Source organism: Bubalus kerabau, chromosome 13 (genome assembly GCF_029407905.1).
Source record: "Bubalus kerabau isolate K-KA32 ecotype Philippines breed swamp buffalo chromosome 13, PCC_UOA_SB_1v2, whole genome shotgun sequence".
NCBI lineage: Eukaryota > Metazoa > Chordata > Mammalia > Artiodactyla > Bovidae > Bubalus > Bubalus kerabau.
Window position 1 is genome coordinate 63,315,026 of NC_073636.1, and position 60,948 is coordinate 63,375,973.

Below are 60,948 nucleotides of genomic sequence, written 5' to 3' on the forward strand. Positions count from 1 at the left end.
GCAATATAAAACAATAATATAGCAAGCAGTATTAGTAAGGTCATAAGTAAGAATATAAGCCAAGAACTTCCATCAGGTGCAACCCAGTGGCAATGGCACCCCACTCCAGTACTCTTGCGTGGAAAATCCCATGGACAGAGGAGCCTGGTGGGCTGCAGTCCATGGGGTCGCTAAGAGTCGGGCACGACTGAGCAACTTCACTTTCACTTTTCACTTTCATGCATTGGAGAAGGAAATGGCAATCCACTCCGGTGTTCTTGGCCTGGAGAATCCCAGGGATGGGGAGCCTGATGGGCTGCCGTCTACGGGGTCGCACAGAGTCAGACATGAGTTAGCAGCAACAGCAGTATATCTCAGGTCTCTGACTTAGTCTGTTCTGTACCAGTCCTTATCTTTAAGGGAAATTATATATTGGCACTGTCCATAAGGCACCCAGCCCAGTTTTATAGTTTACTAGACTGATTATCCTTAGTATGATTTAATTGTTCCCAATATAGAGAAGCCTTTAAACTTAAATTGCCATACTGTACATAAACCCATCCCATAATTATGGGAGGTTTTATTCCTTTTATTCCAAGCTCAATTTTGCCTGTTGCTCTGATTGAGCTTAAGTAATAGAGGAAAATTCATGTTTATGGCCAGGATCAGAGCAGGCATTATTAGTTTGCCAGGTGAGGGAATTCTACCTCATAATATAAATAGTGTCTTGATCAGGACTATAACTTTTTTCTTTTAAAATATATTTCCTAAATTAAGCCAACCAATTAGAGCCTTAGAGTGGAGAAATCCACCAAGGTAACCCAGAAGTGCTGTAATTGGTCACAAACCTAAAATTGGATTGATTTTTAAACATAGCATTGGATCGTGCCCATGGTAGAAAAACATTTGATTCATATGCAAAGTTCAAGAAGTCAAGAAAACATTATAAATAATGATATGAGTCAGGTCGAGGATCTTGAGCCAGCTATCTACTTCTGATGTTGTCTTCTTCTTACGCTAGTAGGGGTGTAGTTTCTCCTCTGTTTGAGCATTGTTTTAAGGTGAGTCTTAGTAAATACAGACCTCTGTTAACGGAACTGGAATTTAATATCCTCTGAAACATAATCTTTTTTATCTCTATAATTAACCTCATTTTTACCAAAGTACCAGGCTTCCCTGGTGGCTCAGACGGTAAAGAATCTGCCTGCAGTGCAGAAGACCAGGGTTTGATCCCTGGGTCAGGAAGACCCACCAGAGAAGGAACTGGTAACCCACTCCAGTATGATTGCCCAGGAAATCCCATGGACAGAGGAGCCTGGCAGGCTACAGCTCACGGGGTCACAAAGAGTCAGACATGACTGAGCAACAGTTTCAGTTTTCAGTTTTTACCAAATATAGCCAAATTAAGACCAATCTGTTTGCAAAATAAGTCTGGTCTCAATAAACTTGGCCTGATGATTTATATAAACTATAATTGATGATATAGGCCTGTTTTGCTTTGCTGAAACTTTTATAGAGTCTCAGGCTGAACTTTTACAAGACTCCTCAGGGCTAGGAAAGTCATGCCAAGAGCTTGTCACAGATATCACCTGACAGATCAAGGTGAATTTCTCCCTTTTCAAGGTCGCCAACATACCTTGAGATTTCTGTACCTGTTAGTGAGTTTGCCTTCCTAACTTATCCTATAAAACTGCTGGGAACCTAAAAGTTTCCAATCTCTCTAGGGATCAGACAGAGGGAAAAGGTAAGTGTTTCAGTTCTGTTTTCAAAGGTATAATTTACCAAGTGACTTTAAGTCATAATGAGTTTGAGGGGAAGGTTTTCCTTATACCTGGAAAACACAGATCAAACCAATAATTTTTCAGATGGAAACCGTAAAAATTATAACCATATTCACCAGTTCACTCAGTCCTATGTAACTAGTCCTTTTTGTTAACAGTTTTATGAAGCCGTCAGGTTTCCCATCAGGGCTTCCTAGGTGGCGCTAACAGTAAAGAACCCATCTGCCAATGTAGGAGACATAAAAGACTCGGGTTCAATCCCTGGGTCGGGAAGATCCCCTGGAGGAGGACATGGCAACCACTCCAGAATTCTTGCCTGGAGAATCCCATGGACAGAGGAGCCTGGCAGGCTGCAGTCCACAGGGTTGCAAAGAGTCAGACATGACAGAATCAACTTAGCATGCATGCATGCAGGTTTCCCATTAGAATTCTTCAATTTCTTACTCAGTTCAGCTTTATGGTGGGCTTCCCTTGTGGTTCAGCTGGTAAAGAATCCACCTGCAATGCAGGAGACCCCAGTTCAATCCTTGGGTTGGGAATCCCCTGGAGAAGGGAAAGGCTACCCACTCCAGTATTCTGGACTGAAGAGTTCCATGGACTATAGTCCAGGGGTTACAAAGAGTGGGACACGATTAAGTAACCCACTTTCTTTCTTTTTCTCAGCATTATGGTATGATAGTCATAAACTTGTATTTATCCAAAAATTCTTTCTACAAATCTTCTTGAGGAGGGAGCATTTTTGCAAAAAGTTTAGAGTGAACCTGTAAGTGTCTATGAATGACAAAAAGACTTAAAATCCACAGTAAAAAAAAAAGAAAGATTACAATGCAATTGACAAATAAACTTGGTTACTGCTGTAACATACAACACTTGCAGATAATAATTAGAATCATATTTGATAATATTTTACCAAGTCATATCAGAATTTTAGAAACTCCATATCATTTCTAGAATATCTATATTAATAACACTTACCAAACAATAAAACTTAAGATTTACTACTCATCAGACAATACTTCCATGTAATTTAACACACCACATGAACCTAATTTGTTTAATATCTCTCCTTGGGATGTTTCAGGAGCCCTTTGAAGAATCCCAAAGTTAGCTAGAGGTCAAAAGGATTTCATTAGAATTTTATTTAAGAAGTTTTGTCAAGAAAATATCAAAATGAAACCCTTTTGATATTTTCCTTGACAAAACTCAGTTGGGCAGATTCATTTTGATATATGGCAAAACCAATACAATATTGTAAAGTTAAATAAAAAAAAAAAAAAAAACTCAGTTGGACAGGATCAAAAGTCACTGTGAAACAATAGTTATTCACTTAGTCAAAGAAACAATAAAAGATGTGAAAGACAAATACAGACCAGATGCCTTAAAAGGTCACAACACTGGAAGTAATTAGCCTCCAATTAAAATAAATAAATTTATTATATATATATAAAATATAAATAAAATTTATTCAGGATTTTAAAAAAAAAAAGGTCACAACACTGAAATTTCAAGTTACCAAAATCTGCTGCTAAGCTAAATCACTTCAGTCGTGTCCGACTCTGTGCAACCCCATAGACGGCAGCCCACCAGGCTCTGCCATCCCTGGGATTCTCCAGGCAAGAACACTGGAGTGGGTTGCCATTTCCTTCTCCAATGCATGAAAGAGAAAAGTGAAAGTGAAGTCACTCAGTCATGTCTGACTCTTCGCTACCCCATGGACTGCAGCCTACCAGGCTCCTCTGTCCATGGGTTTTCCAGGCAAGAGTACTGGAGTGGGGTGCCATTGCCTTCTCCGTACCAAAATCTAGAGAGACTATTTTTAGATAAGTTTTCTTAAAACATAATTATTCCTATAGAGTTTACCTAAAATCTCTTATCTCATTTGCATTTAATTCACTTATAAAATTTCATCATACCAAGTTATTTTTCTTGCTGACAAATTTGCAATAGATAAAACCTTATTTAATTTTTATTAAACCTAGGTGCAATAAAGGTATTACACTTAATGTTAATGACTGTAAAAGCATGTCTTTTTTCATTAGATCAACAAGTTTGTACATTAATTCCAGATATTAATTTAATACTGAATATTTCCCAGTTTACATGAATCTGAAACAAATTCTGGCCAGTTACCTTCTGTACTTTGCAGAACTTATATAAGCACTTAATTTCTTTAAGCCAATTAAATAGAGCTCATTGACAAATTAGCTTTGATAATACCATCCAAAAGTAAAGTCAAAGATAATGCACACGTAAACATAAAGACAGACACAACGTAAGATCTCATAGCTTCACTTTCTAAACTTACTCATGAATCAGAAATTACAAAACTCACTAGTTTATCAGTAACAGTTGGAATACATAACCTGCTAAAAGGCTCCTTCCTTGTTATATTGTTTTCCCTCAGTCTTAGGAATTAGAGATGGTCTAGATAAGATAAGTGTTCCTGAGAGCCCTGGTTTCAAGACCTCAGTCATGTCCGTCTCTGCAACCTCATGGACTGTAGCCCACCAGGCTCCTCTGTCCATGGAATTTTCCAGGCAAGAATACTGCAGTGGGTTGCCATTTCCATCTCCAGGTCTCAAGGCACAGGGAGAGAAAATCAAGTTCTCCTAGTAGGACTTGTTCCAAGGTCAGAATTCTGAAAAGACATTTTTATCAAGCTCGCCTTTTATAGGCAAAAAGAACTAGTTTGGGAATTTTCAAGAGTTTTACCTAAACCAGTTTTCTCTGGAATCTAAACAATATCATGGCCACATAATGTTGTAATAAAATATCATCTCTTTCTTAGTCATAAGCTCACAGCTAAAATATTTCCAGTCAGACAGAATTCACTGAAGACAGCTTTGCTGTGGAACAGAACCAGAATTTCCCATTTCACAAGGCAAAATGGCTATCACAAATCACAACACACAACACAAAGTGTTAATATGAGACACAAATAGGCAAGACCATCCTCATCACACACTCCCTTAAATACAAAATTAGAATCTCTCAGAAAACCTCCTACAGAGATACAGAACTTCAGATCTGAGGACTGAGAATAAATGGAAACAGCTCAGCTCTTCAAAGATTTCAAAGAGAGGGAAGAAAGGCAGGTTCAAAGAAATGGGTAAGAAGAAGGGACAAAAGAGATGATCTTACAGAAGTCTCCTGCCACCTGCAGACCTCAGATATTACAGGACTTTCCCTTGGGTTTCCAGGAAGGAAGGTCAGGAACTCGACCCTAGCAGAAATCAGAAACCAGATATGAGATCAGAATTTGAGTTCTCTGCCCACCAGGTGATCAGGCTCCGACCCTCAGATCAGGCTGAGACCCCTCAACCAGACTCCTGCATTCAGGATAAAGGCAGAAGAAAAAAGGGTAGGATAGGAGGAGCTGAAAAGAGGAAAGGGGAAGAGGTCAACAGAGTCTCTTGTTCCTTACCTTGTCAGGGTCAGGGAACTCTGACCAACCATCTGCATCAGGAGGAGACCAGGGACAGAGGATCCCAGGTAGTGACCACTGGGTCTGGTCCATTGGCAGGCAAGCTTGTTCCCAAGTACCCCAAGTGATCGGGATGTCAGTCGTGGCAAAGAAGAGATCCCACCAGAGTCTCCATTTGTTGTAGGAAGAGGGCCTCCTTTAGGGCCTGAGAGTGGGCTCTTATCTCATACTCAACAATGAATTGTCCGAGGAGACACACATGCTGACAAAGCATGAGATTTTATTGGGAAGGGGCACCTGAGCAGAGGGCAGGAGGGTAAGGGAACTCAGGACAACCACTCTACCACATGGCTCACAGTCTCAGGCTTTATGGTAATGAGATCATTTACGACTTGCCTCTGGCCAGTCATTCTGATTCAGGGTCTTTCCTGGCCATGCGTATCAGTGAGATGGATTCCAGTGAAAAGGATGCTGAAAGGTTGGTAGGACATATGGACTGGCATCTCCTTTCTCCTTTTGACATTTCCCAGATTCTTCTGGTTGGTGGTGTTCCTTACCAGAACCTCCTGTTGTATAATAGCACACGGTTACTTCTGTGGTTAGAAATAGTAAAGTGGTTACTATCGTGCCTGGCCAGGAGGTGTGTGGGTGGGCAGCAGTTTTCGTCAGTGGTTCTCCTAACATTTTGAGGGTTAAGTGAGTTAATAGGTGCTTAGGACAGGCCTGGGAAGGGCTTATGTGTCTATGTGGTTCCATTCCCACATCCACAGCTGAGCCAAAGTCAGCCGCTGCTGAGTGACCTCAGTGATGAGGGCAGGGCCCAAGCCCTTTCTGACAGCAGAGGGTCATCTGTGCTCTCCACAGGGCTCCCCCTAGCTCCCTCTGGGGGCCTCTAATGTGGCCCCCAAGAGATGGAAAGAGAGAAACAGAAGGAGACAGGAAGAAAGAGATAAAGACATAAGAGAAGCCAGTCTGTGTGAGAGACACAGAGAGGCCCTGGGAGAACTGGAGTCACAGTGTTCAGACAATCAGCATTCCACAGGCCTGGTTTAGGAAGCCAGACCACACTCTCCTTCTGCCTGAGGGAAGCTCCATTGCAGCCTGCGGCTTTCCGGGGTGAGCCAAGGGGCTACTAGGACCCCAGTCCTGCTAGTGCTCAGTTCCCATTGTCCACCTCCAACCCTGGGTCTTGTTTCCAATGGAAATGGCCCAAGCCCACTCCCCTTCCATCCACTCTGTTTCATCGCAGGGCTCAGATGTTACCCCAAAACTGGTTGCAACGCTTGGTGGATGTTGAGCCAAAAGACACAACCTAGCCAAAGATCAGAAGTAAGGACTTGTTACTTACAGCCAGTAAAAACACCAGGCTTCTTTCCCAAAGCAGTGTCTCCCTGAACAGCAAAATTGGGGAATTTTAAAGCTAAGGATACATGTATATTCATGAAGGGCTTGAGCAGAGGAGAATTCAGCACAAACTTGGGGCCAAGGTCTTCAGAGTCCAAGCTTTAGTTGACTGAAGTCAGGAGGGCCAACATCATCATTCCATCCATGCTTGAGTGGGGGCCTGAGTTCCTGCAGAACTCAAAGACTGTATCAGATTGTTAGGTATATCCCACAAGGAGGAAATTGGACTCTGTTTTGTCACTGAGCTATTGTTTCTTGACAACTTTTCCTTAGTTCCTGCATCCACTCACTTCCCTTGAAATCATTGATTACTGAGACATGTTCAATGGCAAGTACTGTGGCTAAGTTTAGATCATAAAATGGCTTAAGCCAAAATGGCTTCTCTTATGTCAAGAAAGCCTTCTTTGTCCTCTTTCTCCAGAGGAAGAGACAGACAAGCCCCAGACTCACTCTTTCCAAAACCCACCTCCTTTCTTTGTCCTTCCACTTGCAAGGGGCTCTTGGAAAAACTTGGAAGGTACTCTTTCTTAACTCTCCATATTAGCTTCTCCAACTCACCAGCCCAGATGAAAAGTCACCTCTTCCGTGAAGCCTTCTCAACTATTACTCTCCCCAAACACGCAGGGCACCTTCTCCAGGCTGTTGGCAACTGTCATACTCAAGACAGGTGTGGACCAAGCTACATGCTCTATCACCTGACACCTTTTGCCTGAGTCCCACACTCTGGCCTTTGTATTGCTTGTCTGGCCCTGCTAACACCCCTGTGCCAACCTCCATCATAGCACTTCCAGGAGAGCGGAGGTTTGTTGCAGTTTCAGCCGGGTAGCTCTGCCTGGATTTCCCTTTCTTAGAGCACTTGCTTACCAAGGCCAAGCTGACCACCACCTAATCCCATGCTACCTCATTAATGAGAAATCACAGTCTTTAGCTCTCTCCCTGCTTTGACGCTCATGTGACCTGTCCCTTTCTGTCCCTGTCAGACCCACACACACACACACCCCCTTGACTGTGAGTCCTACAAAGGCAAGACATACCTGACCTTCCTGCAATGTCCCTCTTAGATCTAGGAGTCTGGTTTAACCAAGCTTTGTTTGCATTGAATCTTAATCTATTCCTGTCCCACAAAAGAGGGATTGTACCCATGAGGTTCCAATACAGATTTTCTTTTTTTTCCTTTCTTGGTGGTTCCGGGACTAGAGTGAAGGGACTTTTTGTTCCAGCTATCAACCTTGTCCCTGACAGTGCTTCCCAGGAATCCTGAGTTGGTGGGGGCTTGTGGGCCAGCTCTGGGGAAAGAATGAGCTTTCCTCCACATCCTGTCCTCTACCCAATCTTTATTTATTCATTTTCAAGCCATTTCATGGGATTGTTTGTTGATCCAAATATGAATTCAGTGTAACCGTTGTTTAATTCTGAAAACAGAAAGAGAACGGCAAAGGTCACCGATGATGAGACAAACCAAGAAATAAGCACTGTTACTGTTTGGGTGTATTTCCTTCCAGTATTTTTTCTAGATGGAAAAAAAAAATTTATACAAAACAGAAGAAACTATTTCCTTTTTCACCTGCCAAGAGTCTTTAATTAGTTTCTCCATATTGCTTTGTGACTGCTACCTGGTGGCCCACAATTTATTTGACAAATCCCCTGTCGATAGACATTTTTTTTTTTTAAGTATCAATCTTTTGATTTGTAGCTTGTGCTTTTGCATCTTTTTTTTAAATTTATTATTATTATTTTACTTTACAATATTGTATTGGTTTTGCCTGCATTAATGCATGTTGATGTATGACAAAATCGATAGACATTTAAACTGGTGCCATGATACATAATGTTGCAGTGTGCATCCAAACAGTTTATTTGTCAACATCATCAACCTCCTGGTCTACATGCTTGTGGGCAGCATATAGTTAACTTCTTCCACCTGGTAGGGGTTTCAGTATCTGTGACATAGATCAAATGACAGGGCTCAGGATATTATCTATAGCTCTAGAGGAGGAACTAAAGGAACTTGACCATATAATGGCTAAATTAATCTTATTCGGTCTTGCTTTGCCATTTTCCTTTATTTCTTCATTTTCTTGCTATTCTGATTAATTTTATTCTTAGGAACACAAAGAAGGAGACTAAAGTTTTTCTACAGAGAGGAGGCAGGGGTGGGAGAGGGAAGGTTTGTCCCAGGAAGCCCCATAGGATGCTGCTCAGTTACACTCATGGTTCATTTTGCCCACATCCCTGGGCAATTCCCTCGGACAGAACTTACGCACACCCTGGGTCATGGATATGAGCCTTCCTAAGAACAAATTTGCTCTCTAGAAAAGGTCATTCCACACTGCATATTTACCAAGCTCCCACTGCTATAAGCAAAGGTTATCAGAGCCAGCCTGACCCACAGTATCAAAGAGTCCAACATCCTTATCTAACAGTTGGGGAGCCTAAGGCCCAGAGATAAGAACTGATTTATCTAAAGGCCTTAGCAAACTCTACGTTGTCTAGAGACTTTCTACTCAGTTATCTCTCTGACATTTTGCAAGGGAATGCAAAATCTTCAACAAGGATGCAGGTGGGATGGAGAAAGGATATAGCATCTATATTGCTCACGGCAGACATTGCCAATCAATCATCATAATTTCTTCTAACACTTGAGGACATCTCCAGCAGTCATTACCATGCAACAGGACTTGGCACAAGAGGTGAAATGTTTCTGGTGGCATTTTTGGTGCCAACAAAGAGTCTTTTCAAATTGTAGACTTGAGCCCATTCAAGTGAGCTTCTCATGTGGCTTCCTTCTTGCCCTCTGAGACAGAAAAAGTCCACAAGTTCTCTTGATTTCCATCTGTCTAACCCTGCCATGTTCTCCGAGACCCTTTCTGGTTTTCCATCGATTTCCGAGAAAAAGGTGCCCCTCATCCCACTTGGGGTGATGGGGTGGGCTGGGACAGAGGGGCAGAATGGGCTGCCTGAGTCAGACAGAACTGAGTCCAGATCCTGGCTCCACAGTTATAGCTGTGAGGCCGTGGGCAAGTCCTTCTCCAAGAACCTTCCTCATCTGGGAAATAGGGGTGTTCATACTGCTATTCTCTCCCTTCTGGCCCCTACTTTTGGTGATGTGTAGAATAGAGATGGTCTTTTCCACTCTGTCACTTTGCTGTGTTGGAGTGAACAGCTCTGGTTCAACAGCAAACTCTCTCCCCATGCTTAACCCAGGTTTCTGTGTATCGGCTTGGCAGGGGAAAAGAGCTCTCTCTCTCTCTCTCTGTCTCTGTCTCTGTCTCTGTCTCTCTCTCTCTCTCTCTCTCTCATACACACACACACACACACACACACAGGAACACACGCTCACCTTTTCTTCCTCTCTGGCTCCATCTGGATGGATCACAGGCAGGGAGAAGAGGGCAGGAAGCAGGAGAGAGTTACCTGGATTGATACTGTTGCAAGATGGCTTCCTGAAGAGGCAGAAACCGTTTTGAGTTGAGTCTCATAGGCACCTTCATGGGGGTGTTTCACACCTTCATGCCAGGCCTCTCAAGCCACAGCGCCAGAGGAGGGCAGAGCTTCTCCAATCACTGACCCCCCTACATGCCACCCCAGTTTCTGGTTCTCTGGCACCCCTTCCTCACTGCCCAGGGGATGAAAACGGAAAGGGCTGAAATCAGCCCCAGACCAGATCGCTCTCCTGCAGGGTCCACACCAGGCCTTTGGAAAAGCACACACAGAGAGTCACACACACTTTGACCACATCCTTAGCAAGCAGAGAGCAGTCATTTTTCCCTCTCAAATGCCACTCTGCCCACCTGAGCTGATGACGTCAGCTCCTCAGCCTGTTTCTCTCAGGAATGAGACAGGATTCTGTCCATCGCACGTCCCAGATCCAGGGTTGCACCCCTCTAGGCCTGGACTAGGGCACACACCCCTGCTCGCCTCACTGAGCCAGTGGGGGAGGGGACCACAGCTGTCTGCTGAGAAGCATCTTCACAGATCTGCCTCCTTTGCCCTCTTGACTCCTTTCTCACCTTAGTCTGGGCCGGGAGCCCCCATACGAGGGACCCAAGAGCAACACCACTGCCTCCTGACCGCCTGCTCACGCTGCGGTCTGGCTCCTCCTCTTGCCTTATAGCTTCTGTGGAAGTGTGGCGCCTCTAGCGATGCTTGAGCTTGGGGACTTGAGGAAGCGCTGGGGAGGACACTCATCCATGGGCAGCAGTCAGGCTGCTTGAAGCAGATACTGCCTCTGAACTGGGCCTTGAAGGTCAATGATGTTAATATTTCAATAATAATAATCGCCTTTCCCTGGTGGCTCAGATGGCAAAGAATCTGCCTGCAATGCAAGAGACCTGGTTTGATCCCTGAGTCAGGAAGATCCCCTGAAGAAGGGAATGGCTACCTACTCTGGTATTCTTGCCTGTAGAATCCCATGGACAGAAGAGCCTGGCAGGATACAGGCCATGGGGTCGCGAAGAGTTGAACAAGACTGAACGATTAACACTTCCACTTTCACTGACGGTCTAAGCATTTCACATTCTGTTATGTGACCCTCAAAACAGCCCCATCTTACAACTGAGGAAGTGGCAGCTCCCAGAGAGGAGCCTTTTTCCCTCAGCCACACAGCTGATGAGCCTGGAACAGGGGTGGGTCCACGACTGGTGGACTCCAGACGCCTGCAGCAGACAGGGCAGGATGGACAAGGGGCTGGACAAAGCATTCTGGGAAGGGACACAGCACAGAGGCCCGAGAGCTGAAAGGAGGAAAGGCTGGGACAAAGAGGCCCTGAGCAGTTGGGGTTGAGGGGAGGGAGCTGAGTGGCATTGAGGGCAGGGCCGCGGTGCCCTGTGGCTTCCGAGCTGTGCCAGGACTTAGAGGCGCCGTCACACCTGCTGACCCCATTGAGTGTGTTTGGACCGAGAGGCAGGAAGCAGGAGCTGGTTGAGGCCTAGGCCCTGTCACTGGGCTCAGGCCTCCCACAGAGGCTCATTGTCCATGGGCAGCAGCAGGGCCAGGAGGAGAGCCCCAGAGGAGGCCTCTGCCCTCTGGAGATGTGCCCGGGGGAATGGCAGGCTCCCTCCAGGAAGTCTCTCCGGTCCCAGAAGCTTCTCACCATTAGGTGTTTGGAGCCGTGAGCCTGTTTCAGACATGGCAGCAGGGCAAACGCTCTTGCCTTCTTCTTCTCGACATCTCCAGGGAGGGCAGCCCCACCAGGCCCTGTTTGAGTCCTACCTCCCGACACTAACCTGGACTCACCGGGGACGGATAGCATAATGGTGAAGAGCGTGTGGTCTGGACAAAACAATACACTCAAGTCCCAGCTGCAGAAGCGCTGAGCGTGGACCTGGAGCAAGTCCACTCACTTCTCAGGGCCTCAGACTCCCTGGGTACACTCAGGGCCAATCCCAGGTAGTGGGTGAGAGGGGTCCTGCGGAGCAGTTCATTTGTCCCCTTGGTTCAAGACAAAGCCTCATTCATTCAATCCACGAATATTCACTGAGATTGCTGAGGCCACAGGCAAGGCAAAGACAGTGCTCATTGCTGCAGAATAACTCAGCCTGGGCTGAGTGCTGGGTGCGTGCGCAGCTCAGTTCACACTCTCAGCAGCCTGGGTTACCATTATCCCCATTTGACAGATGAGGACACTGAGACCCAGAGAGGTGAAGTACCTTGCCCACAGTCACACAACAAAGTGGCAAAAGTGAGATTCAAACCTGCTCTCGTGGGTGAATTAATTCATGGATATGTGTACTCCTAAATCCTAAGATGTTTTTAGGAATAAGGGATGGGCAAGGCTCTTCCTTCCATCCTCCCAGTTAATATGATTGTAACCTCTCTGCAAAGGCCTATTCTATTGTAAGCAATAATATTAATACAAAAGCAAAAAGTGCACATTTATTGAGCATTTACTGTGTGCCGGGATGTGTGACCCATGTGCTGACATTATTCCCATTTAACAGATGAGAAACAGAGACTCAGAGAGGTTAGGAATGTGCTCTGAGTCACACAGCATGGAAATAGTAGAGCCAGAACCTGAACTCAGTCTCTCCCAGGGCCCCCTGTCTCCACCAGGACATCCCTAGATAGGTTTTGAAATCAGAGTTCTGGTTTAAATGTGACTCTGCCGTTTATTGGCTGGTGAAGCTGGTGCCTTTGTGTCAAAGTCAGGATAGCCATGCTGACCCTGGTGGGAATGAGACTCCATTGATAGGACTGCTTGCGGGTGTATAATACATCATCCCTGCCCCTGTTCTCATCACCAGTCCTGTTCTCATCACTGGTCTTGTTCTCATCTCTGCCCCTGTTCTCACCGCTCCCCCTGGTCTCATCTCTGCCCCTGGTCTCATCCCTGCACCTGTTCTCATCACTGCCCTTCTTCTCATCAGTGCCCCGATCTCATCCCTGACCCTGGTCTCATCCCTGCACCTGGTCTCATCTCTGCCCCTCTTCACGGAAGTGGCTGCCCAAGAGGCAGGGAGCCCTTTGCACAGGCTACATGCTGTCTGATCCAGTTCCCCTGCCATGTGCTCCAGTGCCCCACCCTCATCCCTCACGTCAGCCGGATCCTTGTTTCTCCAAACGTCAGGAAACTGGAGTACCAAGTCTGCCTCCCAGCAGCTCTGTGGTTTACCAGATGCCACAAATATTTACTTTGGAGACCTCAGTCCAAATGCAGAGGGTGTGCAGGATATAAGGCTGGGCTTCCAGACCCAGTGCCCAGGTAAGGAGAGCAGCAGGCCGAGGCATCCGCGTGTCCAGGTAAATGTGTAGGGAAGGGGCGAAGGGCCTACGTCACCAGGATGGGTCTGAGCTAGAGACACTTGTTGGGGTCAGGCCAGGAGCAGGAGAGAGGCCTGACCCCCTGGTAAGGCCCCTCTCAGTCCATTAGGACCCTGTTAGGGTCAGGGCCGGGGGTAGAGAGGAGTCCAGCTTTCTCACCCAGAAGACAAAACAGCAATGAGGAGGGAACTGGACTGGCCTCATCTCTCCCTGACCTCATCCCAGTGACATTAACCCACTCCACACACACCAGCTGCTCTATGGCCAGCCCTGGGCTGGGGTGATTCTGAAAACAAAACTATCAGACTGTCCTGGACCCCAAGATACTCCCAGGATGGACCAACATGCTATGCTCAAGGAGAGCCCAGGGACATGGTGGTAGAGGACAGTCAGGGAAGGCTTCCTGAAAGAGGTGATATATTGGTGGAGAAGCTGAGTAGAAATTGGCTGGACAAAGGAAGAAAGAAGGGTATCTCATGCAAAGGGGACAGCATAGTCAAAGAGGCAAAAGCCAGGAGGTGAGATGCAATGTGGCAGGTTGGGTGTATGGTGCTTGGATTTGTAGAGAAGACAATTTTACACAGGAGGGAAGGCAACCATCCACTTGCCCCCCTAAGAGCTTCTGATCAGAGGAGACAGAGCAGTGTGAGTTAATAATGAAGGGAAAACAGGGTCAAGACACTTGAAACAAAAAGACAATGGAGTGGGAATGGGGGCTTCCTGGGCAAAGGAGCAGGTGCAGGGAGGGCGTCCCCTCTGTCTCCTGGCTTTGACTGAAAGGTGGCTCCATCTGACCCCAGAATTAGTGACCATAAATGTCATTATCAGAATAACAGCTAACCCTCATCGGGCACTTGTGGCATACAAAGGGATGGTCCCATTGAATCCTCCCAACAACCCTGCAAGGTAAGTATCGTTATCATTACCCCTTATTTTATAGATGAGGAAACAGAGAGGACAAGTCACTTGCTTGAGAACACCCAGCAAGTTGTAGACGCAGCCCTCCCACTCGGGTCTGTCTGACTCCCAAGCCCACAACACTTCTCTTCCTCCTTCAGGCATCCAAGACTCAGGAACGAGGGTCCTGTGAATCGACAGCAGCTCCCATGGCCCAGACCTCCTCAGTTTAAGAAACTCACACTCCCCAATTCTTCCAGGGCTCCCAGGGCCATTCATTCATTCAGCAACCCCTTATTAAAGCACTGTGTGCTATGCTGAGTGCTGAGGACTCAGAGGGGAGCAGGTAGACCCAATCTGTCCTCCTGGAGCTCACAGTCTGGTCGGGGGGATCCTGCTAATTAAGCAAAACAGCTTTCCTACCACTTTGCCTCCTACCTGAAAGCTCATCTCCTTCCAGCCTGCACTTCCTGTCCCGGACACACATTAGCCCCCAGGGCAACCTTTCTGCAAGTATGGTCCAGGCTCTCAGGTTCCAGGAGAAGGAAATCTCTGCAGAGAAAGGGACACGTGAGTGGAGTTTTCAAGAATGAACAGGAGTTCAGCAGGCAGATAAGGAAAGGGGTCAGCACTGCAGGAAGCAGGAAGAGCAGGGTGAAGACACAGATGGGAGAGAGCAGGGTTTGTTCTGGGAACTTCAGGCAGCTTGGAATGACTGGAACTTCGTAGAGCAAGAGGGGGAACCCAGGGAGGGAAATTGGCTGAGGTTGAGGGCTTTAAGTGCCACAATGATGGGTGGGGAAAAAAAAACAGAAGCAGAAATGTTTTGTCCTGAGCACTGAGGGTGGATATCCTGTAAGAAAATAACTAATATTTACCAAGTGCTCACCTTGCAAAAGCATGCTTACATGCTATTGCTTCTGTCGTGTCCAGCTCTTTGTGACCCCATGGACTGTAGCCCTCCAGGCTCCTCTGTCCATGGGATTCTCCAGACAAGAATACTGCAATGGGTTGCCATGCCCTCCTCCAGGGTTTCTTCCTGACCCAGGGATCAAACCCAAATCTCTTACATTTCCTGCCCTAGCAGGCAGGTTCTTTACGACTAGCACCACCTGGGAATCCAGCCATGCAAAAGGCATGGTGCTAAATGCTTTCTAGATATTATCTCATTTAATCTCAACTCCATGAAGTAGCAGTCATGATGCCTATTTTCCCGATGAGAAAACTGAGGCACAGAGAGGTTAAGTTGATTGTCAAAGGACACAGAGACCCAGTCAGGCTCCAGAGCCTACTCTCCTAACCATCTCACTGAACAGACTCTCCTGGACTCTATGACCCCAAGTCACCAGGTGTGGCAGGCCTGGCCTGGGCCTTCTCTGCTCAGCTAATGGAGTCCTCTGTGCTCATCCCAGGTTCTGCCACGTGCCACCTGCCAACCCTGAAGAAGATGGCCTACCCGTGGACCTTCACCTTCCTCTGTGGTTTGCTGGCAGCCAACCTGGTAGGAGCCACCTTAAGCCCTCCTGTGGTTCTCAGTCTCAGCACAGAAGTCATCAAGCAAAGTAAGTCTTGGCCGCCCAGGCCTTATCACTGTAAGGCAAGGGGGCAGGTGGAGCAGCCCTCCAAGGGAGGGAGGGAGTTCCCCATCACTAGGGGTATACAAGGCATGGTTGGATCCCAAGTCTTGAGTGAGACTTGACAAGGTAAGTTACAAAGGTTGGGAGGGTCTATGATCTCAAGTATTTATGATTCCAAGATCCTTTTCTTAAATTCCATGATTCTAAAACCTACTACTCTGAGGTCCACAGCCCTCAGAGGAGTATGCGGCCATCACATGCATCGATGCAAATGCCTCTCCGGCTGCTCTTGCCTAAACCCCGTTGCCAGAGCCCCTCCTCTGGGTTAGACCTAGTATGCAACTAGTCTCCAAAGCAAGCACCTTCAGCTGGGAGTCTGGCTGCCTGCACCCTAGGCACAGCTTTATCAAGCTCCAGCTCTGTGGCCCTGGCAGCTCCCTGAGCTTTGGCTTCCTCCTCTGCAAGAGGGCCTCCCCACTCCCCAGGTTGTCAGGATCATCCAATAAGACAGAAAGTGACAACCGCTTAATGACCTCTACAGCTGAACTTCTCAGCCTCAGCACTACTGACTTTGGGGATCGAATACTTCTTTGCTATAGGGGGAATGCTGTCCTGGGCCTTCTAGCTGTTTAGCAGCATCCTCGGCCCAGCTGTGACACCAAAAACGGTCCAACTGGAGCACAGAGACCAACCTTCTGCATACAGTGGGCCTGGGCTGTGGCCCTGTGCATGGGCCAGGCCCTACACAGCTGGAAGGCACTATAGCTTGTGGATGTATATCCACTAGAGAAGATGGCTCCCCTAGGATGGAAGGGGAGCTGAGAACTCCAGGCACTCCTGGGGAGGCACATATGCTCTGGGCCCACACTGAGTTGCAAGCACATGGAATTTCAGCCAGAAAGAGCTTGGAGAAGGGCAGCCATTTAGGTTTCCCAGCAGCAGAGTCTGAGTCGAGGAGCTGTGTGCAAGGGGGTGGTTTTGGAGGTGATCCCAGGCAACAGCTGCAGGAGAGCGGGAAGCAAGTCAGGCAAAGGCAAGCCAGTTATCACTGGGAACTGGGGCTCAGTCCCACTGGGCAACTGCGTTAGTCAGGGCCAGTCAGAAGGCAGAAACCACACAGTAAGCCCAACAGATGGGTTTGTATCAGATATTATTGGCACGAATTGAAACACTGGGAAACCAGCTAAAAAGGAATAAAGAGAGAATGCCAAAGAATCCCCTAGGGGTTGGGATGCAGCAGGGAGCTGAAATCCAAGTACAGAAAAAACCTGGTGGGGAGAATCCTCCCCCAGAACTCATGGGGGGAGAAGGTTGAAGCCCCCAGAATGGTGGGGAAATTCCCTGAACTGTCCCAGGTCAGAGTCGGTCCTTGGTTGACAGGCTGAGGCCAGATGGCAGAGAACTGCCTGCCAGGGAGCCAATGGAATTCTCTGCAGGAGGGACTACCATTGATTCACTGGGAAGCTGTCTCTGGCAACTACCTAGAAAGGAGCCGGGGGTCACTGGCTGCCCAAGGAAATCCACTCAACTCCCAGCCCGAAGTCTTGGGAGATGATACCACTGGAGCTGGGCAAGAGGAGCATGCCAGGGCCAAGCTTCTTATTCCTCCTCCATGTCCTTCCAGAACCTCGACAGACAGTACTGAACAGTGCGCTGGCTGGCAAAGGAGGCTTATTTATGGGGGTCAGCTCCATCGTCACAGTGCAGGCTAAAAGGCTAGCTTGGTCTCCACGAGGCACTAACACACAGGGATTCTGGGACACGGTGGGGGACACACACCCAAGTCATCCTGCCCAGGGGTGGAGGGAGGGAGGCAGGATCTTTATACACCAATTCCCACCAGTCATTCATTGGCTGAGGGCTGCTCTCCAATGCCACTCTCAGCATCAGCTCTCCAGCACTCTGACCTGCTCTGCACACAAGCCAAATGGGCTCTAGTCTTCAGGGGAGACGTCCAGCAGGGACCAGAACCCAGGGCTCCCGGATCTTCCTCTATACAGCACCTGGGGCTCTTTGGGTAACAGGCCCATGGAAAGCAGATGCCAGGGTATCATTAGCAAGTTCGTTTCAGCAGCAAAACAGCCCCAAACAAGGCCTTAGGAGCTCCCGGCCTCTCGGAGTGTTTGCCAGTGGATAATGAGAGACACGTAGGTCCCTGTTCCGGGTGTCCTGGCCGACACTCCTGGCGGAGGCTGGCAATGTTCAAGGTGGGAATGGTCCCGTCCATGCCCAGCCACAGTCTCATGTGAACATAATCTATCTGGACCATCATCCTCAGAATGAAGCCATCCCTACCCTCAGCTTATGTCCCAGTCCAAGTAGCCCTGAGTGATGTCCACTCCTAGCCTGGAGCCCCCACCAAGCCATCCTCCTTGCCCCTCCCGCTGGACCCTAATCCCTGGGATCTGTCTCCAGTGCTGGCTCAGAAACTGAAGAATCACAATGTTACCAACACCCTGCAGCAGCTGCCACTGCTCACTGCCATGGAGGAGGAGTCATCCAGGGGCATTTTCGGCAACCTGGTGAAATCCATCCTGAAGCATATTCTCTGGTAAGTGGAGCAGAACCAAGCTGGGAGCTGGCTCTTTGCCCACTCCTCTGCCCTGGACACGCTTTGCATGGTCAACAAGCGTTGGTTGGTGTCAACTCTGTGCCTGGCTGTGAAGGATGGATCAAAAAAAGCCTCTCCTTCAGAGGCTCCCAGAGGAGTTACCAAGAACCATAAGAGGGACCCAGGAACCCTAAGAGGGAAGACCCCAGAGGAAAATCACCTGGGGTGGGAGGATGAAGAGAAAAGGTGATGCTTCTCAGCGGTGGGGACAGGTGAGCCAATGACTCCATGGTCACCAGAAGACAAGAAGAAATGGCATTTTGGGCATAGAGACTGACCTGGGCAGAGGCAAAGGGTAAGGGTGGGTCAGAATGGCTGGTGCTCAGACCCCAAGGCCAAGAGGGAGAGGTCAAAGGGGCCAGGGCACAGAGGGTCTTACAGGTCAGCCCCAGAAGCTCAGGTTCATCTCCTGAGTTAGGAGGGGAGCCATGCAAATGTTCCAGACAGTGGGGAGGAGGAGGGGAGCAAAACCATGCCGAGGGGAGTCAGCAGACAGGGCTTGGGTCCAGCTGCTGCCTGGACACTTTGGGGGACAGCTAAGATGGGGACCAGTCTGGGGATGATGCTCAGTTGAATACGAAGCATGAATTTTAACCCGCCCATGTCCCATCCAGGATGAAAGTCACCTCAGCCAGCATCGGTCAGCTGCAGGTGCAGCCCCTGGCCAACGGCCGGCAGCTGATGGTTAAGGCCCCCCTGGACATGGTGGCTGGATTCAACGTGTGAGTGTCCCCTGAGTCGGGCACCGTGAGCCGGACAGTTTCTTCCACTCATTCTCCCCGCCCCCATTCTCCATGCAGGAAAAGAGAGTTCCAAGCAGAGGGGAGAATAAGGGCAAAGGCCCACAGGCAAGAGTGCAGTTGCCTGGTTCACAGGGTGGCCTAAGAAAGGAGGGGAGAGGACAGCCTGGTGGGAGGTCAGAGCATACAGGGCCTGTGGGCCAAGGTGAGGACTTGGTTTTACCAAGGAAGACAGGAGCCATGCAGGGTTCTGAGCAGAGGAGGGATTTGACGTGATTTCACATTCTTCAAGAAGCCTCCTGGCTGCTGCGGGGGCAGGGGGGCAAGGGTGGAGGCAGGGAGGTTATCCAGAAGCTACTGTAATAATTCAGGAGGAGACAATAAGAGTGTGGACCAGGGTTTAGGAGCAGGAAGGTAGTGAGAAGAAGCTGGATTCAAAATATGTCTCAGAGGACACAAGAGGATTTGCTGATGGATTCAATTAGGGCTCGGGGTGGGAATAGGGTGGTGTGGAGGTTGAAGGGCCAAGACAGTATGGAGTGGCCAGAAAGCAAGGCAGGGAAGATCAAGAGAGGAGAGGGATTGGGGAAGGATCCCTAGTTCAGTTTGTGTGTATTAGATGCTCAGTCGTGTCCAACTCTTTGCGACCCTATGGACTGTAGCCGGCCAGGTTCCTCTGTCTATATACACGTTAAATCTGAGACACCAGTAAGACGTTTGAGAAAGAATTTAGGTGTAAGTTTGGAAACTGGCAAGTGTAGAGGATTTAAATCAGAAGAGGAATCCAAACACCGAGCCTGGGACACAGTGAGGTATACACATAAGGGGATGAGGAGAGCCCAGCATGGAGCCTGAGAAGGGAGGAGCAAGAGGCAGGAGGCGGAGGTGGACAGCAACTACGGCTTGATTCGGCCTCAGGCCAGGCTGGAGCTCACAGCCTGGGGCTCCTCCACTCCCAGGCCCCTTTTCAAGACCGTTGTGGAGCTGCACGTGGAGGTGGAGGCCCAAGCCATCATCCACGTGGAGACTAGGGAGAAGGACCACGACCGCCTGGTCCTCAGCGAGTGCTCCAACACCAGCGGGAGCCTGCGCATCAGCCTGCTGCACAAGTGAGTGCCGCCACCTCTCCCCGGGCCCCTTGCACACCTGGGAGGGAAGCCAGGTGGTGCCCTGGCCCCATTTTACAGATGGAGAACACTGAGGCCCACAGAAAGAAAGGGACTTTTCCCTCCTGGTTCCTGGTCTGGGGCTCCTTTCAGGAAATCGGTGACACCTAAGAGAGCTGAAGGGTGAAGCAATAATGATGGGATCTCAGGCATCGTGCCAGAAATTGGAACAAACATTTGAAAGTGGAGAGGAGGCTCTTTTCTGGGCCCCAAACCACCACTGGCAGGCTTGCGTGCAGCCATGGGTCTAAACTACAGAGTCAGGCGAGCATAATGCAACTCTCGCATTTACTGTCCAGACAACATTCTGGACAAGTCACCTCCCCGTGCCTCACCTCCATAGTGAGAGGATGAGATCGGGCAGTGTCCTCAAGTAACCAGCTGAGTGAAGGGCACACAACAGCTGCTCAAAGACGGGATGCTTCCCTCCATCCCTCCTTAGCAGGAGAATGGGGGAAATGCCCACTGCCTTCATTCCAGTGTCCAGATAACATTGCTAAAGACAACCCCCAGCCCATGTCCTTGAGAACCATCTGCCACTATCTTCCCCAGGCTCAGGGGCTACACCCAGCCCTGTCTCTAACAGGCCCTGTGCCTTGGGCAAGTTCCTTCCTTCCCTGGACTTGGTCTCGCCTCTGTAACACAGGGGAGAGGTGACCATCCCTGACCCACTTCATCTCTCCCCTCTTTTCCTCCCTCAAAGGCTCTCCTTCCTGCTCAAATGCTTAGCCGACAAGGTCATAAGCCTTCTGACACCAGCGCTCCCCGAACTGGTGAAAAGCGAGGTAAGTAGAGTCAGCGTTTCTCTGGTCTGTGAAGCCTGCCCCCCTGTGGGTCAGAGGTGGAACTGCAGGCTGGTGCTAAGGGACCTGTGTCTCCTTTGAGTGGGAAGTTTCTGGGCTTGAGTCATTCTTTCAGCAGTGGATCCTTGTGGTCAAGGTAATGAAACTGCCAAAAGACAGCTGAGGGACCTTGAACAGTGATGTGCTGATAAATTGTTAACAATCGACTCAGGAGGGGTTGGAGGAAGGAAGCCCTGATTTGTAGCATTCACTGACTTCCCTGATGTAAACACCTCTTCTGTTGTCAATTTCAAGCTACTAGTGTGAATTCACTGAACAGAAATTGGGACAAACATTTGAGCAGGGTCAGGAAGAGATGCTTGGTTGCACATTATTGGATGGTGTTTCCACCATGCAGATACAATAGACATATATAATCTCAATAGCAATGGATAACGGTAAAATAGAACAGAATAATTAGGAAGCAATGAGTTTTGAGTTGACTTTGCTCTTAGCATAATTTATTTAATTGTAAGCATATACAATTTGATTTTTAATAATGTCAGGTTTATCACGAAGCTTAGAAATTCCTGAAAATTTAACAGTTGATTCTCAAAAACTGATCCAAGCTAGCTCTGTCTAGAACACCAGGATCCCACACTACCCTGGTTGTGTCATCAGGGGCTTGTTACCCAGCAGGTCTTGTTGGATTTCTTTTTCTGAGTCAGTGAACACGAGTCCATCTCCCTTTATATGTCCCTTATATGTCACAGATAAGCTAAAACTCAATAAGTTGGATTTATCTGCCATTATGACCATTGATTTTCACTGTGAATTCCAAGATGTGCTCACACCAATGGTTCTCCTGGGATTAAAAATACCTTATCAGATAATTAATATATTTTTTATAGTAAAACTTTTTTGACTGAAAGACGCAATACAATAACCAAAACTTTGGGAGAAAAATACCCATAATCCTCCTACCTTAACTTAGCAGCTATTTTTTCTTTTGTATATTGTTTTCCAAATCTCCATCCATCTGCACTCATACTTTTATGTGGCTGCACTCAGCATCAGTATTATTTGATATCCTCTAAGTTATATCTGTTTCCTATACCAGTCTATGATAGTCATAACTGTTTTAATAGCTGCACCATATTTAATAATGTCTTTAAATTTTTATTTATTTGTTTGTTTTATTTTTTGGCTGCTCTGGGTCTTCATTGCTGTGTGAAGGCTTTCTCTAGTTGCAATGAGCAGGGGCCACTATCTAGTTGCAGCCCATGGATTTCTCACTGTGGTGGCTTCTCTTGCTGCAGAGCACAGGCTCTAGGCACGTGGGCTCTAGTATTTATGGCACCGGAGAAGGCAATGGCACCCCACTCCAGGACTCTTGCCTGGAAAATCCCGTGGACGGAGGAGCCTGGTGGGCTGAAGTCCATGGGGTCACTAAGAGTCGGACACGACTGAGCAACTTCACTTGCACTTTTCACTTTCATGCATTGGAGAAGGAAATGGCAACCCACTGCAGTGTTCTTGCCTGGAGAATCCCAGGGACGGGGGAGCCTGGTGGGCTGCCGTCTCTGGGGTCGCACGCAGTCGGACACGACTGAAGCGACTTAGCAGCAGCAGTTATGGCACATGAGCTCAGTAGCTGCAGCTCACAGGCTCTAGAGTGCAGGCTCAACAGCTGTGGTGCACAGACTAATATGCTTCCAGAATGTGGAATTTTCCCAGGGGATCAAACCTGTGTCTCCTGCATTGACAAGCAGATTCTTATGCACTGTATCACCAGGTAAATCCTATTTAATACTTTCTAAAACCTTTCCAGAGAGCCTTTTGAAAGGAATAATTTTGTAAAACTTAGCTTTACTTATGTGAGATTTTTTTTTTTTTAAGAAATTTTTCTTCTACTTAAAGGTGACAGTTTCTTAAAGTAGGGCTCAGCTGGAAATTTTTTCCCAGCTTCCGGCAAAATCACATTTTAACTGGCATTATACTTTACTAGCTAAAAATATATCTTCCACTAGAAAAGATAGCAAGAACCTGGGATTATAAAATGTTCTTTGCATAATAGCCTGTTTTTAAGAGTCAAAAGCCGAATACAGTGAGCAATTTGAAAAACTGAGAAACAGTTTGAGAAAATATCTGCTTTTAAGGGTGAAAAGCCAAATCCAGTGAACAATTTGAGAAAACTGGCCTTCCATCAATCATCATGATTTCCCACCAGAAATCACTGGATTCGAGACTACCTCCTACGAATATTTCACGTGGCAAGAAAGGAAAAGGGGCAGCATGTTTAAATGTGGCAGGAGCCCACCTAGAAAATGCTATAGCCCCTTTCAGCATGGGTCCCAATGCCAGCTGCCCTTCAGAACTTCCTGGGAGGGCTTTTTTAAAATACTGATATCAGGGCTTGACCTCAGAGATTCAGATTTAATTGGTCTGGTGGGCCCTGGTATCTCAGAGGATTCTAGCTCCCCCAAAGGAGGATTTTAACATGTCACCATGGTTGAGACCCAAGGGTGGAACTAAAGGGAGGGGAATTTTGAGAGGGTGTGCAGAGAGAGCCAGGAACACCTTTCCCACGAGTAACAGGCAGAGAATGTTGGGAGTCCTTGAGCCCAACTCCTCCATCCTCCCTGGGCTCAGGGTTGGCAAAGCAGCTGGAGAAGGGCAAAGCAGCTGGCTTTTCATAGGAAAAATGAACATTTATCAAAGTAAATAGTCATTTCTCAAAAGTAGCAAAAGGTGGTCAACCAGAAGGTTCTTCACTGGTGAATTTTAACCTAAGACAAAAGGACAGCGTCTCAAAGCACTGCCCTGGAAAACAGGCTGCTTCGAGCAAGGAGCAAGGCCTTTGGGGCCCAGGATCAAGTGAGGTGAATGTTTAACTTCCTTCCCAAGCAGAACAACCAAGGCTGGGGTTGTCACTGTGACATTTGGTCCCCATAGTTGTTCGTTTCGGGGGCTGTCCCGTGTACTGGGGGAAGCTTAGTATCACCCTCGGCCTCCACCCACTAGGTGCTAGTAACACTACCCTGTAAACTGCGACAATTGAAAATGTCTTCAGAAATTTCCAAATGTCTCTTGGGAGACAAAATCACCCCTGCAGAGAACTGCTGAATTTTTTTTTTTATTTTAGTTTTATTTTTACTTTTTGGCCAAGCCACACAACATGTAGGATCTTAGCCCCTGACCAGGGATTGAACCTGCATCCCCTGCATTGGAAGTGCAGGGTCTTAACCTCTGGACTGCCAGGGAATTCCCGAGAACAGCTGGAATTTTCAGGGGAGAAGAATTCAAGGGGCAAAGAGATGTGTTGGGGCTAGAAACCCACAAAGAATGTTTACCAGTCTGGTTGCGTCTGTCTTTCTGGCCTCTGTTCTAATGTGACACATGCAAGGAAGTCAGTACCAAGGGTTGACTGAAGAAGTGAATGAAGGAACGCATTCTGGATTTCCCTGTTATGGGAACATGGGCTCTTGTGAATACGATGAGTCTCATGGGGAGGACAGCTGGCAGGTCAGGCACACCTGGACACGGGGCAAGGGACAAATCATTGCAAAAGATCCCAGGGGACACCAGAAGCTGTGGTGATCTCTGAGCAGTGGTGGTGGTTGGGGGAGTAGACGCATCACTGAGTCCTCAAGCACATGGGTGAAAATTTGGCTGGCCGTGGGTACAGGGGCGGGACTCAGCCAGGTGAGCTGGGCACGGGTCACTGTGGGGCTGTGTGCTGACCCTGGCTGATGGAGGCCCTGCATCTGTGTTGTTGCAGCTGTGTTCTGTGCTCAAGGCGGGCTTTGAGGACATGCGTGGGGAACTCTTGAACCTGACGAAGGGTAGGTGCACCACTCTCTCTCTCTCCTTTTTTCTTGACTGCTGAGCTGACCTCCAAGCACTGCCTCTGCCCTCTGCCCAAGGCAAGCCTCCCCTGGTCAGGCCTGAGCAGCAACTCAGCCTGGTAGCAAGAGGGATAAGCATCATCTGATCTCTGCCCAGGATGAACAGACAGGATATCACCACAGCTGTGATTTCATGAGTACATAATACATGCAAGGTTCTATGTAAGCCAGTGGGTGCCCAGATAAACCCAAGTTCAAATTCCCATTCTGCCACTGATTTGTTCCATGGCTTTGAAAAAGGGGGCTTATACATCCCTGCCTCCAGGATTGTTGAGGATTAAAATGTTATGGGAGAGTGCCTGGTACATGGCAGATGCTCTGCCTGGCACAGAGAGGTGCTTACAGATGTGTGCTGGATGGATGGATGGATGGATGGATGATTGGATGGATGGCTGGCTGGCTGGATGGCTGGCTGGCTGGCTGGATGGATGGATGGATGGATGGATAGATGGCTGGCTGGATGGATGGATGGTTGGATGGATGGATGGATGGATGATACAGAGACTACTGTGGGCTATCAGAGAAGAGGGATCAAGGGAAGAAACAAATTGTATCCTCAGACCCTTCACAGTTAAAGTCTGAATTCTTGGACCCCCTCAGAGAGGGGATTGGTGGGGAGAAGAAAACTCTACCATCTACTCTTTGGGGATCTGAAGAGGCTCATTCAAAGAGCCACCAGAGAGGATTAGGAAGAGGAGAATGGTATCAATAGGTTTTCAGCATCTATAGAGCACCCACTTTGGGCCAAGTCCTTGGGCTGCTTCACTGACTCCTCAGACAACTCCATGAAGTAGCGATCATTATCCCACTTAACAGATAAGGAAACTGAGGCTCATAAATGAAATCATTTGTCCAGTTCACAGGAGGAATTAGTGATAGGGGAAGGCTTAAACCCAATTCTGTAAGTTTCAAGTCTGATTCATTCAGATCTGAATGAGCTGATTTTGCTAGGTGTCAGTCCTGTACAATCTACAAGGCAAGTATCCTACTGCCTCCCCATTTTGGGCCTGGAGAATGCCAGAGACTGTATAGTCCATGGGGTCACAAAGAGTCGGGCAGGACTGAGCGACTTTCACTTTCACTTTCCCCATTTTAAGATGAGGAAACTGAGGTTCAGAGGCAGGAAGAGGCTAGCCTAAGCTACTAGGGCAAGAACCCCAAGTCTATCCAGCTCCTCTGTTCCCTGGGGCAGAGCAGGAGGGTTCCCCAGGCTCCCCAGGCTCCACAGGCTCTCCCAGAAGCAGGCAGACTAAGGAAGGAACTTCCCACATCCCTCCCTGATCTCTATTCTCCACCCGACAGCTAGGGCAGATGAGACACCACTGCCACCTGGTGGCCAAGTGGGGAATCCCGAGGAGGACGCAAGGGATCCCTAGGACAGACCCAGACCCTGCCAGGGTGGAGGGTACCGATCAGACTGGTGGGGGAAGTGGAGAGGTATAATCAATAGGTCAGTTTTGTTCCAAACCAAAATGTTGACACAGGACCAACTGAGTTCAGATCCTTTTACAGTATGACCTTGAGCAAGTCATGCCACTTTTCTGAGCCTTGGTTTCTCTATCTGTGAAATGAGGGTCATAGCAGGACCTAAGGTTATTATGAGGATTCCATGAGCTAACATGTGTACAATTTAACGCTTTACCAGGTGCTTGATAAATCTCAGCTTGATAAGTCTCATCATATTTATCATTGTCCTTATCAGCATCATCATGACTCCTGCTCCTACCCCTGCACACCCGCCCCCACCCCGAGCAAAAATGGTGCTTCAGCCAAGAGCAACTTCCCACCAAGCCATCCAATACTGCCCTCCATCCTCACAGAATTTTCTTCTCCCTGAGCAGTGCCCATGTCTCTCAATTCTGAGCACCTGAAGCTTGATTTTATTTCTCCTGTCATCGACCACAGTGTTGTCCATCTCATTCTGGGGGTGAGTATCATGGGACCTCTAGAGGGAACTGGGGACATTCCTTCCCTTCTCTGACCACCAGTAGTCAGAGACCATTGATCTGCTTCAGGTGAGAAAACACGGGTCACAGTACACACAGGCAGACTTAGAAAAGTCTCAACAAGCTGACCACGTCCCACATAAACCATTCTGGCAAAGAAAATTCAGTGTACGGGCCACACACAGAATATTGACCCCAATGACCCAACCTCTTCCAACCTTGATTTCCGCCATCAGGGGCCAGAGTAGGAGGGACTCTTGGTCTTTCTCTCAGGCAAGCCCCTGACAATCTCAAATATCTGGTGATTCTGAACAAGAGCCCAGGATGCAGACACATCATGGAGGATCACACAGATCTAAATTTCTCTTCCAGCTCCAAAACTCTCTGGCTGTGTGACTTGGGATAAGTTTCTTCACCTCTCTGAGCCTCAAATTCTTTTGTAAAATGTAATAACACAGTCACTAAGGAGAGGAGGGAACGATACCACATGTGGCCTGGCAGGCAGGAGGCGCCCAGCAACCATCAGTTCTTTCTCAAATATGGAGCCACCCACCACACGGGGGGCTGGACACCCTCTGGGACCAGGCCAAGCAAGGCAGCATGAACCTCAGACCTGTTTTCATGGACCCCTGGAAAACTGCAACACCAAACATTCCCATCCATTCTGCTGCAGTCTTGAATTTTCTCTTCCTCTAAAGGGTTTCTGGGGTGTCTAAGAAGTTGAAACCTAAGTACCAAACAAGACGTCTAGATTTTTTAAAAACCAGAGATTACCTGAGGGGTGCAGATGGAGTCGGTGTTGCTAAGTAGCTGAGATAGCCCTTCATCTACAACAGCCAGGCACTGACTGCCAGGCTAAGCTTCCTGGGGGCAACTGCAAAAAGAGAAACCGGCTGGAGGGTGTCATTTCCTTCTAGGTTATTACTAGATACACTGTGGAGCTTGAGTTCTCTCTGCTCTGTGTCTCTGCAGGCCAGGTTGTTCAACTCGGAAGGAAAGGTGACTAAGCTGTTCAGTGATGCTGGGGATTCCCTGAATCTGCCCACCCTGAACCAGACCCCTTTCAAGCTCACCGTGAGGAAGGATGTGGCGGTCGCTATCATAGCTGCCTTGCTCCATTCGGGAAAACTCACAGTCCTGTTGGACTATGTGGTAAGTCTCAGCATGGAACAGAGCCTGAAGCCAGCTCTGCTGCATCATGGGTATTTCCTGAATCAAAGAGGGCGTAAGGACCCCCCTCCCCAAGCAGGAACCTCCTTTCAGGATCAATTTACATACTTCCAGCAACGGAGAGCTCACTCCTTCCTTGAACAGAGCCTGCCTCTGACATATATATAACTAGAAAGCTGAAAACCTCCTGTAGCATCCAGCACCAGTCCTCGTTCTGCCTTCCTGGAACTGAAACACCTGCTTCCTCTGTCAGATAACAGTTCTGTCCAAAGGGCATCTTAGGTATTGACTGGGCACGGCGATGCAATGCTGCCGTCCACTGCAGGGCCCACGGCAGGCATCGCTCATCTCCCAGCGCCCTCCTCCCTGTTGAGCCCGGATTCTGTCACAGCCACGGAATCCTTATTAACCCAGCACAACAGAAAACCACCACCAATCCACAGTAAACGTTCAGGCTGGCTGGGACTGCATTCCCAACAGCCACTGACATAGAGGCTGTTTCCCACCAGGGGCAGGCACATGCACTGGGCCACCAGGCTCTCCCAGCTTCTCTGGGGTTTGGGGGATCCCGGCAGCAGAACTGCTGGAGGTGTGTCTCCCCTGTCCCCACCAGCTGACCGGCTCTGACCTCCTCTCTTCCTCAGCTTCCTGAGGTAGCCCGCCAGCTGAAGTCAAGCATCAAGGTGATCGACGAAACGGTTGGTCCACTTGCCATCTGCAGCCTGGAGGGTGTTTGCTGTGGTCTGTCTGCTGGCGTCTGGGGAGGGAGGGAGGTGTGGGACCACTCTGTCCCCCCAGCACTGGTGGCTGTAACACACTGCTCCCTGTCCTCATGGAGATTTCACTCTAACAGGACAGTTAGTGGTGACAAAGAACAGATAGATTCTAGGGGTTATAGGAGAACTGCCAGGGTATCTGAACCAGCCTGGGAGATGAGGGAGGGCTTCCCTGAAGGAAAACGTATTCCAGGCGGAGGGAGAGTCCAAACCAAAGACTGTGAGATGGGCAGAACAACAATTTATTCCAGGATCTGAGGAAGCACAGAGAGGAATGGGGGAGTCCAGGAAGGTGGGCAGTGGCCAGGTCTCACGGGACCACATGGGGCTCGTGGACTACGGGGACGCACTTGGGAGGCGTCATATGGGTCTGATGTCCTTCCAGGCAGCAGCGCAGCTGGGGCCCACACAGATCGTGAAGATCATGAGTCAGACGACCCCAATGCTCATTCTGGACCAGGGCAACGCCAAGGTGGCCCAACTGATCGTGCTGGAAATATTCGCCACCAATAAAGACAGCCGCCCCCTCTTCACCCTGGGCATCGTGAGTTCAGTTGTCTGAGACGTTGACAGCAACCTTGGGAATCCCCCTGTTCACTGTTCTTGTTCACCCGCTCTTGCTTTGCTAAACCTTTCTGCCACTCTTGTTACCTCGCGGAGCTAGGGGAAGGGAATTTTGAACCAAGAATCAGGGGCTTTGGTGGCTCAACTCTTAATTAGTCAGAATCTTTAAGCAGACATTTAACTCACATGCACAAAGGGAATTGCATTAGCTCATATACCTGAAGGAGAAGGCAATGGCAATCCACTCCAGTGTTCTTGCCTGGAGAATCCCAGGGACAGCGGAGCCTGGTGGGTTGCCGTCTATGGGGTCGCACAGAGTCAGACACGACTGAAGTGACTTAGCAGCAGCAGCAGCAGCAGCATATACCTGAAAAGTCCAGGTCAGTGCTGGTTTCCAGAATAGCTGTATCAGGTGTTCAAACAATGTCATCTTCATTCTTCTCTCTTCCCATCTGGCAGCCTTGTTTTTCCTTGTGTTGCCTTCATCCTCAGGTAGTTTGTCCCTCTTGGAAGTGCCCCGAACCCACATCAGGCTTATAACCTATCAACTTGGCAACCTCAATGGAAAAGCTTCTCTTTCCCAGTAGTTCCAGCGAAAGTTCCAAAACTGACTCTCATTGGATGACTTAGGGTCAAATGCTCACTAATGAACCAATCAGCGTGACCAGAAAAATGAAATATGTAAATTTTCTGAGCTGGGACATACACACATAGACACACACACACATCCCAAATTGGGAGATTAGGGTTGGCTCTGTCCAAACCACAGGCCTAGAAGGAAAGGGGATAATTCCTCTTCCTCTTCCAAAAGATAAACAGAACTAAGTCATCTCCAAGTAAGTTCTGAATTGCTTTTCTCAGTAACAAAGCAGGTCAGATCTCAGAGCTTCCATTTAGAAGGACCCTGTGGATAAAGATCTGGGGGTGGGCTCATCAAAGGACAGGCCCAGTAGAAGATATCTTAGGTAGGACCCCTAGAAACAGGCCCAAGACAAAGACCCTTAGAAAAATGCTGTACTGGGGGAGAGCTCCCAGGAGAAGGACTGAGCAAGGATGTGGCCTCAGCTGGAAGCTGGCTTCTGCTTCATCGCACAGTGAGCTCTGGAGCATGGTGGCGCCATGGGGTTGAGCCCAGGCTGAAACAGGAAGGCCAGCCTCTTGTATGCCCTTGTCTGTCAGTTACTGGTCACTAACTGCCCCCAAGGTAGGAAGAACATAACCTCCCAGCAAAGACAAGTCCCCAGACCAGGGAACGGCTGGGAACTGTTAGCAGCAGTGACACTCAGCAGCTGAGGAATGGGTGCCCCAACCAAAAAAGGGGGATCTGAGTGGGGCACCAACTGCATCCTACAGAGGACAAGGTGAAGGAAGAGACGAGGCAAGATCCATGGTTGGGCCCTGGATAAGCAAGGCCTTCCATGCCTAGCCAAGGAGTCTGGACAGCACCTGATTGTCAGAGGCCAACGTTACCCTCTCCTTACAGGAGGGTGGCTGCAGGCCCTGTGCAAGCTGTCCACACGCCTTGTCAGTGGGCACCATTCACACAACTACAGGGTGCATGGTGCCCTGGCTTCCCCTGAGGGTGTGGGGATACCCTGATCCCCTGACAAGCAGGGAGAGGGGACTGACCCCAGCCAGCCTCACTCCCTGGGGACTTCCCTTCCATGGCCAATAGCAGGCACTTTTCAAAGACCACGATCATTGGTCAGGGAACTAAGACCCACATTCCACATACGTTGTTCAGTCGCTCAGTTGTGTCCGACTCTTTGCCACCCCATGGACTACAGCATGCCAGGCTTCCCTATCCTTCACTACTTCCTGGAGTTTGTTCAAACCCATGTCCATTGAGACAATGGTGCCATCCAACCATCTCATCCTCTGCCACCCCTTTCTCTTCCTGCCCTCAATCTTTCCCAATGTCAGGGTCTTTTCCAATGAGTCGGCTCTTCACATCAAGTGGCCAAAGTGTTGGAACTTCAGCTTCAGAACCAGTCCTTCCAATGAATATTCAGGGTTGATTTTCTTTAGGATTGACTAACTTGATCTCCTTGCTGTCCAAGGAGACTCCCAAGATCTTCTCAGGCACCACAGTTCAAAAGCATTCCATCCGGCATAGCCTAAAAAGAATTAAAAATTAAGAAAAGACCTCCAAGCCCAGGCCTGCCAGAGAAGTCTGTTCTCTGGGTGCAGCTGCCCTGGAGCCTGGTACTCAGCTCACCTGAGTCTAAGGGTCAAGATGCTGGATGTATCTACCTGTGTTTGAGACTGGCTCAGCTTCTGACTTTTGCAATAATAATAACTGGTTAACAGTCACCATCCGGCCTGTCCCTCAGTTTACACACCTCTACAATGGGATAATAATGGGACTTATTTCACAGAGTCATGAGGATCAAAGGAGATAATCAGATAAAGCTCATAAAACACCATCTGACACACAAGGAGGGCTCCCGTGGACATGGGCTCCTGTCATCATTGTCATCAGCAGCAATCCTATGCGCAACCTTTTCATTGGCGCATGGGTACAGGTAACAGCCCTGTACCCATAGAGAAGGAATCTGAGGCCCACAGAGGTCAGACCCTTTCCCAAGGTCACAGCCAACAGCTGAGATTCAGACCATGTCAGCTTGACCCCAGAACTTCCGTGCAGAGCCCCACACCCAACCCCTGACAAAAATCCTCTAAATAAATGGGTCCTGGGTTTCTCTTGTTGCAGGAAGCCTCCTCGGACATTCAGTTTTACGTCGAAGACAGCCTACTTGTGTTCAGCTTTAACGAAATCAGGTAAATGCAAAAATTACTGAGAAGGTTCTGGAGATGGAAATGAGTCTGCCTGGTGACCACTGCTTTCTTTAAACACCCAGTGTCTTGAACCTCTGGGGTGTGAGTATCGCATGAAGGCTGCTTGGGGATGGGCAGAAAGGGAAAGGCCACCTTGCCTGGATGGTCTCCTCCATTCACCATGGTCCTCACTCCTGGGGGTGATCTTTCTGCCTGCTTTTTGGGCAACCATGTGCCTGCTATCTCCCCCGATTCCCTCGCACGTTGCAACGTAAACTCATTCCAGTGTAGGAGGGCATTACAAAGTAAGCTCATGAAGCAAGGGTTTCATGTGGGTCCCTGCTGTATCCAGAGCCTGCGCCATGTCTGGTGCATGGTAGGTGCTCGGTAAATAGTTGTTGAATGGATGGATGGATGGATGGATGAATGGATGCGACTCCAAGGGACCAGCCTCATGGGCATCTTCTCTTGCAGAGCTGATCGGATCCATCTGATGAACTCAGACATTGGTGTGTTCAACGTGAGTATGAACAGATTTTCCCTGGGGATGCAGGAGATTGCCCAGGATGATCCACCGCAAAAGGAGACATTGCCTAGGAATGGCTTTGAATAAAGTCCCCACAGGCAGCTCCATAGTGAGCAGGCCAGCCTTCCCAATCTTAGCCACAAAGTCCAACCGCCTGGCTCAAGTGTTTACCGAGCACCTACTGTATGCCAGATACAGCTGAGAGTCTACACATTCGCAAACACACAGATACACACAGACTTACCTTCTGTAAAGTTTTGACCATAAATTAGAAAACAAATCTATTTTATAACACATTTTGCTCATATAGACTCATCTCAGTGACCCTGGGCAGCCCCTTCTCCTGAATCCTCAGTTGCCCTGAAAAGTCAAAATGAATCAGAGATCTCAAATTGGCTGAATCCTCTCTTCAGCCATGGTGGGGTATTTGTTTCTTTGTTTGGGTGGGGGAGGCATATTTTTCCACCCTTTTGTTTTGCCTCTTAATTCTTTTTTTCTTATATATATATTTATTTATTTTAATTGGAGGTTAATTACTTTACAATATTGTATTGGTTTTGCCATACATCAACATGAATCCACCACAGGTATACACTTTTAAATATTTTTAATGGGGTGGATTCCACATGAAAATCGGGACTTCTGGCTTCCTTTGAGAAGTCAAAAACTCAGGAAACAGGATGAAATTCCTTTGGAGAATTCTGCTGAAACAGAGCAGTGGAGCCCTGGAGATTGGAGGCCAGGTGTGCATCCCAGAATGCACCACAGTCTCCCCACCTGCCTGATTTAGGGCCAGCTGGTTTGCTCCCCCCACAGCATGTCTGATCCTTGAGCCCTGGCAACTCTGACCAGCAGGGAACCTGAGACTCAGCATATTCACCCGCTGCCCTCACTACAAGGCAGGGCTGTGCCCATCTGAGGAATGGCTGAGAGGACTTCAGACTCTCAGCCAGGGTGACGGGGCTGTTTCTCTTTCACAGCCTAAACTTCTGAACAACATCACCACCGAGATCCTCACCTCCATCCTGCTGCCAAACGAGAATGGTGCGTCCCTTTGCTGTCTGATTCCCTGCTCCCCAGGACATTGAGGGCAGGCGCTTTACCTCTCCTGCCTGTGCCTCCATGTGGGGCCCCTTTCATTTATTTTCCACCTATCCTCAGAGACTTGTTCGAATTCCGCCTCCTCCAGGAAGCCTTCCAGGTCATCCTGCTGGAAATGCGCTCTCCCATCTCCAACACCCCAGCCCACTTTGCTCATTCACACCAGAACTTAGACATCCACAGAGGGTGCGGGCAATGTCCCAGGCTCATGGGCTAACAGCAGGAGAGAGACAGAAATGGAAACAACCAGAGCATGCTCAATGGACTTCTGATACACCTGGGCTCTGGTGCTGATTCTTCTGCTGGCTGCCTGGCCTTGAACAAACTACCTTATCATCCTCAGCCTCAGTTTCTCCATCTGTAAAATGGGGAAATAGCAACACCTTCCTCAGAGGCATAAAGAAGAGGTTTTTACAGAGAAGAGAGGGGGCGCCTGACACGGCCAATGCTCAACAGTTCTTGCTGTTGCTGGCTGTAGCTGGCATTGCTATTTGTGTCACTAGTGAAGGAAGCCAAGAGAAAAGCGGGCGTTATTCTTACTGAACCTCAGGTCCTGGGGGTGGGTGAACTGGTAACCTATGTCCACCCTGCTTTTTTCATGTCTTTGTTTTATTAGAGCGAGAAATCTCAAAGTATAAGCCCCTCTGCTGTGGATGATGGGAGCCCCTGATGGTTCTTGAGCAGGAATGTGAGAGGATGTGAGGGTGTCCTTTGGAACAGCCAGAAGCTGGGGCTGGAGGCAAAGAAAGGGGAGATGAGGCAGGGTGGATGCCAGAGCCAGAGGACAGGAAGCAGAGGCAGAAGTCTGAATCAGGTGTGCCACGTGCAGGAACTGTGAGCCCACTGACAGCTGCCCAACCCCACCACCAGCTCACAAGTTTCTGACCACGTTTGTGATTTCAGGCAAATTAAGATCTGGGATCCCAGTGTCAATGGTGAAAAACTTGGGATTTAAGTCGATTTCATTGTCTCTGACCAAGGTGAGTGGAGTTAAACACCCTCCCCCAGGGAGGGCACAGTCAGAGGGAGAGCCCTGGGATGGGAGATAGGGGCTGCATTCAATCCTAGCTCCCCAGGTCACTTATGGGGATGTTGGGCGAGTCCCTTCTCCTCTCAGGGCCTTGTGTCCTAGTCTGTAAGTGGAAGAGGGTGACTGTCCCAGTCTGGGGTCATGTGCCTCCAGCCTTTTCCATCCTACCTGTCATTCAGGCAGAGGGAAGGGAAAGAGGCTTTGTTAACTGTCTCCAAAGACATGTTGACATTTGACTCATTTTCAGCTGCCCACCTTCAAAATCTGTCCATACTTCAGCTGGCTTTGATGGAGAAGTATGACCACATACTGTGCATGATAACAAAAGAGGCTAAGTCTAGACTCAGGGACCAAAGAACTGGTTCAAATCCAGCTCTGCCTATTTCTAGGCAGGGATGTCTGAATATACAGGTCATGCACTAGTGAACTATTACCTAAAATGATTCAATTATCACATAAGCAGTTTATCTAAGACACATGCTGTACTTAATTCATATTGGATGGGCAACCGGTGTCCATATAACTGGGTGGCTAGAGCTTAGTGTATTTCATGTATCTCTTATTAGGGGGCATTTAGCAACTTTCTCTTCTTCTTTTTTTTTTTTTAAATCAAGTTGCAAACCATAACTCATCATTGGCAGTTTAAGTTGGAAAGGTATCATTTCACTCTATTTTTTTTTTTATGTTTTCTCCAAATTTCCTGTTTTGCTCTATTCCTTTGTTTAGGACTAGCATCACACTGATACCCTGTTTATAGTCTTATATTTTAAAATCTAGTCAAAGGAATGAATAAATGGATAGATCTGAGATCAAACAAGTATGGTTTGAAAAAAGTGAATGGTAGAACCTAGGTGGTGAGTATACAAATATTAAGCATAAAATTTTTTCAACTTTGCTACATATTTGAAAATTATCATAGTAGAAACTTGGGGGAGAATCTAATAGGTTCCATTCCTCGTATCACACTTAGTTTCCCCCAAAAAATCAGAGTGTTCTTAAAAATGTTAGCTGCCTAGGACCCAATGGATACAGTCAGGAATCTACACTTGACGAAACTTCTTGAGAGATTTGGTGATCTGCTGGAGTGGAGACGCTTGTCCTATATAATCCCAGACTGTGCACCCGGGTACTTCATCCATGCCCCAGACACCTGCGTGGTGTCACTGGTCACACACAGACCCTCCTACTCTAACCCTTCCAAGAACCCTTTATGAGTTCAGGGTCCTGACTCCCAATGTTAGCGGTCACCTGGTGAAGGACAAACCACCATAAGCCACAACAGGGCAGGATGTTAAAAAACGTTTTGAGGGGACTTCCCTGGCTATTCAGTGGCTAGGACTCCGTGTTCCCAATGCAGGGGGCACAGGTTCAATCCCTGGTCAGGGAACTAGATCCCACAGGCCACAACTAAGACCCGCTGGAGTCAAATAAATAAAATAAATAAAATTTTAAAAACTTTTTTGACTTTTATCCTCCAATTCCAGGAAGCCCTTGTGGTCACCCAAGCCTCCTCTTAGAACCTCAGCCCACGTTCCTCTCTCCCAGTGAAGACTCGCACTGTGGCCCTCCAGGGAAGGCTGTGTCTCAGTGCGAGTGTGGGAGCCAGCTCTGTAGTCTGTCCCTCCCTACAATAAATAAACTGTTTGTGACTCTTGCAGTCCAGAGTGTGTCTTTGTCCCAACTCAGGGTCATTTTGCCCCCTGGTAAGCTTAGGGACCAGACATCTGAGCCACATCTAGGTCATGTTCGAGCACATCTGAGTCAATCGGGGCCACGTGCAAGCCATGCCTTGGTGACATCAAAATACATGTGGACAAGGCCCAAGACTTTGACCACCTCCCTGAGTTTCAGGAATGAGAAAGCCAGTTGCCACCTCCTGCCTTCCATGTCAGTTTCTAGACCACCAATGTTAGGATAACCTCTCTGGCGGGGACACATATTGAGTTGACCTTGGTGATGTGGCAAGTCCAGGGCTCACTGAACAGCGTGACTCTTGGAGGCAGGCTTTGAGCTCTGACCTGGACCCCTCAATGGTTGTTTGACCCTGGGATGTGGCTCCCCTTCTCTAGGCCTCAGTTTCCTTCCCTGTAAAATGGGGAGAATTGTAGTCCCTACCTTGGAAAGCTGTGGTGAGAATGCAATGAGAGAAAATGGTTCCCGGCACCTGGGAAGTGCCCAAACAATGCCATCCGTGGGTGACGGCATTGTCATTCTTGTTACCTGAGCTCCAGGATGTTGGGTCTTATCACTGAAGTCCCTTCCAGCTGAGACGGTGCGTGACTGCCATTGTGTCCCTGGCTCCCCTGATGTCAGTAGGTTGGGGACAGACAATAAGTCTTCTGTTCTCCAGCCTTCGGGCCCATCCCAGCACATAAAGCTCATGTCCCATGGGGGCCTGGCAGGAAGGGGCAGGCGGGTGTTTCAGGAAAAGACGCTACCCAACTTCACAGTAAAAACAGCTGTAAGAACACCTCGAAACACAGAAAAGCAGCCAGAAAGGAGTTTCTCCAACAGGACATGGCTAGGCCCACACAGGGTGCTAACACTCAGGCCCTGTGCCGCATGTCCCCACGCACCCTTGACCCCCAGCCACGCTTTGCGGTCCACATCCTACACACCAGATTCCATTATTTTTCTAAGTCATGTTAAACCTGGGATTTTGAGCCCTGATTCACAAGGAACATGAGACAGTCCATCTCCATCCTGTCTGGGGTGGGGCTCCGCTGTCTCCCTAGGGTCCTACAAGGTTCGGTTGTGAGGTTTCCGCGGAGCCTGGAGAATGGGGCTGACCTCTGGTCTTTGGTAACATCTTGTCCTGATGAACAAATGGCCACCCTGCCTCAAGATCCTGTGTCAGAGGTGAGCGGCATGGACCTCTGGCCACGCTGGGGCACTTGTCCAAAACAGCCATGGCCATGGCTCCCAGGTTCCGACCACCCAGATCCCTTGGCTTCCTAGAGTTTGGTGGATGAGTAACTCTGCTATCTTACCCCGTGGGAGCAGGGAACCTCTCCACACTGGCTCCCACAGCACCGCAGAGGGACTGAGCCCCAGGTGTCCACGGGTTGCTTGCTTGATACATACTTTTATGGGCTGTCTCCCTCCCTGCCTCACTTTCCCCCTCTCCTACCAATGTCTCCTGGCACCACCTCCCAAATCGACTACCCGCTCTCAATCCTGGTCTCAAGCTCTGCTTCCGGGGAAACCAAACCAAGATGAGCATTTGTTCTGCAGGAGCAAGGATCTTACAGACCTTCAGTCCCGCAGCCTTCTCTACAGCCTATGGATCTCCCACTTGACAAGTGAAGGCACTGAGGCTCTGACGGCTCAGCCTGACTACCAAGCAGCCCCTAACCATTACACCATACTGCCTCACTCTACTCTCTGCTCCCTCATCACTCTGCAGGGTCTCTGGCCCCCATAAAGAAGAAGAGAGGTGGTCTTCTGTGCCAATCCCCTTCCAATTTGCACCCTGAAGCACAAGCAGCATCTGTACACCTCCAAGACAGGAGCCCCAGATCCAAAGCTCCAAGATTTAAGCCCCTTCTTGGACTGGGGGAGGGAAAAGTCCTTGGCTTCCTTCTGACCCTTAGCAGCAAACAACAAACACCAAGTGATGTCCAAGTAACTCTTCCTGCCTCGAAGGAATCATTGTATTTGTCTTACAGATGAGAATTCAAGTGACCACAGAGTTGTTGAAATGGTGGGCACCCAAGCCTCACCCACTTGCCCCAGCCTCCCATCTGAATCCACAGCAGGACAATGACCCAGTTTTCTTGTTCCTCAAAATAACAGGACAACTAATAGCCTCTGTTCCCTTAGAGTTACTCAGTTCCCAGCACAGGGCTAAACACTTCCTGTGGGTTAATGTTCCCATTTTACAGATGAATAGACTGAGGCTCAGAAACAAGAGTAAAGATGTCTTTTACCTCTCTGTGTACAAGCTCTTCCCAGAGCTTCCCTTTCATGGAGGAGACACTCAGGAAATCTCCCATCTCTTAGCAGAGACTAGTCAATAAGGTCAACAGAATCCACGGCACTTCAGCCAAAATATTCCCTCCTATTCTATTTAGAGAAGCCAGATATTGGAAGGGAAGGGAGACCTTGTGCGATCTCTGTACTTCTACCAACATCCTGCACCAGCCCTCGGTGGCTCAGATGAAGAAATTTACCCTAGAGCCTTTTTCTGCCAGAGGCAGGATGATAGCACTTGACAGTAATGTTGCGGCCCAACCAACAGAAATAAGGAGGACCTCCCCACTTTTAAAGCATCTTTCAAGCAAAAAGTCCATGATTTTATGAGATCCTAGAAAAAGTTCATCCCATCTGAAATATTGTCCCCAACAATATTAACATTAGCAATTAGTTCTGACATTAGCCAACAACATTATCATAGCATTTCCTGTGCAGCTGCTGCCTTCTAGGACCAGCCGTTCCACCCCAGCCCCTCTGCCCCATGCATCCAGCTCAAGAATGGAGTTTAACACCTGCCCTGACTCCATCCCTGATGGTGAAAGGGAAAGGAATTATCCACAAGGAGAACCCTATGGAAAAATCTAAAACCCTCCTAGAAGTGAGTCCTGCCCACCATTGGGATGGCTGTGCCGGCTGGGGGATGTTGGCGCAGCCAGTTACACGCATTTACCATGTGGTACCAGTACCCACGAGCGAGGACCTTTGCAGAGCAATTTGGTTGAAAGTAAGGACTTGAGGTCCTTGGAGCTGCGTGCATAGTAACATTGAATTTCCCTTTCACTGGGTAGCCAGTTTCCTCTCTGAGCCTTGACTTCAAATCCCAGTTTTGTCACATACATGCTGTGTGACCTTGAGCAGATCACTTAGCCTCTTTGGGTCTCCATTTTCTCATCTGTAAAATCAAAAATAAGATAAGCAACTTTGGGGACTTCCCTGATGGTCCAGTGATTAAGAATCCGCCTTCCAATGCAGGGGAAGTGGATTTGATCCCTGGTTGAGGAAATAAGATCCCACATGCCACAGGGCAACTAAGTCCATACACCTCAACTACTGAGCCCATGCACTCTAGAGCCTCTTCTCTGGAATAAGAGAAGCCCATGAGTCTCAACGAAGACCCAGAACAGCCAAAATTTAATTAATTATTAACTAAGCAACTTTTGGAGAACCCTTCTTATGTTCCAGACTCTGACAGCCACATGACTTGCCCCACTGACTCTTCACAATACCCAAAAGACATAGATTTATTATTCCCATTTTGCAGACATGAAAAGTGAGGCTCAGGAAGGAAAGTAACTGGCCCACACTTACTGGCCCACAGCTACTGAGTGACAGTGGGGAATTGAACCCAGACCTGTCTGGCTGCAGAGGCACGGCATGGGTGACATATATGGAAAGGGCATGGGGAGTGGCCGCAGGTGGTCACTGGGCCCTTCCCATGCCTGCCTCCACCCCACACCTGCTCTCCTCCACACATACCCCAACATCCATCCTTGCTCCCTTGGGTTCTGTGACCTCTGCATCCTGCAATAGCAGCCTCCTTGGGTCCCTCCTGAGAGCTGGAGGCTCAGCTGGAGGCTTTGCCCAAGGCTCCACAGCTCTGAAGTGGCTCCTAAGGGAAAGGGCCTACCGCCCAAATCGCAGTGCCCCCACACACTTCCTCCCTGGGGTCTGCTGACCCAGGACTAGAGCCTGACGCTGGGACCCCAGTGACTGGCCCTACCAGTTTTAGTCAGAAGCCCCTAACAGTCTGGTGCCAAGAGGACCCCTCCCTCCACTGAAGGGCTCCGCTGAGCGCAAACCCTGCCAGGAGGCTGGACTTCCTGCCCTGCTCCTTTCCACCTGAATTTCAGAGCTCGGGTTATAAAAGTCTTGTCTTTCTGAGAAGCTGGTGACCAAGGCCAGGCAGAGATTCTGGACAGCCCTATTCTTGGAGAGGTAAGGACAGGGAGGCTAACTTGGGCATTTCTCAAATATTTCTTGAGCACCTACAATAATGTGCCCATGTGGCACAGAGATGCATTTCCTAGTTTCTCAGCCAAACTGGGTTTGAATCCTGGGTCCACAGCTACTAACTCTGTGACCTTGGATGACCCACCTCTCCTCTCTTTTGCCGATTTCTGTAAAATGCCCCTGCTTCAGTGACCCCAGACTATCATAGTAAGGATTCAACAATGCAACAAAGCTCGTAAAGCTTTCGGCATGGAGCCTGCTACACAGAAAGGACTCAAATAGAAGTCTCAGCCAGTATGATTCAAGACTGGTGTGATATGGAGAGGGCTAGTGAGAAGTACTAAAGGCAAGAAGGGAGGAGAGGCACGACTTGGGTCAACTAATTAAGAAAAGTGACTGACATGAGCACTGGCTAAACACTAGCTGGATGAGGAGAGGATGAGTTTCAAGTCACCCCAGTAGCTGAATATAAATAGTTTATGCCATGAATACAAATTTCCCAGTCCAAACTTCACAGCTGCAAGCAAACAAGAAAGTCTCTTTCTCTAGGACCCAATTTAATCACTAGCTTGAGTTCCTGCCATCAAGCAACAAAAACCTGGATGTTGCTGATTCGAGGCAATGCCAGGATGCTCTCAGGCGCTCCAGAGCAGGCTCAGCCACTTTGGGGGCATCCTGTCCTTGCTCAGGGCCAGCATCTACCCTCTGGGTGGCTTCTTCTTGGGCACTGGGGTGGAGGTGAGCTGGCTCTTTAATAGGTCCTGCTTACCCTGGCATGTGCCCTGGAGGGGTCTTCACCCAGCTGGTCTCTGCCTCGCAGTTTCAAAGGCTGCATCTCCTGGCATCACAGCCTTGTCCACCTGGAGAGCTCCCTGCCGCAGGCTCTGGGGTCCCAACTATACCCCCTCAGCTGCCCGGGCAGGGCTGAGGTTCAGCAGGCAGGAAGCAGTACGAATGTACTGTTTGAAATATTGACATATCTTCCTACTAGTTGGTAAAAAGCCCTAACTTTAAGCCCCCCAAGTGCCTACCCTGGCCACGGTGGTGCTTCTTCCAGAAGCCCTACCCCATGTCCTCTCCTCAAGATTCAGAAACCTCCATGGTTAAACAGGAGTACTGCCTCTTTTAATGTCTCACAATATCACATAGCTGCATTAACAGCTGTTGGGCACACTACTTGCTAAGTGCTTTGCACATATTACTGAGTGCATTCCCCACAATAATCTATGATTGTCTCCCATTTTATAGATGAGAAAACTGAGGCACAGAGAGGCCAAGTAATCTGTTCAGGGTCACACAGTCAGGAAGTGGCAAAGTCCAGATTGGAAGCCAGCCCACATAGGGGGAAAGGACATTTCAAGCAGAAGGAATGGAAAGCACTGACGTGAGATGGTGGGAGGCACAGGTTGTGTTCAAGGTCTGGTAGCTCTAGAGCGAGGGGCAGAAGCGAGGAAGGAAAGCTGGAGAGATGGCTCAGAAGAGGCAGAGCTGGGAGAAGCTGGGCAGTGGGTCCCCGCTGAGGCCATGGAGGTGGCTGGTGGGGTTCCCAGCCCTGTGTCCCCAGGTCCTGGGCAGGAGGATGCTGCTGTTCTGGGGGCCACTGCTCTGCTGGGGGCTGCTGCCCCAGGTCCAAGGCGAAGCCCAGCACTTCGTCTTCATGCGCATCAGCAAGGATCAGCTGGAGACAGGTAAGTTTTAAGGGCTGGGTGGTGGGAGGCAGGAATTCCGGTAAGAGCAGCGGAGGGAAAGTGGCACCACCTCCCTGCTCAGGGCTTTTCCTCTTCTGGCCTCCCCACCAACCAGCGGCAGAATTTGTCTTCCTTCACCCAAAGCTGACCCCCGCATCCCCTGCTCTAACACGTGCTGTGGCTCCCTAGTCACAGCCTTCAGGAGATCCTCCACGCTCCTCATCCTGGTTTCCAAGGCCCTGCCTCTCCAGCCTCTTCCACCACTTGCCCTGACTGGCCCTGGAGATTTCCCAGCTCCTTCCTTTGCTTGTGCTGTTCTTTACCCGTTCTCAATCCCCCAACACAACGGATTCTGATTCGTACCTTAATGCCAAGGTCTAACAGTCCCAATGTCTGTCCCAAGAAGCAGGTTTCTTCCACTGGGTTCCCACAACCCTTTGATGAAGCCTCGTCTATGGCCTTATCCAAGCATATTATACTTGTGATCCTGTCTGTCTGTCTGTCTGTCTCCCTAACTCTGCTGTGAGGTCCTTCTTACCCATTTACCTCCTACCCCATTCAGCATGACCCAACCTCACTGACCTTTCTGCTTCATACACCCACCAGGCTCATCACCACCTCAGGGCCTTTGCACATTCTGTTGCCTTTGTCTACATTGCTCTCTCCCAATATCTTGCAATAGTGGATTTCTCCACTTCATTCAGGTCTCAGCTCAAATGCCTCCCTGCCTCAAACAGGCTCTCCCTGACCATCGTATCTAAAACAAACTTCCCCCCATCATGCCCCAACTCAACTCCATTTTATTTTCCAAAAATTGCTTTGCTTGCTTATCTAAGGGCTCAGTTGTTGTCTCTCACTGCCCCCGCCCCTAGAATGTAACCACCATGGGGGCACAAGCCACAGGGCTCCTGGTCCCTGAGCCCAGAAGAGAGTAAGTGCTTCTTAAGTATTTGTTGCTAAATGACTAAATCGCTGGCCCGGGGCAGGTGCTGGTGGGCATCTATTGAATGACTGAATGAAGGGTGAGCCCCGCCCTGAGGAGGGTCTTGTCCTCAGACATTTCAGACCTGCTCTTTAAACACCGCGTCCTGGACCGGGTGACCAGGATCCCTGTGAGGGGGGCCGCAGGTGAAGGCATTGCCATCTTGGACCACATGCCCTTCGTAAGAAAAGGCCTCTCCAAGAAGAGCAGTGGGCTTGACCTGCCGCTGGTCAGGGGTCTGCTCTCGGGACAGAGCCTCTCACCGCTGGGGGAGCTGCTCCAGCTGGGCGGGTGAGTTCCTTCTGGCTTTTCTCCCTGCTCAGACTCAGTTCTCCTCTGTCAAGTGGAACACTGGGAGGGCGGTGGGAGCCCCGGTGTCTCTGGAGCTTTTCTCCATCTGGAAAGCCCTCAGCAGGTGCATTTTTGTTGTCCCTAAACCTCTCAAAAGGAAGCTTCCCTGGAGGCTCAGATGGTAAAGAATCCACCTGCAATGCAGGAGACCTGGGTTCAATCGCTGGGTTGGGAAGATTCCCTGGAGAAGGTCTTGGCAACCCACTCTCATATTCTGCCTGGAGAATCCCCATGGACAGAGAAGCCTAGTGGGCTACAGTCTAGGGGGTCGCAAAGAGTCAGACACGACTGAGCAACTAAGCACACAAATCTCTCAAAGCCACTTGAAATCCTCCAGTGGACAAGGCAGAATCCCAACCAGGGATCTTAGCCAGGCAGCCCTCCAACCCTCCACATTCAGCCTACCTACCCCTGGGTATTGCAAACTTGCATAGTGTTTTGTTTTGTTTTGTTTTTAATAAATCTGGAGGGTTTTAATAAAAGTCCAGGTTTTCTGATTGTATTAGTTTGCTGGGACTTCTGTGACAAAGTCCAACAAACTGAGTCACTTAAACAACAGAAATTCAGGAGACTGGAAGTCTGAAATCAGGCATTTTCCTTATCTCTCCCCTAGCTTCTGGAGACTTGCTGGCAATCTTTCATTTCCCTTGGCTTGTAGAATCATCACCTGATCTCTGCCTTCATCTTCACTTGGCAATCTCCCCAGGGGTGTGTCTATGTCTGTGCCCAAATTCCCCCTTTTGACAAGGACCCCAGTTACATTAGACAAGAGCCCCACCCTACTCCAGTATGACCTCATCTTAACTCTATCTGCAACAACCCTATTTCTAAATCAGTTCACATTATAAGGTATTGGGGGTTAGGAACTCAATAATATATGAACTGGGGGGTGGGAAACAGACACAGTTCAATCCATAATAGAAAGTCTCTCTTATAACCAAGATCTGGCCCACCTGGCCTGATCTCCCCCTATGACAGTCATGGATGTGGGGTCCTTAGTTCCTAAGTCAGTCCCTAGTCACAACTTCTGGTAAAATAAGTACCAGCATTAATGAATGCTGCTTATGTAGGTTGGGGCATGGGTTCCTTCAAGGTCAACCTCAGTAGTCACAGGTATGCCTCCAAATCCATCTCTCAGTGTGAGCTGGGAGAGCCAGAGAGTCCCTGCAATGAGAGTCCAGAAGTTTTCTGATGGGGGTGAAATGGCATGAAAAGTTAGAGCACTAGGGAAGCTGGGGTTGCTTCCCAGAGAGGCCTGGAGGGGGTGCTGGGCCCATACCTGCCCCAGTGAGTGGTAGGTCTGGCTACCACTCACCCCTGCCCATGCATTGGCACCACCTCTGCCCACCCAGCCTGGCATAGGCTTGGAAAGGCCATAGAAAAAAAAGCACAAGGTCCAAGTCATACTTCAAAGCTCTTTGGAAGTTTCCACGCATATAGCCCTTGGGGAGTCTGACCCACCCAGGTCTTCCTCCAGCACTGGAACTTGTTGCTGCCCACTCCAGTAGGCATCAGATGAGTCACCAGCTTGTATCTAATCTTTAAAAAGAATTCTGAGTTCCTCTGAGCTCAGAGAGATGCAGGGACCTGAGGCCGTCGCAGGGAGGAGCAGAAGGCTCATGCCCTCGCTCCTGGATGCTCAGCTGCTCCCTGGGCAGAAGGCAGTGGGATCACCAGCCATCTTGCTTTCTCTGACTCCTGCTTGCTCTCGTCTTTTTTGGCAGAATGCTTTTATCTGAATTCAGACCTGTTAGATGGCACAGATAGCTCCTCTGCTGTATTCTCATTTTGCGCAGGATGACATGACACCCAGAGAAAGGAAGGGACTTGCCCAAGTCCTCAAGGCTTAGAGGCTGCAACGAGAGCCCGCTGTTCTGTAGCCGGGCTGGAGGTCATGGTGGTGAAAAGTGAGAGTATTAGTCGCTCAGCCATGTCCGACTCCTTGCAGCCCCGTAGACTGCAGCCCACAGGCTCCTCTGGCCATGGGATTCTCCAGGCAAGAAGACTGGGGTGGGCTGCCATTCCCTTTTCCAGGCGATCTTCCTGACCCAGGGATGGAACCCGGGTCTCCTGCATTGCAGGCAATTCTTTACTGTCTGAGCCACCAAGGAAGCCCTGAGGGTCATGGTAGGGGTTGTCCCAAAGCTGCCCCTACCTTTCCTGGTGTCTGCCCCTATTCTAGCCAGTACAGAAACACACACTCCACAGAGTCACAGGGGGCTTACCAGGCAACACAAAAACATCCCCATGCACACTGCTCACAGGTTGGTCATAGAAGATTCCGAAGGACCCGAGGTCACCTTACAGGTCCTGAGTGACAGCCTGCTGCAGGTCACGTTGCGAAGCAAACTGTACCTCTCACTCCAGAGGTGGGTGTGCGCTGGGTGGGTGTGTGCTGGGTGGGTGTGCGCTGGGCGGGTGTGCGCTGGGTGGGTGTGTGCTTTCTCCCCACCTCTCGCGGCTCCAGGCAGCCTTTTGCGCAAGGCTAGCAAAAGCCTGCTGCCCGTGTCACCGTGAGGGTCACAGTAATCCTTGAAACTTGGGCATGTTTTCTTTTTTCTAAATATTAATTTATTTGGCCACATCAGGTCTTAGTTCCTGCACGTGGGATCTTCGTTGCGGTGCCCAGGCTTCTCTAGTTGTGGCCCAAGGGCTCGGTAGTTGCAGCATGTAGTCTTACTTGCCTCATGGCATGTAGGAGCTTAGTTCGCTCACCAGGGATTGAACCCATGTCCCCTGCATTGGAAGGCAGATTCTTAATCACTGGACCACCAGGGAATTCCCCAAAGTCATTTTTTCTGATGAAAAAACTGTAGGAGAGGGACCCGCCGACACAGCAACTCACCCAGTGAATCTGCAGCAGAGGCTGTAACAAACCCTCTGACTTCCATGTCAAGGGACACGGGTCATCTGGAGTAAAAGGTGGATGCTTTCACGGGATGATCCAAGGAGGGTCTGGTTCAAGCTCCCCCTGAGGCCCAGCACACTGGAACTCGGCTTGAGCAAGGCCATCCATCCTCTTGGCTCATCCACAGAGAGTTACGATCAAGTCCTCTGCTGCCCTTGCCTGTTGTGAGAGTTCACTGCCAGTCTGAGAGCTCAGACCACTCACTAAGTGGTGGATGATATGCCAGTCTGGGATTGTAAACACAGCAGACAACAGAGGGAGCGATACAGGCAGCCTTGGCACATGAAACAGGACATCTCCTTGCATTGCCCTTAGGACCATCCAATCTCACCAATAAACAAAATTATTTTTGTAAAATATGGCATTTTTTTGTTTAGATTCCCTTTCTAGTTGAAAAGTGAGTAATAAGAAACATTTTTTGATAGGGATGTGGCCACAGAGAAATAGATCTCTGTTATATGAGAAAAATATCATCGCCCTTATAATGACGCACAGTAAAAATGCACTTGCCCCTCGGCCGGTGGGGACCGTAGTAAATTGAAGCGCACATGGTCCACGTCCAGCTCACATCAGCCACCTTGTGAGGACGCTGGCCCAGAGCTGCCTGATCTTTTAAACCTTAAAGTTGGAATTCCGTGTTTTTAATGCTATCTCCTAGTTTTTCACTTGAGCCCTCCAGATAACGGCAGGGCCCCACCTGCCAGTGAGTTCTGGACTGTCTTGGGCTGTGACTTGGAGCCTGCCTGGACACGCTGTGCCTACAGGATCCTGCGGCTCAGAGTCATCAAGAACATCCGCATCGGGGCTCGGCTGGAGCAGACGGGGAACAAGACCCACGTGACCTTTGAGGAGTGCCACACCCCACCAGGGTACCTTAACATCGAGGTTCTGGAGCAGTGAGTACCTACCCCCTTCCTGTGCTCAGCCCTCCACTGAGACTCCAGGCTGGGGTTGCCTCTCCCCAGCCCAGGTTGTCAGGGACAGGGTCAGCTCCAAGGCCACCAGCTGTACACACTGTCCATCAGCATCTCCTGCCTCCGTGTTGAGTGTTATGGTCAAAGTGTGCATCCATGCAGGTCAAATCTTGGCTCAGCTGCTTCCTAACACTGGGAGCCCTGGCCAAGCTATTTGACTTCCAGGAGCCTCATTTTTCTCACCAATAAACAGTATCACTCAGAGAACCCTGGTCACCCAGGGTGGTTGTCAGGGAGAGATGAGCTAACCTATGTGAGCTGCTGAGCACAGAACACGCCACATAAAGTGGCCACTGCCTGTGACTCTTTTTTAAAAACTATGTATGTATGTATTTTTGGCTGTGTTGAGTCTTAGTTGCAGTATGCAGCCTCTAGAGAGCATGGGCTTAGTTGCCCAGCGGCATATGGGATCCTAGTTCCCTAATCAGGAACCAAACCCAGGTCCCCTGCCTTGGAAAGTGGATTCTCAACCACTGGACCCCCAAGGAAGTCCCCTACCTATGATTCTTAGTATACCTAACACAAAAGCCACCTCCTCCAGGAAGCCTTCCATTGACCTCCACTCCCTCTTTGAAAATCCCAGAGAACTTTATCAGAGAGAGAAATAAAGCGACAGAGGCAGAGAGGGAGGATCACGAAGAAATAAAGTTGAGGATGGCAAACTCTGGGAGAGAGAAAGCAAGAAGGCAAGAAGGGGAGAAAACAGAAAACAAAAGTGAAGAGGGGAGAGGTGAGAAGAGGGACACCAAGCTGGGAAGGAAGTAGCCATCCTGAGCCTCCTTGTTACACAGACCTGCTGGGGTCTCCTCCGCCCTGTCTGGACTACCCTCTCTGGCCTCAGTTTCCCCTTCCATGGTGTCCGAGACTCCATCTGCTCTCCACGTCCCTAGGATGAACCCCCTCCTGGTGAACAAAGCTCTGCAATTGGTGACAGAAGTCCTGGACGAGGCATTGCCCTTCCTCCTGCAGAAGATAGTAAGTTGCTTATTGTCCCTGCCCCCTGAAATAGGGGTATGACTCCCTAGGGCAGCCCCTTGACCTCACCCCAACCTCAGTGATGACCCCCTCATGCCTTTGCTCCAGGTGTGCCCCACTGCCACAACCCTGCTCAACTCGCTGCTGGAAGACCTGTTACACATCACTCGGCGTTCGTAGCTCCTCGCCAAGGGGAAGTGGGGCTTATCTGCTGTCCCTCAACTGCATGCCAGGAACTCATCTAGGCTCTGGGAATATGATGGGAAATAAAACAGACAAAGCTTTCACATGGGGAGCCTACTTCCTGTGGATAGAGGGAAAGGGCATTATTTATGTCTTATCACCTTGGTAACTCATTTCCCACTCTGAGCCTCAGTTCCCCAATCTGTAAAATGGGTTTAACCACAACCTCGCACAATGGACCATTGTGATAACACATATAAGCCGGCACAGAGCTATGGCTCATTAAATGTTCATTGTTACAAGACGCTAAGGCCATCCCACAATGAACATAAAGCTAAGCAGAGAAGGAAAAGGAATTTCTACTGCTTTGCAGCCTCCCCACACCATTCTGTCCATCCCCCCGGGAGGCTGGGGCCCAGCCTCCATTTCCTCGTTGCAGCCCCAGCCAGCTCGGGCCCAGAAGACTTCCAGTACTATGTTACCACCACAGAATTCACGGAAGAGGCCATCCTGATGAAAGTCCAGGTGAGCCAGCCCCTGGCCAGGGCAGACCTTCTGGGGACATCCACGGGTCTGGGGGAGGATGCACACGGAGGAGAATGAGGAGCAGGTGGGTCAGCAGGACAAGAGAATTTGAGTGACTAGAAAGGAGGGGCTGTTAACAAAGTCGCAGAGAAAGGATTGGAGTTACTTGAGCGATAAGCAAGGAAGCAAAGTTCATGGGTTCAAAACCCAGCTCCACCTCTTACCATATATAGGATCTTAAGAAAGTCACTTCAGCCCTCTGGGCTCGTTTCCTCACCTATCAAATGGTTTCCACCTCCCGGTGCTATTGTGAGCTTGAAATGTGCCTGTAAGTGTTCAGCACTGTGTCTGGCACATAGTGAATCCTCTACATATTAACTGTAGCCAGTTTTTGGCCCAGGAAATTGTACTCACTGAATTTCTCCTTCCTTCTTCATGTTTCTGAAGCTTGTGACCCCCTGCGGTCCAGGCCAGAGAGTCACAAGGCCTGACCACCTGGCCCCCAAGCCCCTCCCTAAATTATCCCAGGGCAGCCTGGCAGACCTGGTCTTTTCACTGGAAACCTACAACGACATCCTGTCCTGCCTGTACACCAGCAAGGAGATCCATGTGAGCCCCCAGGACCCCATGGTGAGTGCTTAAAGAAGAGGAGTACATTACTTTATTGCTCTATTTTTCACACGAAGAAACTGAAGCCCAGCTGGCAGAAGAACCTTTCTGGTGGGTCCAGATGAGTCACTTCCTCTCTCTGGACCTCACCTGCAGAACTCCTATTCATCCTTCAGAACACAGTATAGACGTTGCCTCCTCTAGAAAGACTTCCTTGAACACCCAGGCCCCTTTGTTTTTCCTCTCTTCATAACATTTATTCTGCAAATATGTATTGCAGGCCTACTGTGTGCCATGCCCTGTATACACAGGGTCTCTGCCCTTGAAGAGGTCAAAGTCTACTGGGAGAATAGAAACTAAACAAGAAAACAGTCAGATAAATAAAATAACATATCTATTTATAACGAGCAGAGCAGTGGATAAGCAAGTGACTGGTGCAGGTGAGAGGGCTGCCCTGGACGCTGAACTCAGAAAAGACATCTCTGAGGAAGTGGCCTGAATGGTAGCAAAGAGGCACACACACACAAGTCTACAGGAAGAGCAAGTTCCCAGGGTCAACAAGGGGGTCAAATGAGGGAGAAATCCAGATCGATCACTGCTCAACAGCCCCCAGCGCCTCCCCATCACACTCTGAATAAAATCCAGTCTCCTCCCTGCAGCCCTGGAGCCTTGTGTGGTCTGGCCCCGCCCACCTCTCTAGCTCTGTCTCCTCACCCACTAGACTCCAGTCACACAGGTGGACGCTGCTCGCCTCAGGGCCTTTGCACACACTCTCTCCCTGCCTGGGACAATCTTCCCTCCACTGTGTTCTCAGTGCAAATGTCATCACCTCAGAGAGCTGCTCCCTGGCCACCACATCTAAATATCTAAAGTAAGCTTTTCTCTCTCCACCCTGCCTCTCTCTTTCTGTTTTTTTCTCTTCAAAAGGTAGATCAAACTGTGTATATGTGTATGAGTAAAGTTATATGTGCAAAGTCATATATATATACATATATAATAAACACACATATATATGCAAAGTCATATATATACATATGTAATACATACACATAAACACACACATATATATTTGTGTGTTCATTTCCTTAGCTTTGCGTGTTCACTGTCTCCCTCATTTTGAGGATGGGGTCTGTGAACAGTATTCTCTGTGAATACTCTGTATACTCTGTACACAGCAAGTGCTCAGTAAATATTGAAATACAGAATCCCAAGATCCATATCTGGAAGAAATCTAGGGTTATTGCTCCATTTTTTACATGAGGAAACCAAGGACCAGACAGGGAACGTGACCTCCCAAGTCACCCAGCAGGTAGGATCAGGGCTAGAGCCAAGACTCCTGCTTCCCCAGGATGAGAAGCAGGACTTCTAAAAGCTAGAAGCCAAGACTCCTGCTCCCTCCTTTCCACACAGGTGGCAGCTCTAAGTCTAGATGTGAACCCTGTGAATCCACGTCCACAGAAATTCTTACACCAGTGGGTACATATGTAAGGGTGATCTTTGCAGCTTCACTTGTTACAGGGTGAAAAATAAAGTTAAACTAGGAGTTCATCAATAAGAAATTGGTAAAAATTAAGTCACGTTATGGTCGTATACGGTGGAATACCAGGCAGCTGTTTAAAAGAATGGGGTTGCTCTATAGGTACCGATGTTGAGAGGAATAAACAACGTGCAGGACCATGTGGTTAGAACGTTCCCATCTGTTCATTCCTCTGTGTGTGTAGAAAGCAGTCTGTCAGGATATACTCCAAAATATCAATAGTGGTTACCCTTGAGAATAGGATTTAGGGGAAAAGGGGAAAAAGTGTTCGGATGGACTTTTAATTTTTACTGTATACGTTTTATAGTGTTTGCTCTGGTGATTTATGATTTTTTAAAAATCAACAGAGTACAGATAGTTAAATACAAACACGATAAAGCAAGTGCAGGAAAATGTTAATAGAAGAGTCTAGGTACCAAGTATACAAACGTCCTCTATACAATTCTTTCAACTTTGCTGCACGTGTGAAAATTTTCACATGGTACTTGCCTGGTGGTCCAGTGGCTGGGAGTCCCCGCTCCCAATGCAGAGGGCCCAGGTTTGATACCTGGTCAGGGAACTAGATCCTTTATGCCACAACTACGAGTTTGCATACTGTAACTAAAGATCCTGTGTGCCACAACTAAAACCTGGTATAGCCAAATAAATAACAATTATTATTTTTTAAAAGAAAGAAAATTTTCACAATAAAACATTGGCCGGGGCGGGGATAATTAAAACAGTAATGTCAACCTTTCCACGTAAATCATGGTGAGAAGCCAAATGAATGGCTCCTCCTGTGCTGAGACTGAGTGGTGTGTCGGTGGTACCTTCAGCTGGGGACAATTACATCTCACTGAACCCCACTGACACCCGTCCCAGCCCATGAACCTGCTCAGAAAGGATCTGCAGGATTCTAAAGGCCAACGCATATCTTGCCCTTTTTCCAGGCTGCCAACCTCATCCAGCTATTGTCACTGAGCGCACTGGAGCCTGAGCCCAAGGTGGGTGTGTTGCCTGCTTCTCCTCCAGCACCTCGGGCAGGATCTCAGGAAAGATTCTAGAACAGAGGACAGGACTGGGCCACACAGGCATGTTGCATTTGGCCAGACGTTCCTACTGTGGACTCTGGTAATCACTGTACCTTCTTCACAAGTGTTTAAAAGGGACAGTTCACTTAGCCCATTGTCCCACCCAGGCGACATGGCCATGTGGCTGTCATTATTCACTACTGAATAAAACCCCAACCCTGCTAAGGCATCCCCAAGCACACGGCAGATAGCAGTGAGCAGAGACTGTGCCAGACCTGCATCAACATAATCCTCGAAAAGCCTGCCCTCTCACCTTTTGACTCTTGTGCAAATGAGGCTGAGCAGAGTGACTTCCCTTGCCCACGCTCACATTGCTCAGTAAGAGGCAGAACCAGGATTTGTTCTGATCCCAGACTCCACGATCCATGCTCAGCATCCTCTCTCCAAAGGCTCTGAGAACAGGGAACCTGATGAGCACAGAATAATGACAATAACCACGGCAGGCAGGGCTTCCCTGGTGGCTCAGATGGTCAAGCATCTTCCTGCCATGCAGGAGACCTGGGTTCGATCCCTGGGTCAGGAAGATACCCTGGAGAAGTGAATGGCAACCCACTTCAGTTTTCTTGCCTGGAGAATCCCATGGACAGAGGAGTTCATGGGATCACAAACAGTCAGACACAACTGAGCGACTAACACACACACACACACAATAGATAACAATAGTGCTACCAGATGCAAAGTTCCTTTCTAAGCACTTTACATTAATTTACTCATTTAATCACCACAAAACCTGATGAGGTAGGTATGATTATTATCCCCATTTTATTGGGTTGGCCAAAAAGTTCATTCATTCCAAAAGCTGTCATGGAAAAACCCAAATGAAGTTTTTGGCCAACCCAATGCAAGCATGAAAGTTGAGGCACAGAGAAATTAAGAAAGTTGTCTCAGACCACACGGTTTAGAAGCAGCAGAACTAGACTCTGGCTCCAAAATCTATACTCTTATCTGCTTTGCATGCCCAGGAAAACGGGGATGTCATTTCAGGTCAGAGGAGCTCAGGGAGGGTAAGTGACCTTCCCAAGGTCACACAGCAAGCTGCCACAGAACTAGAGTGAAAACTCAGACACCCTGACTCCTAAGATGGCCTTGTTCCCATCCTTCCCAGCTGGGGGCTAAGGAACACGGTCTTCTGTCCCAGCCGGCACCTTCTCTGCTTTCTTCTTATTTAGACTTCTGATCAGTCTAGAGGGAACGTGGGACTGACCATCAGCATCCCTGACCCCCCCATCGTCCACCTTGATGGCCACACAGCCTCCGTCATCCAGCCAGGCTCCCTGGTGCTGGTGGGGTCCAGCAACACCTCCCCCGTCTCAGTTTCCTGGGTGAGTAAGCCTCAAAGTTCTTTGTTCCCCAAGGAGCTGGGGGCCATTTGAGGGCCCCTCCGGGGCCAGCTGACTGAGGCAGCGTGACAGAGGGCAGTGGCAAACCTCGCCGCCATGACATCTGCTAACGTTCCATAGCCATGCCTGTTGCGAGAAAATTAAAATACTTTCGCACCTGCTCCCCTAAGTCCAGCCCCCATGCTCCCCAGAGATCTCTTCAGCAACTACAGAGTTTTGCCTCTGATACTCTATTGACTCTCTCTTCTGGACATGGCTGCATTGAAACCCTTGTCCACAAAACCAGGAGAAAACTCAGAGAAACAGAGTTCATGGAGGGCTAAATGTGATTGTATTCTCTGCTCCCCAAGAGCGGGCTGACCCAAGCTAGAGAGGGCTGGACCCTGGGAGGAATTCTGGAAAAGACAGCCCCATTGAAGTTTCAACCCGTCTATCCTGAGCCCCGCTGGGGTTCCTACTTCCCACTCCGCAGACCTTGAAATTGGGAAGGCGCTGTGGGACACGACTTAGCACCTAAACAACTGTGGGGCAGGAAGGCCGCCCCACGATAGGTGAGCTTAGGGCCATCTGCCGTGTGCAGCTGGATCCTGGGAATTAGCTGGCATGATTCCCTGGACCAGACATCAGTCATCTCTGGCTGGCAGTGAAAATTCTGGTTTCTGGTTTAGGAGGTAATCGCGTGAATTATGGAGGCCCAGGGACAACCCCCTCAAAACCAAGGGGTCCTCTGGCTTCCAACTAGCGATTCCACCACAAAATGACTCATTGCAAAAGGCCTTCCCTCCACTGAGCTGAGCTTCCCCCTCCCCTCATATCCAGCCCTTGCCTCCAGGAGAACCCAGCACCCCCGCAGTGCTCTCTCCCATGGCAACACCCACACATTCGTGGTCTGAACTCACAGGAGCCAGCAGCTGGAGCTGGGGAGAGGATGGGGTGAGGGGGGCTGGCCCTGGATAATGTAAGGTGTTCAATTCAGTTCAGTCACTCAGTCGTGTTTGACTCTTTGTGACCCCATGGACTGCAGCACACCAGGCCTCCCTGTCCATCACCAACTCCCAGAGTTTACTCAAACTCATGTCCATTGAGTCGGTGATGCCATCCAACCATCTCATCCTCTATCGTCCCCTTCTCCTCCCGCCTTCAATCTTTCCCAGCACCAGGGTCTTTTCAAATGTAGGGTGGGGGTGCAGGAAACCCCTCCATCTGGAATATGAATTCCTCTCCTGTTCTGACCTAATAATCTCCACTCCTCATAGAAACTCCTTTCAAATGCTGTGTTTTCCTCGAAAAATCAGGAATTAAAACTCCAGTTCACTCCAAACAGGTAAACATATTTGTTTGGGATGTTCAGGAAAAAATTAGGGGGTTGACAGGGAGTGTGGAAGGAGAGAGTGTGGTTTCAGGGTGCAAGTCTCCCAGCTCACTGTCAGCTGAATGGAGCCGTTGAGAGGAGGTGGGAAGGAAAGGGGCGGGGAGGTGTGTTGTGACGTGAAGTCACTGAACAGTGCACCCTTCTCCCACCCCAAGCAACTGCCATGACCTAAAAGGGTGATCTCTTTTCTCTGGTAGCATTACAGTCATCCTGGGCCCTTATCCTGCTGGCCTTGAAAAGCAGGTGAGTCTTTTTCCTTATCCTCGGCCTCTCATGGTTCTGAAGGACCCACCCGCAGGCCTGAAAGAAGGCCCTGAGTCACTGATGTGGGGGTGGGAAGCCTCACTCGCTTTCTAGGTGATCTCATCCTGCCCACGGGGCTGGGGAGAACCCTCAGAATGTCAACTTGTCTGTTTCATTCTTTGATCCACTTAACAAGTTGGTCCCCGTGAAGCTCTGGCCCTGGGGTTTTCTCTGGCCCAACCGGCTTCCTGGTCTGCCCTGCAGAGAAACAAAGAATCTGTGAGGCGACCCTTTTTCAGGGCCCCCAATGTTCCCCAGTCCCTTCACGAACCTGGTCGTCTGGCTCCAATGCCCTTTAATAGTGGAGTTCCCAGGACTACTCCTGGTCTCCTGTGGGCACCTGGACACTGGAGTCCCCCCATTCCCATGGTTGGAATCTGCCAAGCCAGCAGAAGTGACCTTCCTGTTCCTCTTTCATTCCTTGTAGAAAGAATGTCTGGAGGCCTTTCTCATCGAGCTTCTGAACTGGAGGGTCCTGCCCCATCTCAACAGTGAGCGCCACTGTCTTTCTACTCAGGCCTGCATACCATGCGGCTGGGAGCCACATCAGCCATGCCTGCAGCCCCACGCAGACAGCTGGCTTCCACGCTTGAGAATTGTGGAGACCCTGAAGTCTGGGGGTGCGGGGGGTGGCAGATGGGGGGTGGAGAGGGGTTCAGAGAGCCGTCCTGTTCTTTGCTCAGGCTGCTAGTGGTAACAAGAGCTCAGAGTGGGGCGAGGAAGGGCTTCATAGGGAGGTGGGGGTAACATGACAGAAGGTAAGAAAAGGGGAGGCCCTCAGAGGTGGTGGAGCCCACAGCTCAGAGTTCTACACCTGCAGGGGCCAGGTAAGTAACACACCAAAGGAAGCAGCCCAGATCGAGCCTATGGAGAACACGTCCCACCTTTAGTGGGCAGCTAGCACTCAGCTGGGGCTTCCCAGGTGGCTCAGTGGTAAAAGAACCCACCTGCCAATGCAGGAGACAGAAGAGACTCGGGTTCCATCCCTGGGTCAGGAAGATCTTCTGGAGGAGGACATGGCAACCCACTCCAATATTCCTGCCTGGAGAATTCTATGGACAGAGGAGCCTGGCGGGCTGCAGTCCAGGGGGTCCCAGAGTCAGATACGACTGAGCAGCTGAGCACACATGAGCACTCAGCTCAAATGAGAGCAGGGAAGATATGTTTGACCTTTGAGAGACTCCAGAAAGCTGAACTTTTTGAGACATCGCCTCCATCTTAGATAACAACAACAAAACCAAACTTTCCCAAAACACCCTTGTCTTAGTTTGGGTTTCCTGGGAAGCAGACCCTAAGGCAACAGAGTACAGGCACAGGAAGTGGTCCCGAGAAGATGGAGGGGTGTGGCAAGTGAGTCTTCCAGAAACGCAGCTCGAAGTCAGGCTCTTCTACCCTGTGGCACTCGTGCCTTCCCTCTCCTTCCACCTCCCCTGATGTGGTCTGTCACCCATCACTGTCTACCTAACACCTGCTGCCCATCACCAGTCTACCCACGTGATTATTTAGCCATTGCCTATGACCCAGCCAGAGGGTGAGCTGCCGAAGGGCAGGGACCCCTGGTCTTTGTATTTTGTGTTCCTACACCTTGTCCAGTGCCTCCCACCCAGGAGACCCTCAGGAAGTATTAATACGTGTAGGATAAACAGTTCAGACCTCACTCACCTCTGAGAAATCACCTGGCTCAGCCTCCTCCTCTTTCAGAGAGACCCAGAGATGTCCCCCGTGGAATTACCCAAGATCACTCTGCAAGTCTCTGGCAGATCTGAGCCCAGAACCCTGGCTTCTTGTTTCCCTGACATGAGCTTTCCCCTGTGCTCCAACTCCAGGACTCAAGTTAGGACTGCAGAGTAAAGGCAGAGGAGCAGCTACTGCTAAGTCGCTTCAGTCGTGTCCAACCCAGTGCAACCCCATAGACGGCAGCCCACCAGGCTCCCCCGTCCCTGGGATTCTCCAGGCAAGAACACTGGAGTGGGTTGCCATTTCCTTCTCCAATGCATGAAAGTGAAAAGTGAAAGTGAAGTTACTTAGTTGTGTCCGACTCTTAGCGATCTCACGGACTGCAGCCTACCAGGCTCCTCCATCCATGGGATTTTCCAGGCAAGAGTACTGGAGTGGGTTGCCATTGCCTTCTCCGAGAGGAACAGAGAGGGGCTCAAATGTGAAGTAGGCTGAAGGATTTACCATATGTTCTGTGGCCCATGGTAGCCAGGGAAGGTTCTGGGCATGAAGTGAGCCAATTCATTTTCAAGAAGGGGAACCAATCGGAGGTGGAGGATTGTAGTTACAGATAGTCCAACAAGGCAGCCAGAGTCCAGGTGGGCAAGTGTTAGTCGTGTCCCACTCTTTGCGACCGCATGGACTGTAGCCTGCCAGACTCCTCTGTCCATGGAATTCTCCAGGCAAGAATACTGGAGTGGGTTGCCATGCTCTTCTCCAGGTGGTCTTCCTGACCCAGGGATCGAACCCAGGTCTCCCGCACTGCAAGCAGTTTCTTTACCATCTGAGCCACCAGGGAAGCCCCAAGGTGGTCAAGGAGGCAACTTTATCTGGGATAGCAGAGAGGAGGGCACACCCAGCCCCGCAGACACCTGCCCACAGCACACTGAGCTCCCCCGCCCTCCCCTCTTACAGACCTGCTCAGAGAACAAGGCATCCTGCTGCCCAACATCAAGGGCATCTCCTTCGACCAGGCACGAATGGAGCCTTCCGAGGTAAATGCTGGGAAAAGGAGCTTCCCGGGGCCCACGTGGGAGGTCAGAGCTACAGGAGCCGCGGGGTCCTACAGGTACTTGTCCCCATCCTGCGGAGGGGGACGCTGAGGCTCAGGCAAAGGTGGCGCTCCCTTGACCTTCCTCATCTCACTGTCTTTCACAGCCATACTGGGTGAGCTGCCCCATTTACAGATGAGGAAGCTGAGGCTCTGGGAGTGGGGGGCTCCATTAATCCCTCCAGGAGCCATACCCCTGGCTCTCCGAGAGCTTCTAGGCCTTACACAGGTGATCTTAACAATTAGCTCCATGAATTTGACGCTATTACTTCTCCCATTTTACAAAAGAAAGGTAGAGAAACTTGCCCAGGGCAGCAGAGCCAAGATTCCAACTGGGGTTCATCTGACTTCAAAGCCTGTACCCTTATCCTGGACCACCCACCATGCTAGAATTGGGTATCCTGACCCCCCAAAACAGGGCTGCTGCCTCTTGCACCTGCTATCTGAATGCCAGGAAAGGAAGATGCTGCCAGAGACCAGAGGGCAGGGAAAACAAGCAGAGGAACCACGGAGGTGATTCCATCGGCATTTGCCAGCTCTGAATCTGCCCCCAGAGTCGCCTCGCCCCTTCGGCCCTCTGCCCTTCCCTCTGTGGGTGAACCTGAGAAGAGGCTGATAGGAAAGGACAGAGCTTAGAGCTGCCCTTCATTTCTTTGTTTCTGCCTTTAAAAGACCCCCACTCTTAAACAGCAGCACAAGAAGGGATGTTTGGTGCAAGGCAGAAAGAGAATCACAGAACCTCCTGGCTGTACAACCTCAGGCAAGCCACTAGAGTCTCTCAGCCTGTTGTCTCTGTTTGCGTAATGGAGAGAAAGATAGCTCTCCCCCTGGGCCAGAAGTGAGGGCTCCCCTCACAAACAAGAGCAACCATTAAGGCCAACATTTGACAGAATGTGACCCACCACCCCAGGCTTACAGTTCGAGCTTCAGGATCGCCAGTTATGCCCAGCCCTGGACCCAGCACTCCCAGTTCCCAGTCCTGACATTCAGGAAACACTAGGAATCTGCTTTCAAGGACCAGAAGTTACTGAGCAGAAGGAGGCAGGAGGGGACAGCAGCAGTTCCTATCACAAAACCCCAGCTCCTCACCTGTGCTGCTCCCCACCCCCAACCCCAGACTCTGCCCTAGATTCAACCCAGGGTGGCCCTAGTGGGACGGGTCGGCTCCAGGTGACTCTAGCAGGTCAGGGCTGGAAGGGCTACTAGAGGTAACATAGGGGCCCGCCTGCTCAAAAATGATGCCACAAATCCTGGCTGTTGGGGCCAGAACCCGGAAGAATAATCATGGCACAGCCCCTGCAGCTACCACATAACCAGACCTATAGAGGCAGGGGGACTTCCTAGTGGCTCAGTGGTGAAGAATCTGCCTGCCAATGCAGGGGATGCGGGTTTGATCCTTGGGTCAGGAAGATCCCTTGGAGAAGGAAATAGCAGCCCATTCCAGTATTTTTGCCTGGAAAATCCCATGGACAGAGGAGCTTGGCAGGGCTATATTCCATGGCGTTGCAAACAGTTGGACATGACTTAGCAACTAAACAACCATAACGACAACCGAGAGGCAAGGGGAAAAAGTGTGGGTGGGCTCAGTGGCTCACTCATTAATTCACTTCTAGACTGTCCCACGCTGTCAAGTTGATGACATATTGTACAGCTCTAGAACGCACCTATACTGTAGTGTACATGAATGGCACCACCTAGAGTTGGACAGTGCACAACCTGTGCGTCCTTCCACGGCTGCCCTCATCACTCACTCATTAATTCAGGCAATAAATGTGACCGGCTGCTCTGTGCCTGGCCCTGTGCTGAGTGATGCTGAGATACAGATGAGTTAGACCCAGGGCCTAAACCTTCCAGGAGCTCCTATTCTTGTGGGGGGAAAGGGTGCAGGAAGGGATGGATTCCAGCAACATGGTCAGGTCTGGCAGAGGTTTGAGCATTGTGGGTGGGAGCAAGTGAAAGGCTCCAATCCACCTCAGGGTGACCCAAGCAAGACAAACCCCAATGCTACAAAAATATGAGAGTCACCTTGATACGCAGGCTTTTTGGACAAGCTCCAAAGACTGGTCTGCCCCTTCACTCACAAACATTCCCGAGACCCTCCTCCCCCTCCACTCTATCTCCCTGTCCAGTCGGTTCCTGACTGTGCCCTCTGGCCACCAGAGGAAGGCATGTCCTCAGGGCATACAGTCCCTCTCAGATGTGGCAGGAGCAGTCTTGGGGAGAGCTAGCTTTGTGCACGGTGTGGACTGAAGGGACGCATCTCCCTGCTTCTATCCACAGGACTACCTGCTGCTGACCGTTCCAAAGGAATAACCAGTTCTTACTGAGAGCCAGTCCCTCCCCTCAGACACAAGTGCTTCAGGCCCTTGAGAGTCCAAGAACGGCTATAGTCACAGTGGAAAATCAGTTGCAGTAAAGATGATTCTTGCTTGAGGAGTCTGGTTCTGAATTTGTTAAGGGGTTTTGGGAAGTGGCCAGGCTGTTCTGAAATGTTTCAATGAAAGGATTGTCTCCCTGGCC

At 49.6% G+C, this 60,948-nt stretch overlaps 2 protein-coding genes across 2 annotated transcripts; both read left to right on the plus strand.

The window, feature by feature from the left end:
* The first annotated feature begins 15,691 nt into the window (after nt 1–15,691).
* BPIFB1 (BPI fold containing family B member 1) lies at nt 15,692–36,540 on the plus strand. Its single transcript, XM_055543225.1, has 15 exons — nt 15,692–15,806; nt 18,237–18,372; nt 19,047–19,154; nt 20,132–20,281; nt 21,042–21,123; nt 24,902–24,965; nt 26,870–26,955; nt 27,947–28,126; nt 28,789–28,842; nt 29,306–29,464; nt 32,198–32,265; nt 32,737–32,782; nt 33,769–33,832; nt 34,793–34,869; nt 36,404–36,540. Exons 1-15 carry the CDS (start codon nt 15,692–15,694, stop codon nt 36,434–36,436), a joined length of 1,422 nt encoding a protein of 473 aa, XP_055399200.1. The 3' UTR covers nt 36,437–36,540.
* A 5,883-nt stretch (nt 36,541–42,423) lies between these two features.
* Nucleotides 42,424–60,741, plus strand: LOC129625068 (uncharacterized). The gene is made up of 15 exons (XM_055543226.1): nt 42,424–42,532; nt 43,589–43,805; nt 46,130–46,234; nt 47,538–47,669; nt 48,638–48,722; nt 48,831–48,894; nt 49,345–49,430; nt 49,878–50,060; nt 52,506–52,559; nt 53,816–53,968; nt 55,243–55,310; nt 55,556–55,601; nt 56,089–56,152; nt 58,293–58,372; nt 60,709–60,741. The coding sequence occupies exons 1-15, from the start codon at nt 42,424–42,426 to the stop codon at nt 60,739–60,741; spliced, it is 1,479 nt and encodes a 492-aa protein (XP_055399201.1).
* The last annotated feature ends 207 nt before the right edge of the window (nt 60,742–60,948 follow it).

Coding starts and splice junctions, on each gene's coding strand:
- BPIFB1 (XM_055543225.1), top strand. CDS start 15,692: ATGGCCTACCCGTGGACCTTCACCTTCCTCTGTGGTTTGCTGGCAGCC. Junction 20,282..21,041: donor CGCATCAGCCTGCTGCACAA/GTGAGTGCCGCC, acceptor CCTCCCTCAAAG/GCTCTCCTTCCTGCTCAAAT. Junction 32,783..33,768: donor CAGACATTGGTGTGTTCAAC/GTGAGTATGAAC, acceptor TCTCTTTCACAG/CCTAAACTTCTGAACAACAT.
- LOC129625068 (XM_055543226.1), top strand. CDS start 42,424: ATGCTGCTGTTCTGGGGGCCACTGCTCTGCTGGGGGCTGCTGCCCCAG. Junction 50,061..52,505: donor TGAGCCCCCAGGACCCCATG/GTGAGTGCTTAA, acceptor CCCTTTTTCCAG/GCTGCCAACCTCATCCAGCT. Junction 55,602..56,088: donor CTGCTGGCCTTGAAAAGCAG/GTGAGTCTTTTT, acceptor CATTCCTTGTAG/AAAGAATGTCTGGAGGCCTT.